Below are 72089 nucleotides of genomic sequence, written 5' to 3'. Positions count from 1 at the left end.
CCTTGTTTACTGAAATTAAGGTCTCTTGTGTTGCAGTAATGAATCACACATGAGACGGTCAGAGATTCTCTCCCCAACTAACAATGCTGCAAAAACTTAGGATATGGATACTTTATATTGATCACGATGTTCAGTTGGTACTTTTGACTAGCGAGAGCATTTTTAATGTCATTTATAGAATTTTGATGCCATTTACAGAGGATTCTTATTAGCATATATGATATACTCTTGAAGTGCAAGTGCCATTATGGGATTAGAAGCAAATCGAGTTGGGTGATAGGGATAACAACCGTGTGTTGGCATAGAGGCCTGCAGTCCCATATTAAAAGGTAATTGTTCTAACTTGCCCTTTTTGTGGATGGATGCAGGTGAGTTGGCACACTTCTCAACCAGATTTGCTGATGACGTTTGCTGAAGTTGACACTGGCACACTTTATACTACCGGCAGAATAGATGGATGCATATGTTCTTATGATAATAGTGGATATTTTGGATGCAACTTTTGGCTAAGACTGAGAATTTTGGGAGTAGATAGTCCTTTGTATGAGTCAATTATAAACATGGAATTTTGAGTCAACTCAGTCATGTAGAGCTATTGCTGTGATTTTACAAGTTCTTGGGGAAGACAGTAGTTTTGACCTTAACACCTTCCATTAGATTTGATGGTGTAGGATTTTTACAATGAAGAAGGATTGATAATGGGGGAATTGGACCATCTTGAACCCCCCTTCCAAAATTATATTCAGTTGCTAATATTACGGAACCTTTACTTTCAGCAATGCCAATCTAATGATATATAATATTCTCTGATCTAGTTAAATGGGGAACAATAGGACGGGATTTGAGGATGTGTTTCCTATAATGAGAAATAGTAAAATTGAAGGTTTTTAATGAAATACTGAGATGAATAATTCAAAGACATTAAAGTTATACGATTCTGAATGGATCAAGGATGTTGGAAAGAGATGAGAAATAGGGTAGTAGAAATATAGATCGAAACACACACTAGCCTAACCATTGTGAGGTAAGAAAAATCTCATGACTAATGGTTGGACTTGGTTTGGTTAGGAGGCCTCTTTATGGCACAAGGATTGGATGGCTCTTGGATATGTGGATCCACTACCTACCCCATCACTTGGATGCCAGGCCATTATGACTATACTGAATAAAAGAATCCATGACAGAATCATTACCATAGATATGCAGGAAATCAAGGAGCATCCTGAAACTAATAAACTGCTGGTCATGCAACTATCCATTAACAATTGGTGCATAATTTTAGTGATTGGAAAGGGAAATACGGAGAAAATTTTGGAGGTAATCAATCAGTTAACTCTGTCTTTGGACCAATTGGTGGAGGAAGACAATATTGCTTTGGTGGAATTTGTAGAGAAGTCTCCGGAAACAATGAGAAACCTCTTCATGTATTCCAATCTCCCTCCCCCAGCTGGACCTTTGTCCCCGGATAGTTTGGGCGTGAAGTGCTTTTCTTTACTAGAAGGGTCCTCAACACAGCATAGCTTTTGTGATCTTGAGGGTCTACAGAAGATGTGCAAGAGACAATATTCTCATATCAACTCATTGCTATGGCAGTCACCCCAAAAAAGAGCTCTATACATACATATACTAATCCTTATTTCCCTCCATGAGTATTGGAAGCTAAATTGATAATAAAGTTTGGGAGCTACACGATATGAATTTATTGGCAACGTTTGCACCAGATATGTGGATTTTTTTGGCTAATCTTGTTGAATCATCTAAAGCATTGAAGATAGAAGCAAAAAGGCAAGCACAAAGCTTCAATATTAACATCACACATAACCACCCTCTTTCAAACTTTTGCCCTATGTCAGCATTTGCTACAGGCAGATGCCCTTCTCTAGTGGGTGTTTTTAGGAGATGTAAGAGGAGGATTTCAAAAACAGAAAGGAGGACTCCTAAGTACCTAAATGATATCTTCAACATTGGGAGACCTTATATTAAATGCATATGTCTAGAAGAAAAGATGGAATGCAGATTACAGCCATTGTGGTATGACCATGGGATTTGGTATATGCTGCACAATCTACCAGCATTCTTCCAAACAGGCTGCTCAAAGCTGCCTTCAACTCCTTCCTTTTATTCATGAAGGCTAGTGATATGGTTGTATTCTGCAAAGCTTCTCTCACATTTCACTACATGAGGGAACTTGTCTTATTAGCTGTGAAAAATTTGGAGAAGAACCCTCTTGCACCTTTGTTACCCCAACCATCACCAAGAGTGATGTCATATGGGGAACTCATCGGTCCTCGAAGACACTACCCTCTAGAGCATATGGATCTCGAGCTAGAGGGAGAGCAGCAGGACGCATCGGATATACAAGGGGATGGGGACGAGGATCATACGACTCACCTAGAGACCACTATTCCAGTAAGATGATTGAATGGCCCCCAGTGGAGAGTTCAATACATTTGGATAGCATGAAATGCCAGGTATGACCATCGAAGATCTTGAGAGGGGGTAAGACCATGTAATACACTTATGCAAAGAACAAGAATCTGCCTGTTCTCAACATCTACTTTATGATGACAAGGATTGATTGATGGCAGGTATGTGATGTTCAATTGAGGAGTATTGTGCTATTGCCACATAATAGGAAAATTCTAATGAATAAAGAAAAGAAATCTAGCATCTTCATACATGCATTATTTGATAACCCTTTACTTGAAATGTTTTCAATTAAAAAACTTCTCATAGAGTTTCTCTATCACCACAAGATCGACAATGTGTTTGACTCCCTAAAAGATATCAGCATTGCTTGGGAGTTCTCCAGTAATTTAGCTTCTTTACTTTGTAAACACGGGACAATATTCAGAGATGGGTCAGAGATTATGTGTCAGTGTGAAAATGATACTTTTAGAAAATTCATTAAAATAGAATGGGGACATGTATGTACCATTGATAATGATATAGTGATCTAGAACACATTGAAGGATTATTTGAAGAAGGGATTAGGACATATCCCTAGGAAAGAGCTAAATATTAATGGGACACTAAATGTATTATATATGATCTGGAACCAAATAATCACACTAAGTCCTGAGCTGTTGGAAATATTAAACCCAAAGGAGAGGGAATTCGGAATATTTTGCAGTAACTATCTGGAGAGACTAGCGGGCAAGAAAAAATTAAACATAGTGGGGAGTTAGGATCCTTTAAAGACACCATCTATAATGAAGGAAGTAAGGAGACTAACAACATCCCTACTTATTACCTCTACAGATAAGTCAGCTTTCGACTCTAGCATATATTTGCAAGAAGTTCATTTACAACCAAGCAGTGTTAAGGGTATCCAGCAGGGACTTTGCAAGAGTGGATAGTCTAGACATCTTAGACCGATTGGTCAAAGATATTCAAAACTTTTACTTAAATATTTCTTTGAATTCGCATACTTTGCCATTTCTAATGGCTACTTTCAAAGCTCACAAAAAACACTTTCAGATGGATTACTAATGCGCACCTTTGTATATTCTCGGAGTTGGCATCATTAATTACTTTTGCTTTACAAGCATGGTTGGATCCCATCATGAAAGCATCCAAGGACCTCCAAGAGCAAATCAAATTGGATGCCAACATTCATGTGAGTGCATTTTGGATAGTCAATTCCATATATGAGGTAAAATTGAATTTACCACAAAAGATCTATTCAGTCTTCACTATGGACATAGGGAAGTGTTATGAGAACATCCCTTTGGATGGGAATTATGGGTTGAAGAAAGTTATATCAAAAGTCATCGACATGGATTATGGAGGGAGGAGAAAGAGATATCTCAACATAAACTGGAACAGGAGGAAAGCTTCATGGAGTGATAGACGAAGCAAAACTATATTATCTTGGTCTAAAGAGGAGTGTGTTATGATCAATATGTGGCTCTTATAGAACATGCATTTGAGGTTGGTAGAACAAATATATATACAGGTCTCAAGCATACCCATGGGATTTTCCTACTCACCACTATTGTGTAATTTGTATTTACATTGGTTTGAGCTTAACTTCATTAAGAAACTATGGACAAAAAAGGATTGGGGGAGACTATCCTATTTTGAGCACCCATTTAGATATATGGACGATATCTTGTTAATCAATGTGGATTCCCTAAGGGAGTTTTTCAAAGCCCGAGAGAATGATGAGATGGATGCATTTTGGGTTTACCCCCTCCAATTCCTAGAAATAAAAGATACTATAGTGGATAAACAAATTGGAGAGGATGGTATTGCTAGAGGACTGAGAGCCAATTTTTTAAGCATGTCCATTATTGTTACCAATAAAAGCGATGGAATAGCAATGACAAACAAATATGATAAAACTGAGTCCCTAGATTATCCGCGGATATGTAAGTTCATCTGGGCTAATAGTAATCGACCCCTATCATTCTCTGAGAAAGTAATCCTTTCCCAAGTAATGCCCATATGGAGAAAGAGGATTTCAATGCATTTGGATAGATTAAGAAGTTAATCGGGAAATTTGAGGGGAATGAGAGGGACAAATGTAGAAGACTTGTAAAAAGATTCTTATAGCAAGAGTTCCCTGGGTGCAACTTGGACCTACAAAAATTGAGGAAGTGGTTAGGTAAAGTATGCTTCCACAATCCTTAACTCATAGATATGTTTAAACTCTATGCAGACTTCATGGGCATTAGTCTGACCCAATCCATAGTGATGGGCGGTCTACTGCCCTCACTTGAATTGTGTGTTGGACTTGCAGGAATGCGGAAGGTGGGTCACACACACACACACACTTCCTACCCTTTCTTCGCTTTGTTTAATCCCTGACTCACTTGTCTTCCCACCGTACAACTTCCTCCCTCCCCCCCAAAAAAATTATTACCCTCCCTCATTCCTTACTTTGCTCTCCTATTTTAAATCTTTTTTTCACTTCCTAGTCTTTTGTAAGTCGATTTATATTTCTACATCCTAGTCAATTTTTTCTTGCTATCCTTTAAACCCCCTTATTTTCCTTTTTAATAAATTTCTATTGTCCCTTCATTTTTTCCTTCCTTCTACTGTTCCAAATTTTAAATTTTTACCTTTTGATTAAAAAACCTTGTTTCCAAAAAAAACCCCTTTTTACACCCCCTTTTTTTCATTTCTAAAATTCTCCCCCCTTTTCCAGATGTCTTCTTACATTGTATCTCTTCTAAGGTTTTGTTTCGTTTAAACCTATTATATTTTTCTTTTAATTGTGTTATTTCCTATATTAAATTTCCATATCTACTCTCTCTCCCCTTTGTTTTTTTAATATAAAGTCTATCCTACATTTCCTAAACCTCTCCTTATTTATTGTACTTAATACATAATGCTATTTTTTCATAATCCACTATTGTAATCATAACCCCCCCTCCCGACTCCTCATTTTTTGCTCCTAGTAGTTGGCTGCTGCCCTTCTTCCCGGTCTTCGAGTTCCCTTCCTACCTGACTCCCCCAACCTCTCTCACCTCTCCCTATTTAAAGCCCCCTCTACCAAGTACCCCCCTCACTGATGACTCAAAGCCTCTCCACACTGTCTCCACTGCCCCCCACCTATTCAACCTCTACTTCCCTACCCATGCAGTCCTCCACACTTGTGCGCTCCTTCTCCTACCCTCATACTATCATACAGTCCACCTTGCAACAACGTAGATGATAGCCCCCTTGATCCTTAAGCCGTCCTTTGCGAAATGACACCCCAAACTCCATGCTGCAGGTCTGCGGCTTTTAACTGGCATACCTCGGTTTTAGAATACCACTTGGCACAGCCACCATGGACTCCCAGGTTCTAATCCACGGCCTTCCTTTTGCTTTTTTGTAGTCTATGGCCTCCCCCCTCCTCTCTAATTATTTAAAGTCTTCTTTCCCCCCCCCTCTCTAAAGTAAATATATTATCAAAAACCCCCCTCCTCCCTCACTTTTTTTATATCTCACGTATTTTCTCTCATGTGCATTGGCCCCTATTTTATTCTTTGGCCCTATAAATGTTCGTGCTGCTTTTTGGGCTAAGCATGACATTTTTGTGGTTGTTGCATAGTTTTTTAATGTTGTTAGCCTAATTACATTTTTGTTTATTTATCTAGTTATAATAAAATTATAGTTAGTTTATAGGTTAATTTATGTTTAGGTTATTCTCCCCTCTATCTTTCCAAAACTTCCCATTAAATTTATCCTCTCATAACCCACCTTTTAGTTCTTCCTTTATAAACACCCCCTTATATGAACCCCTTTTTTCCATTTTTTTCATTTTTTTATATTATTCTCTGAATCTCTTTCTTTATATATATTTTTTCAATATCCCTTTAAATATTCCCTCCAAAAAACCTCCCTCTATAAATCCCCCTATAATCACTAATTTTCTCACATTACCACTTTAATCACTATCACTCTTATAACCCTTTATATTATCTCTCCCCCCGTTCCTTCTTTTTCCATTAAAATATTAAAAACCTTTTATATATTCCCCCTCCTCTAACTCCTCCCTTTTTCTTCCTTTTTTTCATCAAATTTCAAAAAAATCCCTTAAAATTTTACTTTTACCCCCTCACCCCCCCCCCCCCCCCCCCCCGGCGCCCCACACCCCTTGGTCTTTTTCTAAGATCCCTTTATAATCTACCTTTAGCTCTAACCCTAACCTTTATCAACTAATCGCCTCCTCGAAAATTTTCCTTTAAATTTCCCATGTACTATGCATAATCTTTTCAAAAAAGATGCTCTACTTTTATTCTTTGAGTGGAATATATGGTTACATTAATATCCATTTTCCTTTATTAGTCTAAAGCTAAGTGTTAATTTTTTATTGTGACCCCGATAACAAGGGAGGAGTATTTATGACATCTGTCTTCCCAACTAAAGCGAAAACTAGTTCTTACTGTTTTTCTAGTTAGATGGTAGCAAGTATGTAGATTCTCCTCTTTAATCAATTAGATGCTGAGCTTGGACTACATGATGGATTCAACACCTTTTGTACGAACTTTTGTTGTATGAAACACCCATATAATAAATAATTTTATATCCACCCTTATTTGAGCTTTGTGTGCCATGTTGTTAAAAGGTTTTATATTTTAAACACACACACACACACACACACACACATGCACGCACATCCTCCTATTGTCGGATGTGGTGATTTATATCCATGGTGGGTTTTCCAAGAAAGAGATGTTATTATAAATATACTAGGATGGAATTACATTGGAACATTTACTGGAATACTTAAGATGGAATATTTGGAAGATAGTCTGAAGGTATTGACCTAGGGTTAGCAAGATTATCATAAGTTATATGATGATACCAAGAGCATTTCCTATAGTGATTTAGATATCTATAATCACAATTCCGGATCATGGGAGCCATGAGCTTTTGGTTATAAAAAGGAGAGATATATCGAGTAAATATTATTGAATTGATATAGATTTTCCAAGGAATGGGGCATAGGTGATCATCACTAGGGAACGTCATAAAATGGTAGTAAATAAAGGATGGTGTGGACCATGATATATGTGGGACTATTGGAAATGAGATAATTTACTATGTTACCTATGGGCATACAAGAACACTGACAGTATTCACAAGATACCATCATAGGACTTGAAGATAGCAAGGCAACCAATGGGCATCCATAGGTCACGACTTTGTGTAGAAAGAAAGCAGCCATGGGACTTGAGGGTATAGAGATGGTCGGAATTATTGAGCTGCATAGTTGGGAGATCCTTGTACTAATATACAATTATCTGTAGTGCCAAGGGATAACTGGCTACACTTGATTAGGCACTTTATTAGCACCGAATGGTAGGAGGGTGGCCAAAAACTCAAGATTCACAATAGATTTGACATAAAGAGACTGCAACCAAGGAGTAATGAGGAAGGGTACTAGGGGACCACCTTGGAGGGAGTGTTCCCCCCCTTCCCAAGGAATTGCGGCATCCAAAGGAGAAGAGGACAAAGCAATTCATGATTCACTCTAGAGTAAATACTGAGCACTGCAGTGAGACCTGAACTTGGGTATGTGAGCCAAGGGATTTCAAGGACCTTCACGCACCACAAGGGACTGCAGATGGGGACCTCCCTCAGGTATTCACACTGCTTGATGGTAGTCATGGTGTTTGGAAGTTCGAGGAGTGAGTGCAACGACTTTGCTTGATAGTCAACTCGTGACTTGCTAGGAGTACATCAGCCTAGTGCTTATTTGAGTTGTAAGGAAGGGTGAGCGAGAGTTTATGGACTCCGTGCTATAACAGAGTGGTAATGCATTGTGAGTGAGGTCTCGCATGCACCCTCCTTAGCATCCCTACATAACTATGTTAATGGATCAAGGAGGCTCTATACTTTGTGAGGGTTGAGGTAATATGCATGCCCAAGGATAGCCATAACTTCCACTGAAAAAAGCTGCACCCCTACTAGCAAGATAGGATGACAAAGGTATGGAGAGGAAATACGAGTAGAGGGTCTCCATGATATGCTTCTCATAACAAGAGCCTTACATATGTTGAAATGAAGAAATACGAGTAGACAAGAGGTGCAATGGTCGGATGGTAGAAGATTGAGATAAATAGGTAGCCACCAAAACAGAGACTGGGATTAACAACAACTACAACACTTAAGAATGGATATAGTATATGTAAGTACTTACGGATTCCATTTGTGAGACCAATAGGTGATACGATCAGATGGTGTTGGAGTTGCACAGTCATCCACCTACTGGTATGGACACATTGGTTCACGATGAACATAGAGAGTTAACAGACCAAGTTGTAAAGGGGAGCAAGAGCATCCCACGAGAGCTCTTTTTATTAGTATATTATATCCATTGAGGAACATTAATGTATTGAGGAAATCTTCACTTCTTTTGTCTTGATTAGTATACATGATGAGCTTTGAGCTTGGTATGATAAGGACCCTCTAACTTGGGACTGACTTTAATTTTCCTTCGAATATACTAGGATTTTTACTGTTCCAAACGTTTTATACACTGGTCAAACTAATTGTAATGAAGGAGATATGGTTTCTTTGGGTTAAGTTGCTATGGAGAAGGGTGAAGGAGTTTCTATGACTTGAGATAACCCAAAACGATGACCGTATATGTTGGATTGGGTTAGTGAATAAACAATATATCTTGCTACCATTGTAGGGATAGATTTATGGGGATAGAATTTCCAATGTAGCTTGTAATTCATTTCTGGTTGAGTGACATAGATTACAATTGTGTGCCAACATGGATGCTTGTAGTCCCACATTGTAAGGTCCACGTTCTAACTTGACCTTGGTGTGGATGGATGTAGGTGAGTTGACACACTTCTCTTCCAGATTTGTAGAGGGTGATTTTTGAAGCTTTACATTGGATTCACTGTCCATTGTGAGTGAGAAAGAAGAACTCTTTTATTTATCCTATAGCACGAATTGTCACTTGATGTGCAGTTTTTGATATTAAGTGACCATAGGAAAGGTCCAGTTTTGTATGGATATACCACACCCATGGATGTTCATTGGACTAATTTTAGTAATCCATATTTATGACCATTTTGGTACAGTTTTGTAGAAGAACAATTGTCTCTCAGATTTATATTCCCCCTTTGTTTTTGGGAATACACATAGCTCATTTCCATCTAATTGTAATTGGTATCTACCACTAGAATTTCATGTACTACAATCTGGGCTTTTATCAATACATTTGAACCTTTTATAGTGATTTTGGAGATGTTTGGATAGCAATATATTTTGGAATATGTAGCTTGAGATGGGTGATTATTTGAAAGAAAAAAGCAAAAAGAGGTATTTGCATAGAATTGGTTTTTTTTTGGGTTAATGATATCTGAGGAATCCTTGAGTTATTGAAGAAAAAGGACTCTCGATTTTCGAAGAATAATGAATAGTAATGTTGTAGTAGATGTAGAGCAATAGCATGAACACACACTAGTGTAACCATTATGACGTAATAAAAATCTCACGATTGATGGTTATGCTTGGCCTTGGCCTCTTTATGGCATAAGGATTTGAGTGCTCTCGGGTACATGGACTCATTGCCAGCACGATCACTTGGTTGCCTTGCCATAATGACAATGTTAATTAAAAGAGTCCATGAAAGGGTCATAAATCTGGATATGCAAGAAATCAAGGAACACCCTGAGTCAAACAAGCTACAGTAATGCAACTTTCCATCAATGATTGGTACAGAGTTCTAGTGATTGGCAAAGGGAATACATATAAGATATAGGAGGTTATTAATTAGCTATCTCTTTCTTTAGACCAATTGATGGAAGAGGATAATGTTGCTTTATTGGAATTTGCTAAAAAATCTACATTGGTTTGAGTTTAATTTCATCATGAAGTTGTGGAAGAGAAATGATTGGGGTAGGCTGTCCAAATTTGAGTATCGCTTTAGATATATGGACAATATATTATTGATCATTGTGGAGTCACCTAAGGAGTTCTTCAAATTATAGGAGAATGGTGAGTTAGACCCCTTATGGATTTACCCCCTCCAATTCCTAGAGATCAAAGAGACCACAATAGATTCGGAAGTTGGAGAGGATCGGAATATCAGAGGTGTGAAATACCACTTCTTGAACATGTCCATTACTATCACTAGTGCTGAGAATGGAATAGCAGTGATGGGCATATATGATAAAACAGAGACCCTTGATTACAAAGTCTGTAAGTACATCTAGGCATGTAGTAATAGGCCTATATCCTTTTCAAAAAAAAGTTATTCTTTTCCAAGCAATGCCTATTCTATTCCCCGAAAAGGAGGATTTCAATGCCTTTACACAAATTAAGAGATTAATCAAGAACATTAGAAATAATGGATTCAAAAAAGGGAAGAGTAGAAAGATAATAAAAAAGTTCCTTTAAATAATGGATTCAAAAAAGGGAAGAGTAGAAAGATAATATAAAAGCTCCTTCAATAGGAGTTCCCTGGATGCGACCTAGACCTTCAAAAACTGAGGAAATGGTTGGGTATGTATGCCACTTGAAATCTTTATTCCACTTAATTAAGGAATTTTTTATGGAGCGGTAGTCCGACCCAATCCAATGTGATGGGCAGTCTATTGCCCTCACTTGGATTGTGTGTTGGACCTACGGGATTGCGGTAGATGGGCCACACACACACACACACACACACACACACACACACACACATCCTCCTATTATCGGCCTCCTATTATCGGATGTGGTGATTTATATCCATGGTGGGTTTTCCGGCCAAGAGATGTTATTATATATATACTAGGATGGAATTACATTGGAACATTTATCGAACACTTAAGATGGAATATTTGAAAGATAGTCGAAAGGTATTGACCTAGGGTTAGCAAGATTATCATAAGTTATATGATGATACCAAGAGAATTCCCTATAGTGATTTAGATATCTATAATCACAATTCTAGATCATGGGAGCTATAAGCTTTTGGTTATAAAAAGGAGAGATATATTGAGTAAATATTATTGAATTGATATAGATTTGCCAAGAAATGGGGCATAAGTGATCATGACTAGGGAACATAATAAAATGGTAGTAAATAAAGGATGGTGTGGACCATGATATATGTAGGACTATTGGAAATGAGATAATTTACTATGTTACCTATGGGCATACAAGAACACCGACAATGTTCACAAGATGCCATCATAGGACTAGAGGATAGCGAGGCAACCGATGGGCATCCATAGGTCACGACTTTGTGCAGAAAGGAAGCACCCATGGGACCTGAGGGTTTAGAGATGGTTGAAATTATTGAGCTGCATAGTTGGGAGAACCTTGTACTAATACACAATTATCTGTAGTGCCAACAGATAACTGGCTACACTTAATTAGGCACTTTATTAGCACCGAATGGCAGGAGGGTGGCCAGAAACTTGCGATTTGCAATAGATTTGACATAGAGAGACTGCAGCCAAGGAGTAATGAGGAAGGGTACTAGGGGATCACCTTGGAGGGAGTGTCTCCCCCCTTCCCAAGGAGCTATGGTATCCAAAGGAGAAGAGGACGAAGCAGTTCATGATTCACTCCAGAGTGAATACTGAGCACTAGACAGCAGTGAGACCTAAGCTTGGGTATGTGAGCCAAGGGATTTTAGGGACCTTCACGCACCACAAAGAACTCCCAATGGACCTCCCTCAGGTATTCACACTACTCGATGCTAGTCATGGTGTTTGGAAGTTCAAGGAGTGATAAATGGCTACAACAACTCTGTCTAATAGTCAGTTCGTAATTTGCTACGAGTAGATTAGCCCAGTGCTTATTTGAGTTACAAGGAAGGGTGAGCGGGAGTTTATGGAATCCCTCCTATAACAGACTGGTAGCGTGTTGTGAGTGAGGTCTTGCCTGCACCCTCCTTAGCATCCCTATGTAACTATGTTAATGGATCAAGGAGGAAATGTCGATGATCCTCTAGCTAGCCAGTCCACCAGAGAAGGAGACATTTGTTGCTCTATATTGAAGATACACTACGAAACAACAATACCGATTTGTAGTGTGTGCTCTTTGTAGGCAAAATGAGATTCTTGGGAGTTTTATGAAGGAGATATTTGGTTCCTATGTTGGATCGGTCAACCGATAGAGTGCATACCAACCTTTTTATAAAGGATCAAGTAGAATGGAACGCTGTGTAGGAATGAGGATAAGCGTTAACAGTTCTATGCTCCACTGTCGTCATTACGTCGCAATACGTGAGTTAATCTTGGGATAACAAGAAGGAGATTAGAAGTTATCGCTTGAGGTTTAGGGACGTGAGGATTCTTGATGTATCGTGTCTGTCTTTCTTGATTGTTCAAATCATTTGAGTACTACTAAACTATTGATAGCGCTAATATTGCTATATTCTTTTCGAGTGACAGGTCGCTACCAAGATACCATACTATTGGTCTGGCCCTCCAACATGTCAACTAATCTAATGCACAACCACAAAAGAACGTCAAAATCAAAAGGGAGTGTTAGCTTAGTGGGTGGATCATGTCGGTCAACAGTCCAGTTTGACGAGTGGGTATTCATACCCTGTTTGTACTTCGATGAACAACTATATGATCTGCCTTTACCTTCCGATCATTTGTATACGTGACATCCTGTGTTAAAGAAGTTGATGTTTTTGGATTTGAAACTTAGAAGGTTATAGGTGTTTGAATGCTAATGCAGCAAGTCAGATCTCCATGCATGCATGTCACAGACTACACCTAATATGGTTGGAACATCGAACGAGTAGCTGTAGAGGCTCTATACTTTGTGAGGGTTGAGGGAATATGCACACCCAAGGATAGCTGTAACTCCCACCAAAAAAAGCCACAGCCATAGCAAGCAAGATGGGATGACAAAGGTATGGAGAGGAAATACGAGTAGAGGGTCTCCATGATACGCTTCTCATAACATGAGCCTTACGTACATTGAAATGAAGAAATACGAGTAGACAAGAGGCGCGATGCACGAATGGTAGAAGATTGAGATAAATAGGTAGCCACCGAGGTGGAGACTAGGATTAACAACTACAGCACTTAAGAATGGATATGGTATATGTAAGTACTTACGGATTCAATTTGCGAGATCAATAGGTTATATGAGCAGATGGTGTTGGAGTTGCACAGTCATCCACCCATGTTGGTTCTCGATGAACATAGAGGTAATAGACTGAGTCATAAAGGGGATCAGGAGAATCTCATGGGAGCTTTTTTTACTGTGTATTATATCCATTGAGGAACATTAATGTATTGAGTAAATCTTCCCTTCTTTTGTCTTGATTGGTATACATAACGAGCTTTGAGCCTGGTGTGATAAGGAGCCCCTAACTTGGGACTGGACTTTGCATGTGTTAGATTCCTACAAAGGTTTTCTTCTTATGACCATCGGTTCTGAACATGGTTATGACAAACCAATGTTGGTGACCCTTACCTGTTATAGTGTGCACGGTGAGAATTTGTAAAATAAAAAGGCATGTATAGACCTATATATGGGACAAGATTTGGTCTGGTTCTTGGATACAATGTTATTGAGAGTCATACCAATTCTCGATCCATTACGAGATATTGAGCAATGAATTTCAACTTTCTCTATAAATTTTTTTTCAATCCGTAGTGTGGTGAAAAAGGGTTGCCTACAATAAACCAATATGCTATGCTACTCAAATTTAAAAAAACCTAGACGAAATATTTATGAAATCATGTATTATAGTCCTACCAACTTTCATCTTATTTTGACCATCGGTGTCCAACATGGTTATGAAAAACCAACATTGGTGACACCGACATGTTCTAGTGTGCATGACACAGTTCTTTAAAACAAAAAATCCATGTATAGAAATATTTATGGGACAAGATTTAATAAGATTATTTGGTATAATATTAATGATAAGCATACCGATTCTCACTCCATTATGAGATATAGAGGCATGGATTTGAGTTTACACTAACAAAAATATTTATTGCTATAGTGCAACAAAGAAATGGTTATCTACCCTAAAACAATATGCCACGTTACTACAAATGCAATAAAGCATAGCCATAATATTTATGCCATCATTTATTATATTCCTACAAGTTTTTGTCTTCTGACTATCGATGCTAGACATGGTTATGAAAAACCAATATTGGTGACCCTCACGTGTTGTAATGTGTGCGACGGGGATTTGTAACATAAAAAGGAATGTATAGACCTATTTATGGGACAAGATTTGGTATGGTTCTTGGGTACAATTTGATTTAGAGTCATGCCAATTCGATAGATAGAGCAATGGATAAATTCAACTTACCCTAGCAAAAATGTTTCAGCTCACGATGTGGCAAAAAAAGGGTTGTCTACCGTAAACCAATATGCTACGCTACTCAAAATGAAATAAAAATGGAACAACATATTTATTACATCAAGTTTTAGAATACTACAAAATTTAATCTTGTTTCTACTATTGGTGTCCCCAACATCGTTATGAAAAACCAATGTTGGTTACCCTCATGTGTTCTAGTGTGTGGGATGAGGTTCTTCAAAAGCAAAATCCATATATAGACCAATTTATGGGACAGGATTTGATATGCTAATTTGGTATAATATTAATGAGAAGAGTACCAAGTCTAGGTCCATTACAAGATATAGAGCCATGGATTTGACCTCCCTAACAAAAATATTTCTTATTGCAGTGCGGCAAAGAAAGGGTTATCTAACCTAAAACAATATGCTACACTACTCCAAATGCAATAAAACATAGTCATAATCTTTATGCCATTAGTATTAAATTTCTACAAAGATTTGTCTTCTTTTGACCATCGATGCCGTGCATGGTTATGAAAAACCAATGTTGGTGACCCTCACGTGTTGTAGCATGCGCGACGGGAATTTGTAAAATAAAAAGACATGTATAGACCTATTTATGGGACAATATTTTGTACAGTGCTTGGGTACAATGTTATTGAGAATCATACCAATTATCAGTCCATAATGAGATATAGAGAAATGGATTTGAACTTACCCTATCATAAAAGTTTCAACTCGCAGTGTGGCAAAAAAATGGTTGGCTACTGTAAATCGATATGTTATGCTACTCAAAATGAAATAAAACCTATCAAAATGTTTATTCCATCATGTATTATATTCCTACCAAGTTTCATCTTGTTTTGACTATCGGTGTCCAATGTGGTTATGAAAAACCAATGTTGGTGTCCACACATGTTCGTGTGTGCCGTTGAGGTTCTTTAAAACAAGAAGCCATGTATAGATCTATTATGGGACAAGTTTTGATATAGTGCTTGAATATAAGATAAATGAGAAGCATACCAAGTCTTGGTCCATTAGGAGGTATAGAGCCATGGATTTGACCTTACCCAAACAAAAATATTTCTCATCATAGTGCGGCAAAGAAAGGGTTATCTACCCTAAAACAATATGCTATGCTACTCCAAATGAAATAAATCCTAGCCAAAATCTTCATGCAATCATGTGTTATATTCCTACAAATTTGTGTCTTCTTATGACCATCGATGCCGAACATGGTTATGAAAAACCAATGTTGGTGACCCTCACATGTTGTAGTGTGTGTGATGGGATTTTTTAAACCAAAAGGCATGTATAGACCTATTTATGGAACACTATTTGGATATAGTGTGATTGAGAGTTAGAACAAGTCTCTATTCATTCCCAGATATAGAGCCATGGATTTGACCTTACCCTATCAAACATATTTCATCTCACAGTGTGGCAAAAAAGGAGTTATCTACCCTAAAACAATATGCTACTCTACTACAAATGCAATAAAACCTAGTCAAAATATTTATGCCATCATGTATCAGAGTCCTACCAAGTTTCACCTTCTCTCGACCATCGATGCTCAATATGGTTATGAAAAATCAACACTGGTGATTTGCATGCATTCCAGCTTGTGTGACTAGGCTTTGTAAAACAAAAAGGCATGTATAGACCTATTTATGGGACAAAATTTGGTACAATTATTGGATATAATGTCACTAAGAGGCATACCAAGTCTTGGTCTATTATGAGTTATAGAGCCATGAATTTGACCTTACCCTATCAAGACATTTTAGCATGTGGTGCAGTAAACACATATCATCTACCCTCAAACAATATGCTATGCTACTTTGAAACAATTAAAGCCTAGCCAAAATATTTATTCCATCATGTATTAAACTCTTATCAAGTTTTGTGCTATTTTGACCATCGATGCCGAACATGGCTGTGATAAACCAACATTTTCCACCACGTCCCATATATGAATATAAAAAAATGCATATATCCATGCTCCTATCGAATGCATATTTCTCTGATGGATATGATACTTTATACACACCTTAAAACTATTAATTTTAAGGCTTGTGCAAAGTATCATGTTCATCAGACATTGTTTCCATGATTGGGCATGCATATTTTATTGTTTTTCACCACATCTCATACATGAGTATAAAAAAAAATGCATCAATGTGCTCCTATCACATGTGCATATGTTCAATGGGTATGATAGTTTTCTCAAGCCTTAAACCTATTCACTTTAAAGCACGTGCAAAGTATCATGTCCATCAGACATTGTTTGCATGGTTGGTCACACATATGTTCTCGTTTTTCACCACATCTCATACATGAATATGAAAAAATATGCATCGACGTGGTCCTACCATATGTAAATATGTCTGATGGGTATGATACTTTTCACATGCCTTCAACCTATCCACTTCAAATCTCCTAAAAGGTATCAAGTCCATCAGACATTGTTTGCATGGTTGGGCATGCATATGTTCTCGATTTTCACAATGTCTCATATGAATATGAAAAAATATGCATCGCCATGCTCCTACCGCATGTGCATATGTCCGGCAGATACAATTGTTTTCACACCCCTTAAACCTATGCACTTTAAGGTCCATGCAAAGTATCATGTTCATTAGGCACCATTTGCATGGTTGGGCACACATATCTTCTCGTTTTCCACCACATCTCATAGATGAGTGTCAAAAAATAAGCCACTACATGCTCCTATCACGTGTACATTTATTCTATGGGTATGTTACTCTATATACACCTTAAAACTATTCAAATTAAGGCCCATGCAAAGTATCATGTCCATTAGACACTGTTTGCATGGTTGGGCATGCATATGTTCTCGATTTTCACCATGTCTCATACATGAGAATGAAAAAATATGCATCACCGTGTTTCTACCGCATGTGCATATGTCTGATGGTGGATGCAATACTTTGCAAATGACTTAAAACTATTCACTTCAAGGCCCATGTAAAGTATCATGTCCATTAGACACCGTTTGCATAGTTGGGCACACAGATCTTGCATTTTCACCACGTCCCATACATGAGTATAACAAAATACGCATGGACATGCTCCTATCGCATGTATATTTGTTTGATTGGTACAATAATTTGCACACCACTTAAACATATTTAATTTAAGGTCTATGCAAAGTATCATTTTCATCAAACACCGTTTGCATGATTGGGCATGCATATGTTCTCAATTTTCACGTCTTACATGAGTATACAAAATACGTATTGGCATGCTTCTATTGCAATTGCATTTTTTTGACGGATATGATAATTTAAACATGCCTTACACCTATTAAATTTAAGTCCCATACAAAGCATCATGTCCATTAGACACTATTTACATGGTTGGTGGGCATGCATATGTTTTCAATTTTCACCACGTCTCATACATGAGTATGAAAAAAATCGCATCGGTGTGCTCCTATTGCATGCGCATATGTACGATGGTTACAATTCTTTGCACATGATTTAAGACTATGCAATTTAAGGCCCATGCAAAGTATCATGACCATTAATCACTATTTGCATGGTTGGACATTCATATGCTCTTATTTTTTAACGATGTCTCATATATGAGTATGAAAACATACACATCGGCATGCTACTACCACATGTGCATATGTCCAATGGGTACAATAATTTGCACACACCTTGAAACTTTTCAATTTAAGACAATTCAAGGCCCATGCATCCATTAGACACCATTTGCATAGTTGGGCACACATGTTTTTGCGTTTTTCACCACATCCCATACATGAGTATAAAGAAATATGCATCCATTAGGGGAGATTTGGGGTCTTGAAAGGGCCTCGTAAGGAATGGATTAGCAAAAGATTAGTCTCCCTAATAAAATACTACAAAAACCAATTGTTTCTAATTTGGTGCTCTGTCCAAGGGCATTTTGTAAAAAGTGCCCAATAGAGTAATGGGTCTCCATTGAGACCTGTACATGGTTTTGCCTTCCATTTATGCTTAAGGAACCACCAAAATGAAGAAGCAGGGCTATTTTATATCTCACGTGGTAGGGAGAAGTGTCACCATTGGCTTGGTGGCCTAGTGGTCAAGGCTCTTGAATGATGTATAGGAGGTTATGGGTTCCATTCGCTATAGGCATGCCAGTCGCGTATTAAATTTTTGATAGGTGGGTTGGGCAAGTGGCAGCAGGTTGTGCCATGTGGCAATTGCACGATTCTGCTCACTATTTTGGTCCTTACTTTGGGAAGTGAAGTGCCACATGTCACTCTCATGGGATTTCCTCCTTCCTCCTACTTGCAAGGACAATTACCATGCATTAAATATCTTTTTTGGACATTTATAGGGGCAGATTTCAAATTTTTGGCGCTCAAGGACACGTGGAAGCACATGCTTCTTCCTCCCCCAACTTGGTGGTTTTCTCCTCAAAATCCATGGTTTTCTTTCAGCACAAACCATGGTTTTTCCAATTGAAACCACCTATTTCCTTGGGCATTTAGTATGCACATGCCACCTCAACATGGCATTGCCCCACAAAAAGGAGCATTCCCATTGGTACACCTCAAATCCCTCACTAACCTCTTGAAATTAGGAAACACTAATTGGGGGCCCTTTGGAGACCCCAATTCTCCCCTAATGGATGTGCGCCAATCGTATGTGTATTTGTCTGATGGGTAAAATACTTTGCACACACCTTCAACCTATTCACTTTAAGTCCTATTCAAAGTATCATGTCCATCAGACACCGTTTGCATGGTTGGGCATGCATATGTTCTCATTTTTCATCATATATGAGTATGAAAAATACGCATCGGCATGCTCCTATCGGATGTGCATTTTTTTGATGGATATGATATTTTTCACATGCCTTAAACCTAATTAATTTAAGGACCATGGAAAGTATCATGTCCATGAGGTAGTGTTTGCATGGTTGGGCATGCATATTTTCACCGCAAGGTCCTCCCTCCATGCTCTACCATTGTCCTCACCAAATTTTGTACACCACTTTCACCATTTTAGAAAGTTGTCTCAATGATGTCCTGATCGACATTCATTAAGAAGTGTACATTCTCGTTTTTCAGTACCTTCCTCTGAGACTTTTTGAGATTAGGTTGTTGACACTTCCTCTTCTCACCTGCGTGAGCCATCTCATATGCAGTAAGCTACAACATAGAATTCAAAAAAGAATTTAGTGCCAATCCATAATGTTCTCATTTAGGTGTGTCCTTGGGTTGAGGAGAAGCTCACGTAGTGTACTTTTGAATGATTACTTGGTTGCATGTATGTACAAAACAAAATTTTGATGTTTTGATTAAATTACTATATCCTATAGTCTTCAGGATATTTGCTTCAAATGCAACATAGCACTTGTAATGCTTTAATGGTCTCCTTCCTAATCCTTATTCCATAATTTGTTGGTCTCATGTTCAAGTTTGGAATGTGAATTACAACTTGAAGATAAAGTTTGCCAAATTCCATTGAGCAATGCATAAGTTATGGGTCATGCAAGATACCTATATACAGAAAATTTCCTGAACCTCACCAAAAATGGCTACACCCAAGAAAACAATGACCCCATCTTGGTATCAAAACTCTATACATCTTGGAGCCTCCGCCATGTCCTACCAAAAGAAACCTTCATCATGAGCTTGAGAAGTACCTTAATGAAATAGGAAAAATGATAGCTAGGGAAATGAATATTCACCATATAGAGGATAAAGATATGCAAGAACTAAAGAAAGGGGCAGCCAACAAAGGACTTAGGAGACTATACTAGCAGACTTTAGGACCACACTAGACAACTTCTTGCTTTTCCAAAGCGACACGAATAGACTAAAAACACGAAATCTATCTCCTTTGCGACTCAAGCTTAGAAGCATCCTGTTCATTGAGCCCCCCCCCACATACCATACAGTAGAGCGAGAAAGGATGAGCCATGCTTGAGGTGTCAAAAGGAACCTATGTGGGAGCTATCCGCTGAAGCCTATTTAAAGACCCCACGACCCCAAAGCAACCGACGTGGGAGGAGCTCTCACCAAGAGCAAGGAGGATCTTTTGCGACCCCTCCACCACCACTCCACAGAAGGAGAACTCAAAAAACTTGATCAGATACTGGCTCTATCAAAGGTAAGCTTCCTATTGTGAAAGTCCACAATGGAATGCTAAATGAAACTACAAAATGGCTCTGCTCATGCATTGTAGTAGGATATATCCATGGTCGTCGACCACCTGCTCTATTCCTCGGAGGATGAGAGTAATTTCTGGTCTCAAAAAGGTTTGAACATCACTAGTGTTCTCTTTCTAAGGAACAGATACATTGTTCTCCTTTTTGAAAAACTCGAAATGGCATCTGAAGTAGTGCAAAAGGGCTCGTGGACCATTATGAGTCATCTGCTATCTATCCACATATGGGAACCTATCTTCAACCCTGACTCACCTCCGCCCTCCAAAGCACCAATTTGGGTATAATTCCCTGACCTCCTAATCTCCCTCTTCTCTCAAGTTGAGGCAATGTGCACTCCCCTAGGTTAGTTTCTAGCCCTGAAAACCAAAAGGTTCATCAGTCCGAGAAGAAAACCCCAAGCTTGCATCTTGATGGACCTAGCTATAGGCCCGCCAAATGCCATCTGAGTTTTAGATGGGGACGGAGCAAAACTGATCTAGAAAGTCTTCTACACAGACATCCCCAATTCTTGTTTCCTCTATGGCATGGGAGGAAACTGCCTTGCTAGAAATAACCATATGAAAGAAATCCCAGAGACACCCATGGCTCGCCTGTAGGATGAGCAAGGAGAAGAATAAGCCCCCATAGTCAGCCCCAAAACTAAGAACAAAAGCCAACCCTTTTTTCTTTTAGCCACCCTATGTGTAGACCAAGATTGCAAAACTTTGGCAAATGGTATTCGGAGGAACAATTAGTACCACAAACAAATGGGTGAGAGCCACTGAACGCACATGATGCTTCTTGAAAGCGATCAAACAAAGATCTAATAAAGCCAAGCAAGTGAGGAGACAAGTCCTAGAAGAGAGGATCAAGAGACTGGAGGATGACTGCTCACCTCAAGGACAAGATCAACTAAGAAGGACAAGGAACAAACTAAGGACTGAGGTAGAAATCAAAGTGAGACAAGTAAGGATGCACACAAAAGACTTGTGGTGGATGTGCATAGTTTCCGAGCAAAAGCCTACGAGCAGAAAAGTCTGAGCGATAATTTTTGACACCAACCATGCTTGTATATTTCTCATTGAAGGAGTATACAATTCTTTCTTAATTTCTCATTTATGGAACCATATACTTACTTATTTTTCATTATAACCCTCATTTTAGAGAACATCATCTATATATGAACAAATAGTGAACACTTTAGAAACTCCTATAAATACCTCCCTACCATACTCTCTTTTGAGGATTTTGGTAATTCAATCAATTTAAAAGAGTTTCCCTAATCTTTAGCAATCCCATATTTGAAGCTCTCATGTAATAATGTATACCATATTCCTTGGATGAGTAGGAAAAAGATATTGGAAACCTCATACTTGAAGCCAATCATAAATTAATCTCTAATGCATTATCAAATATGGGAAGGCAAGGTAGGGATTTTAAAAATATTCCCAATTCTCTAAACCTAAGTACTTTTAAGGAAATGTGGTCTCTATTGAACTCCTTCCTACCATAATATGAATTAGGGAGAAGTTGTAACTCTCATATACATCTTGAAATTTTTTATTTTTCTCTTTTATAACTATAAAAAGTATAGTTTCAAGCCTACCAATGCATAGATCACGAAATTTTGAACATTTTTCCTTTTTATAGCTCCTCAATCTGAGCTAAGGAGCAAAAGTTATGACCCCTTCTGCGTAGGCTCTCCAAGGGTATTTCGCCAGCGGAATAGGGTTGGGACAAGCTCTTCAAACCATATTCCTCTGGCAAAATACACTTAGAGGGTCTATTAAAAAGGTACTATTTATTTTTCCTAGGTCATCTTCAGGAACTGTAAAGAGGATATTTGCTCAAAATTTTATGATCCAAGCAATGGTGAAAGCAAAAGAAAGGATTTTTAAAAGTCATAAGATAAGTCACCACTTGGACATTATATATGTATATTGTATAAAGGTATATTTATATCTATATCTATTTATCAATGTTTCATATTTACTTACATATTCCTTGAAATAATTTGGAATTTTTTGCTCCCCAAAAATGACTTGAGCCTATATATTTTGACCCCTCCCACCTTTTGTCTGCTCGTCGCTTGGGGGTTTTTGCTCGAAAAATGGAAACCCCCACTTGTGGGCTAGAAAAAGCGATAGGGCCAATGAAGCAATGTACAAGAGTCTCCTAAAGAAACATGCCAAGGGATCCTTGGATGCTTTATAGAAAGATGGGAGACTAGTGCATGATCCAAAGGAGATTATGGAACTTGTCACCTCTAGCTTCCAAGCTATTTTAGGGGAGACTGAGATCCTTTCAACCAAAAAAATCAGAGCGAGAGATCATTATAGATAAACAAGAATCAAGAAGGTCACCCCTTTTTACCATCAATACCTAGATAGATACCTTACCCTTGAGGAGATGAAAGAAGCAACTGATGTCATGGCTAAAGGAAAGACTCCTAGAGAGGATGGACTCCCAGTTGAGTTCTACCAAGTCCTTTGGGACATTGTGAGTCTATGCCTTCTAGAGTTTTGGCAAGATTCAAAAGAAAAAGGCTCACTAGATTCGAGAATCAACACAGGTATGATTAAACTAATACCAAAGCAAGGCTCCAAAGAAGAGATAAAAAACTAGTAGCCACTGACCATGTTGAACACAAGCTTACAAGATTTTTGCCAAAGCTCTAGCTAATAGGTTTAAAAATCAAGATGAAGTATGGATAAGGGAAGAACACAAGGGATTCATCCAAGGACGACACATTCGAGAAGCTATCCTAATGCTTTGGGAAGGACTAGAATTGGGCAAGGAAACCCAACAAGATATCTACTTTCTCAAGGTAGATTTTGACAAAGCCTATGACAGGATGGAATGGGGCTTTATCCTCTCCTCACTCCAGGATATGGGAGTAGGGCCTGGTTACATTTTCTACGTCGAGCTCCTTCTCTCCCAAGCCAGAGGTAATATCAAGATTAATGGCAATAGATCTCCTACCTTCGTGCTCAAGAGGTCTATCAGAAAAGGCTGCCCACTAGCTCCCCTACTCTTTGCTATTGCAACGGACTCACTCGGATGGCTCATCCAGGACAAGGTTGATAGCAGATCCCTAAAAGGAATTCAAGTCGAAGAAGGTAGCCATATCATATGTCAACAATTAGCGGATGATACCAACCTTACTCTACATAATGACAACCTTTCAGTTAATGAAGCCTTGCCAATGGAATGCCTTAACATTTTCTACCTAGCCTCAAGTTCCAGAATTAACCACGAAAATACAGGTACACATGGCACCAGTAGGAACCCTCCTCAACTTCTCCTAGAAAAAGGTTGCAAAGTCATAAAGGATGGAGAGATCTTCAGATTGTTTGGTATCTCGATGGGCTTCAAATGCTCGATAAATGATCGGTGGGACTGGGTAATAGATAAACTGAAGGATAAACTCTAGAAGTGGCAAGGACTTCAGCAAACTCTTGCAAGAAGGAAGTTAATGGTTAACCATTACATCTATCCCTATATCCTATACTTCATCACCTGTTGGAGCCCAACCAAGAAGAATCTGGGAAAAAATAACAAACTCTTCTGCTCCTTCCTTTGGGGGGGGGATGCTAACCACCACAAGATGGCCAAGGTCAAATGGCAAAACTTTCTTGTTTCTGCAATGTGTAGATTGGCAATGATAATTCAATGCAATCCAAAAAGCTTCAAGATCAAGAGATGCAAACACTGGAAGCAGATTCCCCATGAGGTGGCACCACTGGGCAATGAAACATGTATAGCCAAGGGATCAAAACTGTGGAGGGGAATGTGGCAAGCCTAGGATTCAACATGTCATTATATTAATTGGAAGGGCTTTTGAAGGAAAACGGCCACCTTTTGCAGTGAAGATTTAGTTTGGTTCATGATAATCTGGCCGAAGGTGCAAATAAGCGGCAAGGACTTGAAAGGAGCCCTCAGGCTCAATAAGAAGAGATACAAACCTAGGGGGACTTATGGAACCAAGCAAATCATGTCCTCCTTGTAGATATTTTCCTCCCTCATCTTTGGGTCTATTTCTGCCATAGATTTGTAGTAGGTGGATCAATCTCCAGAGGTTCTAGGCTAGATTTTAGAATGGGTCACTTAGTTGTGTCTCCACTGCACTTAAATAGGGAGAGAGCTCATTGAGCCTAGCCTTCTCATTCTACTTTCATATGACCTAACATGTCCATCTACTTTCATACAACCTGACATATCCACCTCTCAATGGTGGTGATGCTTCATCTTTTGGCTGAGGTGGATAGTCTTATCTGTCAGCTTATTAGAACTCTAACAAATATATGCAAAGATAATGTGTGAGCAATGAAGTCCATACATGGAAGTTATAGAAATAATCACAAATACATGGGGTGATGTCATAAGAATCTATGTGAAACAAAATACTACTCAGGCACATCACATCAAGAATGTTTTAAGAAAGCTATACTTATATATTAAGGTAAAATCCTAGCAAAAGTTTATGGAGATTTTGTTTTTAGATTCATAATTTTGATAGAACATATCACAATTTTATTTAAACATGCAATATAGATGCCAATACATATTTTTGGCACCAATACAAAAGCCACACATCACATACATAGTCTGCAACTTCTAAAGGCTCTCCAACATTTGGTGTTGGAGAAGTTGTCGGGGCTATTTAAATGTCAGAGCTCCCTTTTACCATAATCACTTAGCATTTTGGGATCCTTGATCCTACACATCAAGCCGTATGCTGTGTATGCTAAGTAATAAATTTGCTTCTAAAAGTGTATAGGCCAAGACCTTGGCCAAAACATCTAACAGCAAGCTGCTTCTCTAAAAGAATTATCTTATTTGCATTCCACCATACGGGATAGCCACCAAGATACCTAGATAGTGTTCTTATTGCAAACAAGAGGAATTTTGCATTGCCCTTTGAGGACTTCCTGTGAAATATTACAACCTATGGAAATTTAAAGTGTATAATGTACACTCCTAGGGATGCATCTTTTCCTAGCCCCCCTTGGTGTTTTCATGAAGCACACCCCAAAACATCATCCTCATACATGACGAACTGCAAGATAACCTTAAGAAAATACAGAATGCTAAATATACATCATTATTTGCTCCCATCAAATATGGTTTGCATGCTTAGCAATGCATCACACCATGTTTTTCACCAAGTTGCATGCACAACGGTCCAAAAACATGCTCCAAGATGTCTTATTCAAATGCGCTAGATTCTAATGGATACAATAATTTGCATGCATGTTAATAACATCTATCTTGAGGCACATGCAAAGTATTGTCCCATGAGATATGGTTTGCATGGTCAAAATCACATTAGTCCATGCATTTCAAGAAGTATGATGCACAATGGTTGAATACATGATTCGAGGTGTGTTATTCAAATTCGCGCATATCTTATGGGCATGACACTTTTCACATGCATAAAACCCATATACCTTGAGGCATATGCAAAGTATCGTGGCCATTGGATATGGTTTGCAAAGTCAAAATCTCACTAGACCATTTTTTTAACTAACTATCATGCACAATGGTAAAAAAACACGGTCGGAGAGTCATATTCAAATCCACATGCATTGGTTTGTCACAACACCTTGTACATACATTAATACAACTTATTTAGAGGTTTTTCAAAGTATTGTGGCCATTGGATATGGTTTGCATGGGCAAAGTCACATTAGACCATGTTTTTCACCAAGTATCATGCATAACAATCAAAAAACATGCTCTGGGCTGCCTTATTCTAAGGCGCACATGTCTGATAAGCATGTTTATTTTCATTAATTTGAATCACACCTATGTTGAGGGGCATGCAAAGTATTTTGCCCATTGGATATTGTCTGCATGGTCCAAATCATATTAGACCGTGTATTTCAACACTCAAGAAAGATACGCTGGGATCTCTTTTTCAAACGTGCTAGAGTTCAATGGACACAATAATTTGCAAGCATATCAATCCCATATATATTGAGGAACTTAAAAACTATCATGCCAATTGAATATGGTTTGCATTGGTAGAATTGCATTAGACCACGTATTTGACTAAGTATGATGTACAACCGTAAAAAACACAACAATGTGGGGTATGTTATTCAAATGTACACATATCTGATGGGCATGAACTTTTCATGTGCATCAATACCATTTATCTTAATATTTCTACAAAGTATTGTTTCAAGGATATGGTTTGCATGGTCGAAGTTGCATTAGACCATGGTTTTCACCAAGTGTTAAGAAACATGCTCTAGGGTGTTTTATTCGAACATGCACATGTTGGATGCGAATGACACTTTGCACATGTATCAATACCACCTATTTTGATAAGAATACAAAGTATTGTGCCTATTGGATATAGTTTTCATGGTTGAAATTGTATTAGGCCATATTTTTCACCAAATGTCATGTACAAGAGTCAAAAAACATACTTTGGGGTGTCTTATTCAAACATGCACATATCTGGTGGAAACAATACGTTCCATACATGTACAAAGTATTGTGCCCATTGGATATACTTTGCATGGTTGAACTAACATTAGACCATGTTTTTCACCAAGTGTCATGCACAACCATTAGAAAACACCCTTTGGGGTGTGTTATTTGAATGCGCCAATGTCTAATAGGCACCATACTTACCACTTATCTTGAGGCACATTCAAATTATCATGCCCATTGGATATGGTTTGCATGGTCAAAGTCGCATTAGACCATGTTTCTCACCAAGTGTCATGCACAACAGCTAAAGAACATGCCCAGGTTGACTTATTTGAACACAAACATATCCGGTGCCCATCATGGCTTCTCCTTATATGGGGGCCTTATAACATTGGGCACTTGGTATATTGGTAGCTTACATGAATGGACATTTGAGCTAAGTCTAACAACCCCCTCAATGTTCACCCTGAAGATGAACTACCTATTTGACCCAAAACCGAGTTGATGATCACTCCCAAGAGCATTGGTGAAGATATCTGCACAATTGCCTTGCGTGGGAAAATACTCAATCTCCACAACTCCATCCTCAATGACATCTCACACAACTGATAGTAGATACTAGATCTCAATGTGTTTTTGGCAAGCATGGAACATAGAGTTCTTAGCAATGGCCATACAACTCTAATTTACACTTCAACTTTTTTTTCTTTCCTAACTAAAACTCCCATTCTCCCAAGATCCTCCTTGTCCAAATTGCTTCATAAGTAGCAAAGCATGCTACCTCGTACTCATATCTTGTCAACAATAATGCCACTACTAGTTATGTCGCACTAATCCAAGAACACTCCTTATCCAAATGACAAAGAATATCCAAAAACTTGTTTTTTGGGATCACAATCTCTTGCCCAATTTGAGTCATTATTTCCCACTAAGGTCTTGCCAGATGTGTAGGTAATGCTAAACTCAAGCGTACACTTCAAGTACTTACGGTAGTTATTAATCATATGTTTGAAAGCACCCGCATTCCTACTCTCCATGGTTCTCTCAGCGGACACCTTATTCTGCCAGTATCGTGACAAGGCTAGCTTGAGAACGCATTGTGCTAGTCAAGAAAACCGAAACAGAGTACAGAAGCTAAGGGCTCTTGCCTTCGATGTAGGAGAGGAGCTACACGCGAGCTTGTTCGCAAGTCAAGGTGAAGCGTGAGTGGAAGTTGTCCATGCAAAAGGCTTCAAAGGAGTCCTAAAGCATGGGAATGAATTCATCGTGCATGTGGATCAGGGTTTTTGGATCGTATATTGGAATCTCCATAGCTTTGTCACAATAGAAATGCAACACAACATTCCGCAAAGGGAAGGGGGCGATGATGATCGTAATGAAGGAGAGACGTTGCACATCATATTCTTGGAGTGAAGAAGCATCTTCAAGAGGAGGCTGATGTGAGGGAGTGAGATGGCAGGGGGGGGAGGCGGCAGATGGGAGGGGGTAGCTATGGGGAGGGAGGGGGTAGGCGATGAGGTGGAGCAAGGTGGGCTGAGCGGAGGGTGGCGAGGTGGAGGGGGGGGAGGGTTAATTAAGATTAGCTTAATTAGATTAGATTAGGGGGTTTTAACTTAGGCTAATGAGTTACTTAGATCACCAATCAATTTTTCCAATGAATCTCATAAATTCTAGAGGACCATGTAATTTTTTCAAACCTATGAATGAGGAGACAATTATAGGGAAAAATTACTAACCTCATCTTGGTGATTTCATGGGAACCTGACAATGGAATGAGAAGATTGGATTTTTAGTGTTTCCACTAATTAATACATAATTGAGACCTATTGTGATCTCAAAGGGTTTAATTCAATGACTTATCTCACTGGCAACTGTTGGCAACAAACTTGCAGACTAATTACAAGTTATGCCAATGAGCAATTGTCATGAAAAGAAGCTTCCAAAGTCATTTCAATCTATTGGAGTTGAGACATAGAGAGCTTCGCGATTGAACCAGGAAGTGCAGCATGGGATTAATATAAGAAAAGATGAAGAAGAAATCATAGGAAGCAAAGAGAGATGGGTTGAGTAGGAGGCAAGGAGAGAGGGGTTGAGTATAGAGAGAGAGAGAAGATTACCAAAAAGCGAGCGAAAAGAACCGAGCAAAGTAATTAAACCAAGCAACAGAAAACGAGCAAACCATCCATTATAGAGACATTATCAATTCATAAATTTGATTGAATCTCAATTAATCTAAACAAAAAGTCTAACTTTCCTCCTCCTTTCCTCAAACATGTAAAATCTTTATTGAAAGTTGTTGGCACCTCTCTTGCCTCCTGGCCTCCTATTGCCCATTGTAGCTACCTTTCTTTATCACCTCTTGCCTCTAGGATTGGAATCTCTATTTCTTTACAACTATTCCTCATTTAGAACAAATGGTAGTAGCACTAAAAGCCATCGTTTTTTTATGTTTTTCCTAACCTCTTCTTTTTTTACCCCAACTTCACATGACTCTGAAAAGACATTTTTCTTTTGCCTTTTGCATCATAAATAAAATTAAAAAGTAGAGGGAATTCTGCTGCATTAACTAAAGGATATCCAAAAAAAATTTAAAAAAACTTAGCATCCATAGTCATGAGTCTATCATCTACACCATTTCAAGGTCAACTTTCAGCATGAAGCTTGAGGGGTGGTAGAGATAGCATATTAATATGCTGTGCAGAGATGGTCCTAGAAGGCTCGAAATCTCTGCTTGCAGAGGCCATAACTCTTGCTACAGACCTCCAATTGAGATGATATAAAAACCAAAACTTTAGTACTCAAGCTCATATAGACCATTCCAAGGTCATATTTCAAAATTAAGCTTGAGGGGTGGTATATACCATGTATTAATACGTGGTGCAGAATGTTCCTAGAATGCCCTAAATCTCGCTTGCAGGTGCCACCTCGGATCGAGATGATTTAAAAACCAAAATTGTAGTACTCAAGCTCATCAACACAATTCCAAGGGCTTGAGGGGCAGTGGAGACCTCACATTAATATGCAGTGCAGAATGGTCCCAAAATGCCCAGAATCTCTACTTGCAGAGGCCATAACTTTTGCTACAGACTTCGAGCAAGATGATGTAAAAACCAAAATCGTAGTACTCAAGCTCTTCTACAACTTAAAAGGTCAAATTTTAATAATTAACATATATTTTTGGTTGTTCATAAGGATACAAAAATTGTGTAGATAATTTTCTTATTTGGTTTTATGCTCTTTGATTGAAATTATCATAGTTTTTTGGTTGTGCTTAAGGAGATTAGGTTCTCAACATCCTTAACCCTAGACTTGATGATGCATGGAAAAAGGATTCATTGTTGAATTTGGACCAATTAATACTCTTGATTGTTTGAATGTTGGGATTCATTTTGTCATTTTTTGGTGAAAGTGCACCTCAGGTTAATAAAGAAAATAAGGAGAGGACCAATCAAGATCATTAAGGAATTTCTCCTTTTCCTTGGGATACTTATGATTTTAAAATAATTATGATTCTCTATTTCTAATATTCTGAGATTAAATTACATTTTTGTTACTAATATCATAGGAGTAATATAATCAATAAATCCCATTTTATATGATATTTATTGGAATATGAAGTACAAATTCTACTATTATTTATGTAGGATTCAATTGCTATGCTTTAGGATGAATAGCATTTAGTAGCTTCTTTTGTGAAAATCAATTATGATACACATTGTTTAAGAAGATAGATATAGATCATGGTGTTCTTAATTATATGGTCTAAGATTATTTGAGGACACTATTTGCATTGTGAAATGTGGCTATAGTTTGAAGTGATTTTTGTTTTGCATCTATCTTTGATAGGATATGCATCAAACATTGCACTCAATATATGTAGTCTAGTAAGAGATTGCTTGCATTACAAAATGAAAATTCTATTGCTAATTGTGAACCTTTAGCTATTGTTATGATTATCATTATATGTGGTCTAATGTGTAGACAAATATATGTTTTATCTACTTTGGCATATATTCAATAAAAATATATTCTTATTCAAGATCAATGTCCATACATTGATCGTGCCTATGATTCTCTTTGGTCATTTAGATATATTTTACAATGTAGATTGTGTTTTTAGTTATCTACTAGGCTAAGTAGTAGCAATGGAAAGGGCAGTGGTGAGAAGCATGATCAAATGACCAAACATAAGGAAAATTGTCCTTGCACAATACTTGAAGACTTTGATTTGAAATTGAGTTTTTCATATTGGAATTATCAATCAATGTGATACTTTAACTTGGTCTTTGATTACTTTAAATTGCATGGATATTAAGAAAGACTATGGATAGTACTATGACATCTTACATATGATATTCTAGTACTTGAACCATTATGCCAAATTGTGGCTATTTCTTCTTTCTAATTGTTGGATACATGTGATGGCTTAAGTCAAATGTCACATGTTTATTTCTCTTGCTCAATTTTCATTGATCGCTTTATGAGGCTTGCTTGGTTTTCATCACTTGGACTATTGACTACCCCAGAGAGAAATAGGTTGAGTATATAGAAAAAAAATTTTTGAGAGGGAAGCCTAATCGAGCGAGTTGCTCAAGATGCCTTAATAGTTTCTTTTTACTACACTACTCACATGCCCATGGCCAATGATGAGGGGCACATCTGCATGTGGCCTATGCTGTCAGGTAGTAAGGAGTCATCTACCAGGATTGGAATGAGGGTAGCTACTCAGGTGGGCAAACACCCTATTGCCTGAGCTACTCCTCCTCCTCAACCTAACCTTACAAACACAAATTTCTTTACCTATGTTTTCATCTTACTAAATGATTTTGCAAGTACGCTTTGATTGGTTAATGGAAACAATCGCCCATAAACCATGGCCATAAGAGTAGCAAGTTAGGGCTATTTACACATTGAGAGGCACCCATCGCTGTGGGCAACCATTCGAACCAATAGGTTTAAATGATGGGCAGGCACCTCTTTCCACACACACCGCACATGACTAAACCTTCCAGTTCTACGTGGATTCCACGTCCTGCCCTCTCCAAGCGAATCTGCCTATCAACTATGTTTCTAGGATCTCGCATATTATTGGCAATTTCTTTAATTACAAAACCATTGTTGGACAGCTGTTGGGTGGTGCCCGATTAAATAAAACCCATGATGGGTAGCTCATGTGTCATTAATGGGACGCGCCCATCCTAGATTGTGTCCTTGAGTTTATTTTTTGGGCACCCATATGTTGGGATCTACTTGGGCACCCTTTGACAGAGTCTATAAACAACACACTTACGGTGTTTATAAATTAGAGCTGCCCATGCCTACCTATGGTACATTGATTCACAAGGGACCTTTAAATGTTAGGCCTTTCTGAAAGGTAGCCTCAGTGTCTTGAGAAGTGAAATTATGAATTTTTATTTTAAAAAATTCTTTCTCCTAAACTTAGTCCAAATTTAGACATATTCCAATACAACTAAAGTGTATCTTTGACATACCCCCCCCCTTTCTCTCTCTCTCTCACCCCCCTCCTCTCTCTCTCTCTCTCTCAGCTTTCTGGCCTCTTTTCCATGCTGCATTTCTCAAGCAAGCCTTATGAATGATTTATGAGCATTCACCTTGTTTTTCTGGGGGGTTAAAGTGAAATCGAAATTGAAAGTGCCTACAACACCCCCATATGGGGTGACCAAGATAGAATCGTGAGCTGCTCTTGAGGCATGAACTAAGAACCAGCACATACATGCCTACATGTTTTAGAACCCGCACATACCCACGCACACGTCTATACTATTTCTTAAGGAGACAAATCCCAGAGCAGCCACGTGGTAGGGATTAGGAGGTTCAGGGATTAGGGGGGGAGAGGAGGAGGAGAGGATGTTAAACGATGGTGTAGGCTTGATTGTGAGGGAGACGACGTGGTAGATTGGGCAAAATGCACAAAGTGGTGCCATGTGGTGCACTGCGCAATGGCACGATAAACTACATATTGCGCAGTAGAGTGCAAACTTCAAAGTGCCACATGTGGCAAGCTGCAGTAGACAGGGGCACATGGCACATGCCACATGGCATGTCGCCATTATTTCCTTGGCATGTGGTATAAATGCTGGCTACTATTGGTGCCACATGGTAGGGCACCATTCATGTGGATAGAGAGGGACTTTGAAGCCTCGCCAGAAGTCACGTGGTGCCTGAGAGAAAGAGAGAAGAGAGAAAGCGCGAGGAGGGGGGAGATCGCACGCATGAGGGGGGCAAAAGAGAGAGAGAGAGAGAGAGAGAGAGAGAGAGAGAGAGAGGACGATAGGGCGATGAGGGGGAGAGAGAGGGCGGTAGGGGGGCGAGAAAGAGGGAGGGAAGGAGAGAAATAAATAAATAAATTATATTTTTTTAGAGAGAGAGGGAGAGAGAGAGAGATAAATAGAGAGAGAGAGAGGGGAGGAGAGAGAGAGAGAGAGAGAGAGAGAGAGAGAGAGAGAGAGAGAGAGAGAAGAGAAAGGGGGGGACAGGAGGGAGGGAGAGAGAGAGAGAGAGAGAGAGAGAGAGAGAGGATACTAGGGTGATGAGGGAGAGAAAATAATTTAAAATTATATTTTCTTATTTCCAAATATATACAAATAAATAAATAATAGTAAAAATTAATATTTAAATAAATAAATATAGTATAATATGTATATATAATTATATAATATATAAGAAGGATGAGGGAGAGAGAGAGAGAGGGGGGTATGGGAGGGAGAGAGAATATATATATATATATATATATATATATATATATATATATATAGAGAGAGAGAGAGAGAGAGAGAGAGAGAGAGAGGATGATAGCGCGATGGGGGAGAGAGAGAGGGGGCCGTAGGGGGCGAGAGGGAGGGAGGGACACATAGAAATAAATAAATAAATTATAATCATAAGTATATATATATTATTTATTTATTTCCAAATATATACAAATAAATAAATAAAAGTAAAAAATTAATATTTAAATAAAATAAATTAAGGATGAGAGAGAGAGAGAGAGAGATAGAGAGAGAGAGGAGGGGGGGGAAGAAAAAAATAGTAAAAGTTTAATATTGAATGTTGAAACCCTAAAACTTGCTCTTCTTTTACAAAATCCTCTTGAACTCCCTCAAGCTTCTCAGTCAACATTTCTTATCCTCCTTTTCTTTTGAACACTTCCTTTCCTCCTATGAGTGGATGACAAATCTTCTTACTTTCATTAATGAAGTATAGGAAAAGACATCTCCCAAGGTATTCCCAAAGCGCCTAAAATTTCCTTCTTAATTTCTTCCTTTGTCACAATATGCTCCCTACTTAAACTTGCTACAAAACCTTTTCCTAAAAATAGTTGAACAGATGTTCTACAAACTCGCTTTGTAACAATATGCTTCTTACTTAAACTTGCTACAAACCTACAAAGCCTCTTTCTAACAATAGAATCATAATTTAATAGATTTTGTACAAACTTGCAAGGGAGCCCCCTTGGGGAGAATCTTTGAATGTCACTACATATGGTGCTAACATGAAGGCCATGTAATCCACAATGGATTCAAAAAACATCCCTATATAGTGTGGAGGTTTCCATGGCACAAACCTTCTTGCAAATGTCCCTAAACAACACCACTTCTCTCTCCACAAAGGACTTTTGAGAGAGAGAAAAAATACAATCATCGGCTCAACTACACCCATGTCCTAGCCAAAGAAATGTTGACAAAGTCAAATTATCTTTCCTTTCTCCCAGTCGCCCTGCAATATGATTTCAACTATAGATCATGCATAAATGCGGGGATTGTAATAGCCATTTCACCAATTTTTCGAAGTAGTGTGCGATAGGCATTGCAACTCTATTCATCCCTCAACTCATCTCAGTGATGGAGGTTTAGAGGCATTTCAAGATGTGGTACTAGAGATTTTCTTTTCTGAGGCAGGCTTGGGCAAGGAGTAGGGGAAGGCTCAATTGATGGCAATGGTGGAGGTTGTTCCTGTATGGCAAGGGCTGATCAAAGTCCTGAACACTAGGTTTCAAGAGAGCAAGTAGTGTATTACTGAGCACTTGGTAGTGACGATAAACTAGGTTGATGCAATATTGCAAATTAGCGCAAATTGAAGTTTTTAGGATGGTTATGAAGGTGTAGATTATGATGACCTTAACTCTTTAGCTATATACTGACAAGATAGCCACTTTTTTGGGGAAAAGTTAACATTCAAAATGACGTGAAGTCTCTTATGACCCCCTACTTGGAAAATTTTGTGATATGACAATCCAGAAAGAAGGAATTACATACATCATTCACATGGAGCTTCTTGATATCTGCTAGTCAAATGTTGAGATGCCACACAATGCACCTCCATTGAAGGTCGATATATTTTTACCATTATAAATGGCTTATGATATTGTGACATCGATAACAAGTGGAGCTACGCTGTGAAGCCTGTAGTCCCACAAGTAAGGATCCTTGTTCTAACTTGTCTTTGTTGTGGATGGATGCAAGTGAGTGGAGCTCCTTCAACGTCATTCGGTATTTATAATTGAGCAAAATTACATGGTCTTTTTATAAACTTTATTTGTAAAGATTATTTTATCACAGATTGTCTTGATTGATAAGTCTAAGATGGATAATGTTTGTCTTGAAATTGCATGCACACACACACACACACACGAAGATGGAGCATGCGTGTAAGGTTGAGGAGGAGCCTAGGTGTTATGGTCTCTATGAGATGCTGGGCTGAGGAGTGGTCCAAAGGAGAGGCAACGCCATAGCTTGGTGTAGGGCAAAATCTTTGTCACAAAGGTTAGATTTTTCATTTTGGAGGTGCAAATAGGGGTACATAGTCAATTGAGGTTGTTTGAAATGGCTCAGTTTTTCCATGTGTCACTTGATTGGAGATGTGAAGAACGTATTGAAATACATCAAAACACACACACACAAAAGATATAAGATATTTATTTTATATATATATATATATATATATAACTTTTAATATAAATTTCATATATATATATATATGTATATGTATATGTATATGTATATGTATGTACGTATGTATGTATGTATGTATATATATATATATATACAGAGAGAAAGAGAGAGAGAGAGAGAGAGAGAGAGAGAGAGAGAGAGAGAGAGAGGTGAGTGTGTCTCTACACACACACACACACACACACACACACACAGAGTGTACTGTGTGTGTGTGTTTGTGCCGATTAAAGCTAATGATACAATCAAGATATTGATTAAAATTGGGAAGGTGGTGGAGTTTAAAATGTTCAACATGTGAAGATTGTGGGAGAGAGGGAAGGAGTCTCACTTGAGGCTTTCTCACAATCACAATGGGGGAATACACACAAAGGTGGAGGCTGAAAACAGTTTTCCTCTTCTTAGTTGTGCAAGCCAAAAGAACTCTAGTACAAAGAAATAGAAGAACCCTATATGTGGGTCTCAAACCAAACTCAACTAACTAAGGTGGCATACTAATTGAGCCACAAACTAGAGTAGATAAGGATAGCTGTCATCCAGCTATTATTCGTGGGCGGTGTACCAACCGCATCTCCAGCTAACAGGTCGGTGACATAAATGCACAACAGTCACCCTGGCATATCGTGAGTGGAGCTCGATATCTCAACACTCCCCCTCGAGCTCAATCCCAATTCTTGCACACCAAGCAGGTCTCTGAACTTGCGCAGCTTCTCTGCGCCCAATGCTTTCGTGAAGATGTCAGCTACTTGATCCTTTGTGCTGACATAAACTAGATCAATGAGACCTAGTAAAACCTTCTCCCGCACATAGTGATAATGCACCTCAATGTGCTTTGTTCTGGCATGAAAGACTGGGTTCTTTGCCAAATGTATACTACTCATGTTGTCACAATAAATGACAACTGGCCCATCTGTAGACTGATGCATATCATAGAGTAGCTTATGCAACCAAGCTACCTCACATGCAGCCATTGCTGCATCCCTGTACTCAGCCTCTGTGCTCGACAAGGCAACTGTAGGCTGTTTCTTGCTGCTCCAAGTGACTGCAGCACTCCCAAAAGAGAACACATATCCACTGGTAGATCGTCTATCAGAAATGCTACCAGCCCAATCAGCATCAGTGTATCCATGCAACTGTATTTGAACCCCAGCCTCATAAAATAGTCCATACTGTAATGTGGACTTCACATACCTGAGTATGCGTCTAGCCGCATCCAAATGCGGTTTCCTTGGAGCCTGCATAAACTGACTTACCAACCCAACAGCATAGCTCAAATCTGGCCTGGTAATAGTCATGTAAATCAAACTTCCTACTATGCGTCTGTACATAGCAGGGTCTTCCAAAAGCTCACCTGCATCTGTGCTCAGCTTCACATTCTGCTCCAAAGGAACTGAAATAAGCTTAGCTGCTCATCTCATCAAAAACAACATCTCTGCTCACTGTGAACTTACGTGTAGAAGGGTTATAGCATCTATACCCTTTCTGCTGCAGAGAATAACCAATAAAGACGCACTTCTCAGCTTTTGGATCCAACTTGGACCTCAACTCATCTGGCACATGGACATAAGCAATGCAACCAAAAATCTTCAAATGAGAAATATCTGGTTTCCTACCAGTATACATCTCCTCTGGCGTCATGCCATGTATTGCTGCAGTGGGAGTCCTGTTCATTATATAGACTGTTGTAGCAACTGCTTCAGCCCAATAATAATCTGGTAGATCTTTTTCATTTAGCATAGCCCGAGACACCTCTCCAATATGCCCGTTTTTTCTTTCTGCAATTCCATTTTGCTGTGGGGTATGACTGCATGAATATTGCTGCTTTATACCATGCTCCTGCAAGAACCTTGCAAACTCATTTGAGAGGTACTCTCCCCCTCCATCTGACCTTAGGCATTTTATTTGCAGGCCTGTTTCTTTTTCAACCATAGCTTTGAAAGCTTTGAAGTGCCCAAACACTTCACTTTTCTTTTTCATAAAATACACCCACAGTTTTCTGCTGAAGTCATCAATAAATGTGACAAAATAGTGACAGCCTCCAATAGATGCAGCTTTTGTAGTCCACACATCAGAGTGGATTAATTCCAATGGTTTTTTACTCTCTTGAACATGCCTAGGAAAAGGTTTCCTTGCCTGTTTCCCAAATTGACAGGCTTCACAAATCTTGTGCATTTCTGCAACCTTGAATTTTGGCAATCCTGCAACAATATTTTGGGCTTGCATTGATTTAAGTCGCTGTATATTAACATGACCAATGCGTTTGTGCCAGATATCAATATCTGCAACTACACCGGTCCCATGTGCAAACATTGCTGCACTCAATTCAGGCATGTCTGCATCCAACGTAAACATCCTGCCCTTCTTCTTTCCTTTTGCTATCAAGCGACCATTATTTTTCATATCCTCAACAAAGCATCCATGAGGATTAAATCTAACCTGCAAGCCCTGCTCAACCATCTGACCAACACAAACCAGGTTCTTGGTGATGTTCGGGACATGAAATACATCAGACAAGTATTTCTTTTTCCCATCCTGCATAGACAAAGGAATTTTGCCAATCTGCACAATAGGATGTGCAGTATCATCACCAGTCTCCACAAATCCTAGTTTTTCCATTTTTCTTGCATCCTGCATCCATTCAGCGTGACCTGTCATGTGGTTTGACGCACCCGAGTCAACATACCACACATCATTGCTTTCTTCTGCACTTGTTACAGAATTTGTCATATGCTGCACCATAAACAAATGCTCATTTCTGTCATCACCCTGTCTACTAGAGGATGCATAATTGCCTTGCTGCAATTTTCCATTCATAATGTCATTCTGCTTTTTATAGCAGTCCTTAGCCATATGACCCATTTTGCCACAATAGTAGCATTCAATATTGCTGTTTGCATTTTGGCCTCTCTGCCATCCACCACGGCCTCTTTGGCTCCCCCTGCCTCTAGAGTTCCCACGTCCTCCTGCATAGGACTGGTTTTCTTGCATTTGCTGCATATTCTGATTTCTACCACGGCCTGCAGATCGGCCTCCTCTACCTCTGCCTCTACCTCTGCCAGCATTTGAGTAGAAGACAGTTTCTTTTGAAGTTCCTGCTGAAGAAGATGCACCCCCATTTCTCTGCTCTTCAGAAATTAGAAGAGCAATCAACTCCTCAAAATCAGGAAAGTTTTCACGGACGGCAATGGATGTCCGGAACTGTGCATAATCCTTTCCTAGACCATTCAAGGTCACAGAAACCAAATCGTCATCATCCACTGGCGACCCAATGGAAGCAAGTGCATCTGCAATTTTCTTCACTTTCATGTGGTAGTCATTTATGCTCAAATTTTCTCTCTGCACATTGTGCAACTCCTGTTTGAGTTGCATTTTCCTGGCTTGCGTATTTGTGCTATACATTTTTGCCAAAGTATCCCCTGCCTCCTTTGGCGTATTTGCATCCTGAATATGCACAATCATAGAGTTCGAAATACTGATAGACAGCCAGTACATAACTTTCCTGGCTCTCTCATGCCATCCTTTGAATGCCTGCATTTCCTGTTAACTAGGAACATTAGGAAGAACAGGTTCTTCTTCATTTCCTGTAATGAATTCCCAATAGCCTTTTCCCATCAAGAAATTCGTCATTCTAAACTTCCATGCCTGGAAGTTGTTCTTGTCAAGCTTTTCAATGACAATCTGTGAAAGAGAATCAGATGCCATTACAGAACACTGCAAAATATTCTGTCACTGCAAAAAACACAGCTTTTTGCCTCACACGGGCAGATCTGCAAAACTAACGAAAGTGGTATTTCACCACACAGTCACTTCCTAGTGAGACGATTTTGCATCAACAGGCAACATGCATGAATCTGTAACTCCCAATATCTCTGCACACAGGCATACGATGTAATTTCTGCGACACCTTTCCACCAACTAGCCGCGCAGTGGTCGCACAGCAAAAAACAGGGCCTTTTTCTGAGTGCCTACGAAGAACTTCCGCCTTCAAAACGGGCCCCGAAACGGCGTCAAATCAGAAAAATAAAGTCACTGAGGGCCTTGCCCATTCCCGCAGCATATACTGCGCTCTCGCCACACCGCAAAGGGCGTCTCAATCTGAAACAGTGCACTCCTGTACTTCTGGCTGTGCTACCTGCAGAGATTTGCTCCCAAACTCGAAATAGGAAAGCAACACTGGTCCTCTTACCAGGACACCACGAACTTGGCTTGCTTTCTTGAGCTCCTTACCACGAACAAGGCTCTGATACCATGTGAAGATTGTGGGAGAGAGGGAAGGAGTCTCACTTGAGGCTTTCTCACAATCACAATGGGGGAATACACACAAAGGTGGAGGCTGAAAACAGTTTTCCTCTTCTTAGTTGTGAAAGCCAAAAGAACTCTAGTACAAAGAAATAGAAGAACCCTATATGTGGGTCTCAAACCAAACTCAACTAACTAAGGTGGCATACTAACTGAGCCACAAACTAGAGTAGATAAGGATAGCTGTCATCCAGCTATTATTCGTGGGCGGTGTACCAACCGCATCTCCAGCTAACAGGTCGGTGACATAAATGCACAACAGTCACCCTGGCATATCGCGAGTGGGAGCTCGATATCTCAACACAACATTGGACACATTGTTACTAATCGTGATAACAAAAGAAGAATTAGTGTCATCAAGCATCATTAGAAGCATAAGGCAAGTTTTGAAATAACTTATGTGTCAGACGTAATTGGATACGTGTTCCCCACTTTGATTGGGTAATGTGTTTGTTCCTCTATGAAATTTAAATCACAAGATGCAAAAGATGTCAAAAGAAGCCTGTATTTTTATGTTAGGTGACCTAAGCTACAACATAAGGTTGGAACTTGAATGTAAAGCCCTGTGATACATGCTTTGGATGTCTTGGCAATAGCCTAGCAATCATGTGTAAGTTGGTGGGAGATCATGTGCCTTAACTTTGAGAGGAGGTTAATCTTGAGAGCGAGAGTTTTGTTTGTGTGTGTGTGTGTGTTTAGAGGTGGTTTAATGAAAGACGACTTAAATTCTTGAATATTTGTATGTGTGTGTGCGTGTTGGTATGTATGTATATGTTTTTCGTAAATTTTATTAAAATTTCTCAACGTTTGAGATTTATAAATGAAACCTTAAATTTCATTAAACGCTCAACCTTGAGACCGAGCGAAGCGGGTCTCTAGACCATCGTAGGACGGGTCAGGCTACTAAAGAACTTCAATTGAAGTGAGGTGGAAAGAAGATACTATGCTTTGGGAACACGGAAAGCCCACGAGAGAGAGACAGATAGACAGAGCCTACTACAGAAGAACACCATTTTGAGAGCCATTTTCTTTTGCTTTGCAGTCACAGACCCAAAACCAAAACAAGCTGCAGATATGTTTAGGAATCAGTATGACACAGATGTCACAACGTGGAGCCCCGCGGGACGCCTCCATCAGGTGGAATACGCCATGGAGGCTGTCAAGCAGGGTAGTGCTGCTATCGGGCTCCGTTCCAAGACGCATGTGGTTCTTGCTTCTGTCAACAAGGCCTCTTCCGAGTTGTCTTCCTACCAAAGAAAGCTTTTCAAGGTGGACGACCACATTGGAATTGCGATGGCAGGGCTTACAGCCGATGGGCGAGTTTTGTCTCGTTACATGAGATCGGAATGCATAAATTACAACTTCATTTACGAGGCCCCATTGCCCGTTGGTCGGTTGGTGGTACAAGTTGCGGACAAGGCACAGGTGTTTTTATTGCGTATTTTGCATGATGGAATTAATTTATCTCTCGCTTGTAATGTCTACCAATTGTAGGTCGTAGCGTCTTGTACAGGTTGAGCACGACGCCTCTTCATTTGGGCACTGAAAACATTAAGGACAAGTTGCAAAATCCCCTCTTTTTGACGTCTTCTACACTTTAGAAAAGGGAGAGAGGACGTTTAGTTATGACTGTGAGTTCGATGGAGAGAGCTAGATGCAAATCTGAAGTCCTTGAGTTTATAAGGTTATGATTTTCTCTTGTAATTTATGCTCTTAGCTCATCTGCTGCAGCAATCCTTTAGGGGAGTTCGTGAAAGCATGCCAGATCTGGTTGACTTTTTGCTTCGGGGCTTGGGGTTGTCATGGAGATTGCAGCAAAACGTTCTTGTAACAAAGGACAACTTAGGGCCTTAGCACATGGATGGGGGCTATCATGGGTATCTTTTTGTCATCATTACTCCCATCCTAGACCAAGGTTCCCCTTTTTTAGGGATTCCAAACCATGGAAGGATGACATGTGTCCTTATCCCCACGTGGTCCCCACCTCCTAAACATGTGAAATGATGCCATGTGTCCTCTTTCACCTAAACCCACCCCTAGTTCTTACTTTGTTAGCACATGGTGGGATGTGAATACGAGAGAAATATGCATGGGACCACTTGGGACCACCTTTTCCCATTCCCATCCGATATCTTCCCATGTGCTAAGCCCCTTAGTTAAGGTACTCGATGGGTTAGGGGCTCGTGGAGTGTTGTATGCCCAACGGACCATGTGGACCAACCCCTAATAAATGGCTGTACATCTTGATGTGCTTTGCACTTCTAGTCTACACTCTAGCTTGTCGGCTTCTGTTCTCCACCCATATGTACCCTCTCCTCTCACTTCCTCGTCCTCCATACAATATTAAGAAAAAGTTAAGTGATTGAATGGAGTGTTTAGTGTAGTGAGGATATGGTTCGTAAAGTTTGGTGAAATGGAAAGAAGAATAAACTTCTAGAAGAATGAGCTCTGTTGGAAAAACGAATGAATGAGAGTCTATGAGAAAACTATTGGACAAATTATTTTTAAAACTGTGGACTTTGGGAAGCATATCTTTCAGCAGCTTCGCCAGCATGTGAAGCAAGTTATAACCGATACATTTATAGTACTGCGAGGTAGTTTTATATGGTATATAATTTCCAGCCCTCCATATCTTTTTAGATGGAGCAGCCTATACCACAGCATGGGCATCACTTGGACAATGCATTTTCTCCACCGTTAGGTGGTTTCATGGCATATGTGAGCCTGACCATATAGTTTGCAGCTCTCTATGCCTTTTCAGATGGAGATCGTGGAATAAAGGGGTCACCTCCCTACTTGTGAGCCCCCACACCAGGACGACATGAGGCACGTTGAGAAGTGGCATGCGTTTGGAAGTAGGGGGATGGAATGGAGCTGCCATGTGGGCAGCAAGCTGGCTGCCCCACAGGCAGCAGAGATCTTTCCTTGGATTGGTTTTAGGGCATCCATGTGGGCCGCACATATGGCTGGTTACAGCCTTAAGCCCAGGTTTAGGGCTGGCTGTGGGGCTGGTATTAGCACTACCATGAGCCTTTGCCGTGGGCCAATGGGCTGAGGAAGGACCAGCAGAATAGGCAGAAGTGAGGGGTCTTTTATTAACCCAATGAGCTGCCCGGTCGGCCATTTAGGTTGGTCAGTAGGGATGCATTGAGGCCAGTTTAGAGAGGTTGCCTCGATATCTGTAAGCTTCCAAATGAGGAGAGCATGGCGGTGGTGTACCGGCAGAGGTTAGATGCCAGGTGGGCAGAGAGTCTGCCACATGGGCAAAGGGTGCAAAGCTACCATGCGGCCAGCATATACATCAAGGGGAGGCAACTGCCACGTGGCAGTTAGGCGGGGTCTGCAGAGTCAGATCAGGGCTGTGCACAGGTGTCCAGGGTCAGCAGTCAGCTACAAAAGGTGACTGTTTCAGAGGTTGTTCAGAGGCTGTCAGGTCGGAGCTGCACAAAAGAAGACGCCTGGAGCATAAATGGAACACGATTGCTTGGAGCAGTGACACATCCCAGCACTCCTGAAACCCCTGATCTGCAAACAAACCACACACAACATCAGATCTGAGCAGGCTGCTCACCACCCAACCGTGACATCTACGGGATGTGATCCCGAATCAGAAGATGTCCCCTCCGAGCCACGAGCTGAGCTACTGGCACGAACTCCCAATCAGATCCAAACCAGCCTGGTGTCCCATACCACCAGGTGGCGCTGTGAAGCCCTGGATCTGCCACTGGGCCTTGGGCTACGCTAAGATGCAGGCGCGCGTCCGCGACTCAATCCAAGATCAGACCTTGCACCTGGGAACGAGACTTGCTCCCAACTGCACACTGAGAACTGAACCCCTTGGGCCCCTTTTATAGACTCGGGCCCCGAGCGCCAAAAATAGCGAAGACCTATAAATAGTTCGTACCCTTGCCACTCAACCCGAGAATCAAGCCTGCCTAGCTCTAAGCCTCCCCAGGCTAACCTGAGCTAGTTCTGTGTACCTAGTACACGTCAGATACCAATCCGTGCACATGACATACTCCCCTTTCTCTAAGAACTCACTCCTGAGTTCGCTAAGAAATCTGGAAATGTTCTTTGGAGGAGCAAACTTTGCCTTACAATAGGCTGTCCAATGGAGCAGCAGGAAGGTGTGTTTGCAGGGTACCATTACGGAGCCCACACAAGCTTTAGGAGAGCAATGCAGGCTGTGTGTTGAAGGTGCCACAAGGAGGTTGGAGAACAGGTTCTGGGTTTCGCAAAGGTCCATATCTAGTGAGTACCCTTTGATAGAGGGTGGCACACTGTGCCAATACTTTGTACGTTATTTGGTCCATCCTTGGACAAGAATATGTTACTGTTTCTACTCTCTCTCTCTACAGCATTGCTCATTCACTGTTTGCAACTCTCTCTCTCTCTCTCTCTCTACACTAGTACACATTATGGAAAAGAGGTTGGATTTGAAATTGACACTATGTGATTCCTGGGCACTATCTTGTTTCATCTATCTTCCGCTGTGGGGAGGGTTGACTGTACCGAGCAACCTTCACCACTCTTTTTTGGTGTTAGAGCCCTGAAGGAGATTCACAAGTGTTGGGAACTCGAAGGTGAGAACCTTGGGAAAGGAAGATCTGGTTTCAAGCTCGTAGAAATTGACTTCTCTGTTTGAAGGACAAGTGCCCCTGCAAGGAGGAGGGTGACTCGGATTTGGACAGGTGTACACTCCTCATTTCGTCATCATGGCAGCTACTAGACTACCCATACCCAACTTCACACGTGTAAGCTCGACAGAATTAACTACCCATTGTGGAAGGTCAAGATCTGGAGCCAGAGTTGGGAAATCACTACAAGATGTCGGAATAGAATAGGTCAAACACCATGGGGACAGCAAACACTCATTTCATCAGCATATGGAGCAAGGTGCTAAGTATGACTCACCCTCAATCGGGGGTCTCTTTCAACACCCCTCTCTAGAGCCATAGAGTTTAGTAGGCACTGGATTTGCTCAAGAGATTCCACGGGTTTTTAGAAACCCAGTATAGCTGCTTATGCTTGGGCACTGATAACGACATAAGTGTTGCTTTGCTTGCAAGTAGGTCTTCCTTTTGTTTTTCAAAAAATTTTGTTACCTTTTTTTCTTCTCTTTCGTTTTCTCTTTTATTTTCTGTGTAGATTTTTGGACTTTAGAAATAACAAAATCTAAATTTGTATGATTGGATATATTCTAGTCTTACAAAGCTATATATAGAATGGGTCGCCTCTGCACTTGTGAGCCCCCATATGAGGACTGCATTGGGGGGATGGACCATAGGTTGATAGGATTAGGAATGGGGCTGCCGCATGGGCAGCACATGGGCTGCCATGTGGGCAGCAGGGAGAGAAAGGAGATACCTGGCAGATCAGGTCCACCATGGTGGGCAGAAGTGGTGCGGGAGTGCCACAGGGCTGCCCACAGATGGTGAGGACAAACATGTGCAGGGAAACCTTAGAATGGGCTGAATGGAAGCTTTCCTAGGACCAAGAACAGGGCTGAACAAAAATGCACAGGTCAGCAAGCTTTGGAAGACCCTAAGGGGATGAAAAGCAGGCTCGAATATGGCCAGGCCTGCCTGGTGGGCCAGTGGCAGCCTGACACGTGGCCAGGCAGGGCCCACCAAAGTCTGCAAGAGTGCCCCAATGGGGGTTTTAATAGGCTGCAGCAAGTAGTAGGCCTGTTTGGGTCGGCTACAGGGCCTGAAGCTGGTCGGCTAATTTGGAGGGCCTTGTGCCCTATAAAAGGGAGGTCCTCATCACTTGGAGCAGCCAATTCACGGCAGACAGGATCAGCAGAAGGGGCAGCCTTGGGCCTATACTCAGGAGGTGAAGGTGACCCTAAAGGAGCTGCAGGCTAAGCTAGAGTGGAAGCCCACCTAGGCTGAGTTCCCGTTAGAGGTGTTAGGCATATAGTAGGAGAACCTTTTCGTATTGTATCTTGTCCAGTTTGTGGACGGACGGAAATATATATGACTCATGAGTTGCTTCTATTTTGTCTTTGAGCACATTCTATTTACTAGCTTGCACACACATGAATGGTTGTGAAGTACACACATGTTAATGAAGCTTGATTCCATAGTGAAACACTTCCACACATAATTCCTAGGCTATCTATCAATCTTCCGCTGTGGGATACTCTCTGGTGCGATTTCAATTTTTAACATGGTATCAGAGCCCTGACGGAAGCTGTCGGGAAGTGGAGCTTGAAGGCAAGGACCTTGCTGAAGAACGACCTTGATTCATTGCTCGGAGGAATTAGCTTTGGTGTTTGAAGGATTGTATCCAGGTAGGAGGCTTAGGTTCAGGCAAGTTTCGGAAGGGTTCTACCTATGTGGGAGGCTCAGGTTCAGATAGGTGGACGACACTCTTTACCTCTTTCAGCTCAATATCATGGCCTATAGGTACTAGATCCCAAATTCTGGTGAGACAGGCAAGCGCGATGGGACCAACTACCCGTTGTGGTTCAGAGCCACTTCGTGTTGAGGGAGTCGTGATTGCGATAGGGACGGAGATGATACGTCGGGCCACTGTAACTACTTCAGCCACATCATCCTCGGCGGCGGTGGCAACGCTAGCGTACCGTGTATAAGTGATATCTAGGATGCGGAAGCCTCGGCTATCATTTTGGGTATGATGATGGATATAGTGCTGCCGTATATTCAGACAAGGAACACTCCTTTCGCGGCCTAGATGACATTCAGGGATTTGTATGAGCTTGACAATGAGGCGGGAATCTTGGACCTCGAGGCAGAGCTGCACGGCATGAGGATGGATGAAGGGGAATCAATACAGGAACATATTACCGAGATGAAGGTGGTGCGGGATCAGTTGGCGGCAGTTGGTCACAGGACAAGCTCGACTAGGATGGCAAGGCTGTTGCTAGGAATATAGTAGTTTTGTGACTACAATGACTGTAGGGCATAGGGCAACACCAGTGACTTTCGAGACGGTGGTGTCATGGGCATCCTTAGCCCGTGGCATGTTGGACTGCCACGTGGGCTGCCCAATCAGCACGCAGTGGCCATGTGGATTGACACGCAAGTAACCACGTTAGCCGGCCGCCACATGGACTGCCATGCAAGCAGCAGCCATCTCAGCAATGCGAGGGTCCTCAACCTCGAGTTAGAGATGTATATCATGCACATGAGGGGGACTCAATTTAGGAGCACATGACCGAGATGAAGGTGGAGCTACAAAGGGTTTGTTACAACCATGATTGCAGGTCTATGTTTGGCAATCATGAATTTCGAGGAGGTAGTACCTTTGCTTTTGTAGCGGTTGGTGGCAACTTTATATGCAATGCAATAAGTGCACCATAATTTTATGTTCCAATCATTTTTGGTGGCCTCCACCATGGAGGTCATTGTGTTACACAGTTTTATTTTTGCTTTTGGATTCGCCATTTTCTCTAGGATAATAAGGTATAGATTTGTTGTGGATAATCAAGAACTTTCTCATCGAGATCATAATTGTTTCATTGATGTCTAAGGATGATGGGTACACTTCTAATGGTGACAACAAGAGAAAGAGAAAGAACCAAAAGGTGTGCTTCTATTGCGACCTGCCAGGAAACTTTGCGAAGGACTGTAGGAAGAAGAAGGTTGATAAAGAAGTAGTCCAATCAAGAATTAGAAGAGTCGAAAACGACAGCAAATGTGGTAATCATTGAGGAGCTTTTCTTGGTAACAACTCCGAGTGTTGCTGAGGTAAAGTTTGCAGATGTTTGCTACTCTGGTTTGTATGTCTGATATTCAAAGATGGTATGGAGAGGAATCAACAACCTTTGTGAGGGTGAAGAACAGCAGCATGTGCTTATATTGCTCTGAGTGCGTAGCTGGTATGACTTGCATAAGGGAAGTCTCTTTAAAATGACCTTAGGAGTCGAGGCTAGATGGAAGCTGGGATACTGAAGAAGCATTGAAAGATTACACAGGGAGGTTGTGAGTGCCTCCATGAGGTACATGACTTGCTTTCAGAGCAAGCGAGCATGCTGGTTGATCTACGGGTATTATGTTCCTTATCTATACATTCAGACCTTAATAGCATGGTTCTTTGCTTCATGTTTCTCAGGTTGTGAGAGATTGGTGGGTGAGAGCCTTCCTAGAAGGCAGAGAGGGAAGACTTGTTACTTCTTTGAAGCTCGGATGTAGGTTTCTGCAAGGTGGATATCATGAACGTGTTGAAACCATCATGATAGAGACAGGGATCTGCAGGGGGCCAATCTCCACACATCAATGTAGATACTCCAGTAGCTCTCATGGAGAAGCCCTTTGGAACAAGTCCGACTTGTTCTTTTTCATTGGTCTTTCAACCAGCAGCTCCTGCAGGCTCCTCCAGATCTGATCCTGCACAGGCGAACCACCTTGGTACATAGGTACAATCCCAACAGTACCACATGTCCATGGCACCACCATCTTTAGTCACGAGCCTGCCAGTGATCTTGAGCACCCTTGATGCAACCGTCATCCAGCTGTCCCCCTCATAATCAATGAACAGCCTGGAAGTCTTCCAAGCACCAAGCTCCCAAGATCCATTTTCAACCTGTCTCCACTCTGGCAAAATCCGTAGCCAAGTAACCAACCTGAGCAATGAGATCCGGTTGGCTGATCCACACAGATCTCCCAGCCCAAGTGTATCTCTAGAGAACCTGGACCATGAACTCCCAATGAGCTCTCACCTTTTGGTTTCAGCATACTCCTTCCACGATCTTGTTAGAGGCAGCTTCTCCTGTATCATAGAGTCAGGGCCTTGGTTGTGGGTTTTCCCGCCCATGTGAGGTAGAGTAAGGGCCTTGTTTGTGGGTTTGCCCACCTAGGAGAGGTAGAGGGGGTCAGTCTTGGTGTTACCTTGCAGGCTGCGCAGTCCTAGGCGTGTACGGAGGGGTGTGGGGCTATTTTCACCTGCCCCATACTCGTGCCAGGCTGCCATGGTGCCGTGTCTACTATGGATTCATCTAGAGGGGTGCGGGGTTGCTTTTGCCTGTGAGCCCATTGTAGGGCTGCCACTAGGCCCACTAGGCCGCTTTGATGGTGCCTTGGTTGGGGGGTCAATCAGGCCCCCAAACTTGTTCACAACACCCAACCAGCAGGTTGGGTATAGTCAGACCTGGTCGCCAGGATTACCCCCTCCAGTTGGCTCTTTTGGGTAGGTGGGGGGACCCTATATATATGGGCTCCCCCCCTCTTTGTTTCTCATCTCTTCAGCAGGGTTTTCTGCTAGTAATGGAGGCATTTTCCCTGAGATCTTGTGCAGACTTTTCTCTTTCTCTCTCTTCTGTTCGCAATTTGTGTGCTCTCTGTTTTCTGTTCATATCTGCTGCACTTCTCACATGGTATCAGAGTCAAATGTTGGCCAGAGACCTGTGTTGTGGAGAGGGCCTAGAACCAGAAAGCGGTGAAGGATTTTGGGTGGCTGTTTTGAGCTGTTTGAAGAGGAGGACAAGGAGTATGGACTGTTTGGGAGTACAGCAAAGATTGATTACTTTGAAAGGCGTTTTCAGATCTGAGAGGTGGTGTTTGTGAGGGCCAGATTGCAACAAGTTTGAAGGTAGTGTTTGCTGCTGTTCGAAGAGGAGGACAAGGAGTATGGACTGTTTGGGAGTACAGCAAAGGTTGATTACTTTGAAGGGCGTTTTCAGATCTGAGAGGTGGTGTTTGTGAGGGCCAGACTGCAACAAGCTTGAAGGTAGTGTTTGCTGCTGCAGCTTTCTTTCTTGTCTCTTGCCAAAATCCCTCTCCTCTCTTCCTCCATCCGGACTTTCTCCTTTCGTTCTACTTCCTGTTCTGTTCAAAATGGCTACCTTGTCAGAGATGGCAGAAAATAAGGTGAAGATTCTGGTATTACCCACCTTCTTTGTAGATCGTCAACTGGATGGGAATAAGCACGGTGTTTTGCTTGTTATGATGGAGTCTGTTTTGTAGTCATATGACTTAGCAGACTTCATTTTGGTGGGTGTCAAAAGGGCAGAGCCCCTTGCAGAAAACTTAGGGATCCTCAATTTGAAGGAGGGGAGAGTCAATGCAAAGGTACATTCTTTCATTTTCCTGAACTGTACTCCTCCAATTATAAATCATGTAAAGCATATGATGGTAGCCAAAAGCGTTTGGGAGCACTTGGCATCCTTGTATATACAGGATCTCTCCCATGAAGAGGGTTTCTCTTGAAGTTCAGATGAGGTTGTTGGATCCCGCAAAGTCTTCATCGATGCATGAGCATATCAACAAGCTCCAAGAGCTTCAAAAGGAGATTCTTCAAGTGGGAAAGGAGATTTCTTCTGAGGATATTTGGCCATTACACGGCTCTCTCACTTGTCTTCTCAATACTCTTCCTTTATTCGTCATTGATTACTAGTGGCAGGATGAACACATTGACGTGGTGCTCGATCACCAGGAGAGATTTTATAGTTCCTCCCATGGCGGTGGCTCAGAAACCTTGGTAGCTCTGCAGAAGGGAGAGAATTAAGGATGACGGACCTCTGACACGAGTGCAGATGCAAAAAAGGTAGTGCCGAAGGTAGAGCGTTCATGCAATCATTGTCCCTCTATGGACAGCCAGTAAGGGTACCGGTTCTTCCTCTGTAGCCATTACTCCTACCTTTGTCCATATTGAGATTCTCAGGAGAGGGATTTGCACTTCAAGCTAAAGATCCCTGCGGACTCAAGGATTTTGTGATTTCAAGGGGAGATATTTGTATGGGCGACAATTCTATCATCAAATTTAGTGGAGAAGGCAACCTTGATATTATTCCCGACGACAGAGGAGGGATGCATTGCTTTAAGGTATTGTTTGTTCCCTCTCTTGGTTTCAATCTACTGTCAGTTTATGAGATCTGTAGGCTTGGTACAATTGTTCTGTTTGATGAACACTTTGTGGACGTCAGGGAAAGAGCAACTGGCTAGGTAGTTCAAAGTGGTACGGTGAATTATGGGATTTATACTGTCTGCTCTTTCCTCAATCACGTCATCCCCTCAAGGTGACCTGTGGCATTTCCGTTTTGGTCACTTGAATGTCGAAGCATTATGTAGAGCTACGTGTAAGCTGATGGTCCTTGGTCTACCCGATGTGGGCACTGGGCAGTAAGCATGGTCAGTGCCATTCATGTATTCGGGGGAAGCAACACTCCGGCATGTTTCTGAAGCAGCCCTCATGGTAGGGTCTACACCTCTGGAGTTGGTTCACGTATTATCTTTGTGGACCTATCACAGTTCCCATCGAGGCAGGAGATTGTCCTTAGCAAGGATGTCATCTTTGGTGCATAGTTTCCATCTCCCATGATTGATGCAGAGCGACCCCTTATTATAGAGCCACGTTGATAATAGTCGTGATGATCCTGTCCTTGAGCTTCCTCAAGTATTAGCAATTGTTCCAGATCTCAACTAGAGAGTGATCGGGATCGTGACCCAGATGATTCCCCACCTTCTCAGGCCACAGGAGAAAGTTCAGGGCCAGTTTCTCAGAAAGTACCTGATCGTTGATTGATACTCTTTGTGATCCAGGCGTAACAAATATTCCTTCTTCATGGCTCCGAGAAGAGGGCAGTCCACATGGGTCTCACCTTAATAGGGAGAAGGTTCTTGAAGCAAGCCCGCTACAGGTCAACTACTTGCGTCCCGTATTGTCAAAGACAAAGAACCCTCGACTGTACACGTACTCTCTCTGGAGTATTGGAAGAAGGTCATGGAGCTGGAGTTGGAATCCATTGAAAGGAATGGGACCCGCGAGTTGGTTCCAGGACCCAAGCGCGGTTCGGTAATTGGTGTCAATCTACATTAATTGGTGGCAATTTAATTTAATGTTCCTTAGATTGCCATTCATGGTTTTGTAATGAGTACCCCCATTCTAGGGTATCTTGGTTGCTTGTATCTTCTCATTGCTTCCCCCCCTCCCGATTTCCATATTGGAAAGAATTGTTGTTTTTGTTTTTAGGAAATTTTATACGGGGCCCTGGAATATGCGGTGTCTCTGGAATCTGAAAAGAAAATGACGATCTTTACTGCAAATTTTGGGAGACTCATAGGTGACCTAGCATATTTGCTACTTGAAGGATGCCCTTTTTATCCCTTAGCACCTGTTTGTTCAGGTTTACTTATGCTATGGGTGAACTGTTGCTTCGTGCTTTAGGCAGAGAAATTAGCCAAGGATGAGGGAAGCTTATGCTATATGTATTACTTGATTTGCATTACTATTTTGTTAAGTAACTAGCATAAATTTCATGCGAATTAAAAAATGTTTTGCTGGAAAATATAGGAACTAGAACAATTGCCATTTCTTTTTTATAACTTCACTTATATTATTTTTGATATGACAAATGTGCAATTTCCTTTTGATATGACATGCCATATTGTTTCTTTTCCCGTGTGCCAGGTTTGCACCCAAAGGTCGTGGAAACGGCCATATGGAGTAGGACTTCTTGTGGGCGGCCTTGATGAGACCGGTCCCCATTTGTATCAGAACTGCCCTTCTGGAAACTATTTTGAATATCAAGCATTTGCCATTGGTTCTCGCTCACAAGCTGCCAAGACTTACCTTGAGAGGAAATATGAGACCTTCGTGGAATGCTCTAGGGATGAACTTATACGCCATGCTCTATTTGCAGTGAAAGAGTCCCTGCAGGATGAGGAGTTGAGCACCTCAAACTGTAGTGTGGCTGTCTTAGGAGTCAGTGAGTCCTTCCAGATTCTGGACCTCAAGGCATTGCGAAGCTATATTGAAGGTCTAGAAGAAAAGGACCACAAGACTGAGGATGAACAGGCTGCCAGTCCAAAACAAGAATCTGAGCTAGGAGACAATCAAAGTGATGCTGTTGCACCCATGGAGACTTGAAGCTTGGTTTCCAGAGCAGAATAATAGCATTTACTTAAAAGTTTTATTCAAAACAGTTTTTACATTACAATGGGTAGGTGCTGGGTTAATGCATCAATCATAGACACTTTTGGCCTTGAAACCTGCAGCCATGCTTCGAGGGCAGCTAAGGAATGATGAAAAGAGCAAATGGATTGAACAAGGATTCATATTAATGTAAATGTAGATCCAGGTGGGTGAATAAGTTCAGATTTTCTCGATATCTTTAATTGCTGGTGAAATAGTAAGAAGGTGAATGGAGTTAGGCCTAAGTTCCTTTTCCATTGATTGGCACTGTGATACGTTCCCCCCCTTCCTTTTTTGGGGCTTGTAGAGGGATATGTCCCCCCTCCTTTTTTTGGGGCTTCTAGAGTTGCATTGCGATTGGGTCTTTTTATGTTAGATGCTTATTTGGGCTTTTAGAAGGGTGCAAAAAGAAGTTGCATTTTGGAATTACCAGATTCTTTGATGAGAAGCATTGAGTTAGAGTTTGCACTTCCAGCCTTCCATATACTTCTTAATGGGTCTGACCTCAACATTTCCTTTCACAAAGTCAAATAGCATTAGAGTCTGATTTTTGTACCTTACATATTTGCAAGGCAAATACTAGAATTTGGCTTAACAAGAAGAAACATATCTTTGAATGCATATCAATGTCTTTGTATTGGGAATTATCATTTAATCATTTTAAAATTAGATGTTCTACTCGAGATATGCATAAAAAGTCTTAGATAAGTTCATCACCTAAACAGTTATTTGGGATGCTAGCTTTTCTAATGAATGTGACAATCAAGGAAACTTCTGCAAAGGATTCTATCCTAGTTGCAGCTTGCTAAATTATAAAGTTATGTGAATCTCCCCTTTTCGTTGCACAACCCTCCTATCCCTTTCTCCATGGTTTTGGAGTTTTGCTTTGCACTTTGCATGTAAGGCCTTATTATCACCCTATTTGTATTCTTACTTGCCTTTGAGTTTGAGTATCGTGGAAATGAATTGGAAAGCAGTGTAGCTTCTCAGAGAAAAGTCTTTTGTTGGCATTATAGCCATAGACTATGTGATTAATCTTGCAAATGTGATATAATGGTAAATCTTTAGTATGGATGTTGTTTGTTATGAACGCATTTGTTTCATGTTTTGGAATGCGATTTTGGGTTTGTCTATTCGATGATTGCATTATTGTGATCTTCCTCACATTATGTAGTCTTGTTGTGCAACATTGTTCTTATGGTGTTGTAAAATTTTAAAAGGTAAAAGGTTCAATGTGTAGTTGTCGCATGTGGAATCAAGATAGATTATATATATTCTTGGTTTTCCCTAGTAGTGCAAAAGCCTTTATGAAGATTTTGATGAGTTGTGTGGGACCTTGCAAAAGCCTTTATGAAGATTTAATGAAAAGTGTGGATGTTTTAAAATTGATTGCAAGAACATGACAATCATGAAATTGAAACTTCATTGTGTGGTGTTTTTAGAGCATGACATGCAAATTCACCTTGTGAAGTTTTCGTCCATGTTGCGACTAGTTGATATAGTGATAAGTTCTTTCTATCTTAAGTGGTGCATTGGCCTATCAGCTAGATGGTCTAAGCATTATTTTTGCTTGGATGCTCGTTTTGGAGAGGAAAAAATGAAATCATATGGTCTTCACAAGCAGTTGTAGCTTGAATGAAGAGAATGTGGACTACTTTGATTAGCCTTCTTCTTTAGTGCTAACCTTTGTCATAGCTGAGTGTGCCCTTCACCTTTGGAGTGTCGATAGAAACTCAATATGAAGACCTTTGTAATGGATGCTCAAGTGTATGTGGGTGTGTGGATTTGTATGTGTGCATATGTTTATACAGTGGTCTACACCCACTGTAGGGTGTTGATGCTGTTAGTGGGGATGTCATAGTAGCCTATGCGTGATGGAGGTTATGGTTTCAATCTTGTGAGTGACTATCATGAGATTGAAACTGCACATTGTGTTGTGTTTTTAGAGGATGAATTTGGGCTTGGATTCATCTAGATATATGTATTGTTAGCAACACTTTTCTAGTGAATTGAGTTGGTAAGCAATGACAACCTGTTTGTTAAACTATTTGCCTTCGGACATTCGAGTATAGTTGCGTTTTGCTAGAAGGGTTATAGGAAAATGGATGATTGCTTCTTTTTTATGATATGTATGCTTACATTTTATGTTTCTACAAAGGTAGTTGCCTCTTGGTTTGAAGGTACTTAAAAAATGGTGCGTACTTGATTCAAAATATGAACAATTGTACTCACATTGGTAATTGGCATAGGTTTTCAAGTACTCATCAAATTAATGTGCATTTACCTTAGTGAACCGATTAATGTATTGAAATCTCATCATGAGGGGATTTACTGTGCAAAGGATGTTTGTATTGTAACTATTTGAACATGTCAAGTTTGCCAATGACTTGGGATCATAGCAAAGAAATACAAGCAGCCAAATTGGTGGCAAATAAGTCTTGTGTGTGAATGCCTTGGTCATCTAAGGTCATAATATCCTTTATCTTATTTAAAGAGGGAATCCAATTTGGGTTTGTGCTTGATATCTTAGGGCAATGAATCTTCAATTGTTTGGCGTGGCATTTCTACTTAACAGAGTAAAGCCCAAACATTAGTCAATTTTTGTAAAGATTGTTTTCACAGACTTTGCTTTTCAAAATTTGATGAGAAAACACAAGACTTTACATGTTTGGATCATTTGAAAGTGCCCAAATTTTTTTTTTCAAAGCATCATACATAACATTTTTGGATGATATTGGCGAACTTTTCAATTTAAATCATCAACTAGATTAAAGAAAGTCATCCAAAAGTCTTTCTTCCAATGCATGAATGCAATCATAATTGTCCACATACGTTGTACTTAATCTCTAGCTTGGAATTTCTTTCTGAGAAGCTTGTCACCATTTAATATATTTTTTATCGATGAGATGGAAGAACCCGCTTTATTATGTGAATTTAAAGCACCTCAATGACAATTCAAACCTCTTTACATCTCTCGACATATTTTGTGCATCTAGCTAAGGAAAGTATTGGCAATTTCTAACAATAATTTTGTATTTTCTTTGATAAATGACCATCATACCTCAACTCAAACCTAGGACACCAAAATGTTAACATTAGCTAGACCCAAAGTACCCACCCTAGGTGTTGTTATTTTGATCCTACATTGTAACTTTCTTATCAATATCATTAGGGTTATTAATGATTTATGAATGCATTTGAGGACATTACAAAGTATGAATGCTCTAGAATTTTCAATAACTTTTTAAGAATATGTTAGTTGAATGGTCTCATGTTGTGCATAGATTTGTGTGTGGTTTGAGTTAGCATACAAGCATATGGGACCTAGCCTATAGGCTCTTTAGATCCATGGATCAACCACACTTCTTATAGTGACAATGACCATGCAAATTGTAGCAGTGCACAATTACTTTTTCAACAAACTCGTAGGTTGCAAAAACACAAAGCTTGATATACATGCTAATTTTTTGCCTGAAAAGTTTCCCACATTATGTGATTGTCCTCACTTTTTGGTCAACTATTGGGATGGTTTGGTCAATGATCGAGCCACTTGGATTATTTGCTTTGTTTGTTTGGTCAATAGGAAACTATCTCGTTGGCTACCTCATTGGGCTGAATCACTTGGCTAATTTGATTAACCACCTTGCTGGTTTGGTCAATAAGTAAACTACCTCACTTGGTCTGATAACTTTCACACCACAGCTTCAATTGAGCTCAAACTCTGCCAGTACGTACTCCCATATAGCATCTACTTGGCTACCAAAGCATATGACAAAATAAGCAAACATGCTTGTTTCTGGACTGTTTTTTGTAATAAACATTAAACAAAAAATGTGAGCATAACTCATCCGATACACTTCCATGGCACCAAAAATCTAACATCTTGCTTTGCCCCCCATATGTGAGCCAACTCATTTGCTTATTCAATGGACCATCATCTAGGGTTCAAACTTGAGCTATAGCCTTGCCATGTGAATACCTAGCTAAAAGGGTTTACAGAGATCAATTAGTGATATGCTCCACACTTGTCTCTACTTGACCGTAACCATGTGCTAGCATGGCTTCTAACTTCTACTCACACACACACACACACACACACACGCTTCCTATTCACTTTTTACCTTACAGTCACTTTACCTTCTACCCTCCCCCCCCCCCACCCCCCGGTTACATTTACACTCCTTGTCTTTCTCTCTCATTTACACTCCCCAATCCCTTAATTTTCCCTAAATTCCTAAACCCCTATTAACTTTTTCCTATCTTCGAATTTTTTCCTATTTGCTTGTCTTTGTCCTTTCTACTTCTCTAAGCCCCCCTTTTTCTCCTAGTTTCTTATTTGCCCCTAATTTCCCATTTCCCTAATCTCCAAAAACTTTTTTTTAAAATTCCCTATTTTCCATAGTTTCCTCCTTTTTCCTTCTCTATTCTTGCCAAAATTTCCTTCTTAATCCTTTAACTTATGATTTTCATTTTTTACTTTTAATTTTACCATACGCCAATTAAACCCCCCCTTTTATTTATGATTTTCCTTTTTTACTTTTAAATTTACCGTACTCAAATTACCCCCCCCCCCCTTTTCTTTCATTTTTTCCTAATTTAATTGCTTCAAAAATTTCCCTACTTTACCTTATTTACACTCCCTACCCTAATACATAACATTTCCTGAACAAGAGGGCTCTCATTCCTCCTAGCCGCAATTCCCAGACAGCTCCCAACTGCTTTCTACGTGAACCTTCCTTCGGTTCCCTTCATATTCTTCCTTTATGGAGCCTATCTCTAGAAATCTCCCCTAAACCCAGTGCATGATATGTGGACCCCTTTTTTGCCAAGTGTCCTTTCAAAGGACCTTAATCTTTTGACCCCTCTTGGCATCTTTTTATAATGCTAGGCATTAATCTCTTGTGTCCACCGTTGCACTGTCAAGCCCTCTGGCTTCCCACTTCACCACACTCCTGGGATTATGGCTGATGTAACATTCCCTTCCCCTTAAGAATGGTTTACGTCCTCGATAACAAAATTGGAAAACCTCCTCTGGAGACTGCTTACCTTTTCCCATGTTGAACTCTCTTCAGATCTATCTTTCCACTTAACCAGACATTCTTGCCATATAGTATGTCGCATTCTTTTTTCTTGTTTATCTAAAATTCTTTCTAGTTCATGTGGTAAAGATGCGGGTTCAATGAGTTCAACTAGGACTTCATTTCAAATGAGATTATCATCATCTCCTAATTTTCTTTTTAGCTCCAATCCTCTTAAGTATTGTGAATGGTCCACAATACCTAGGAGGTAACTTCGAACAAGAGATTTTGAAGATTCAGGTACCTTAAGGTAGACTTTCTCATTTACTTCAAACTCCAACTTTCTATGGTGGGGGTCTACATAACTTCGTGCTCTATCTTGAGCTCTTCTTATGCTATCTTTAGCTAACTTAAGCATTTGATTCATATCCTCAAGAAAGTATTTGGTCACTTGAACCTTCTCTTTTTCGAGTCCCACTGTCATTGGGGCTCTTGGTTGAAATCCATACATCTTCATGGATGGACTGAAACTTGTAGCTGAATGTTTGGCATTGTTATATGCAAATTCTAATACGGGCAGATACTGTACCCAATTAGTTTGCCGTTTACTTACATATGTGGAAGCATATCCTTAATGATCTAATTGACCCTTTTAGTTTGACCATCACTCTATGGATGATCCGTGGTGCTCATATTCAATGAAGTTTCCAACCTCTTAAACATAGCCCTCCAAAAATGGATGTTAAATTTGCTATCCTGATCACTAACAATACCAATTGGTAGCCCATACAGTCTATAGATATGCTCCACAATTAGCCTAGCTAATTTTGGAGTTTTAACATCTTCATTGATAGGAATAAAATGAGCCATCTTGGTCAACCGATCCATAATTACCCACACTGAGTTGTGCCCCCTTTGTGTCCTAGGTAGTCCCACAATAAAATCCATGGAGATGCTTTCCCATTTGCCAGATGGAATCTCCAATGGGTGTACAAGACCTCCTACTTAAAGGTGCTCAGCCTTATTAACTTGGCGTTTTTGGCACTCTTATACATAATCTTGGACGTCCTTACCTATTCCAGGCCAAAAGAATTGTCTTTTCAGAAGCACATATGTCTTTTGAATTCCCGGGTGTCTAGCACTCGGACTATCATGACATTCAAAAAGGATTTGTCACCTAATGTCATTATCATCTGGGATATATACTCTACCCTTGTAGAGTAGGTAGCCATCTTCTATAGTATATTTTTTCCACTTGAGTCCTTTATCACCAACCTGTGGTGTGTCGCCATTTCCATGCAACTCCTCAGTGAAAGCCTCTCAATTTGTTGAATCCCTATTTTTAATTGCTTTCCATATTTTAGAGAAGTGAGAATCAAACTCACATTTCCCCTTTAAGGACTCTAGGAAATCATTTTGAAATTGAGTAAAACTCAATTAATTAACAATTGGCATTCGGCTAAGAGAGTCTGCTACCACATTGAACTTCCCTTTCCTATATGTTAATTGTATATCAAACTCTTGCATTAACTCAGCCCATCTAGCTTTTCTACCTTTAAGCTCTAGCTAATTACAAATCCACTTAATGCTCTCCTGATCAAAGATGATCTCAAATTTTGCACCATATAAATAGTGCCTCCACTTTTTTAAAGCATAGACTATAGCATATAGTTTCTTCTCATATGCCGAGTAATTTTGTTGGGTATGATCTAACTTTTTCCTTTCAAAAGCCACTGGTTGACCTATTTGTATAAGTATCGCCCCAACAGCAAAATCACTGGCATCTGTCTCAACCACGAATGGTTCATTGGGATCCACTACTTTTAAGACAGGAGCTGCCGCTATAGCCACCTTTAATTTTTTAAAACTTCTCTTTTGAGGTTCATCCCATATGAAGGTGCTTCCCTTCCCCTTAAGCTGGTCCATCATCGGAACAGCAATCTTAGCATAATATTGGATGAATCTCTTATAGAATCCTGACAAACCTAAAAATATATGTAATTCTTCTAGATTTGTAGGATGTGGCCATTCCAATATGGCCCTTACTTTGTCAGGATCCATACGAACCCCTTCTTGGGATATTATATGTCCCAAGTATTTCACTTCTCTTGTAAAGAATTCACATTTGGATTCTTTAGCAAAGAGCGAATTATCCCTAAGCAGTTGGAACACTTTTCACAAATGTTCCAAATGCTTTTTCCTAATTTTACTATAAATAAGGATATCATCTAAAAATAGTACAACAAAATTTCCTAAATATGGCCTTAAAACACTATTCATAAGTGTCATGAAAGTTGTTGGAGCATTTGTTAATCCAAATGGCATTACTTTAAATTGATAATGCCCATACCTACTACGAAATGATGTCTTAGGGACATCCTCTTCCCTAATTCGTACTTGTGATATCTTGATCTTAAATCAATTTTAGTAAAGTATTTTGCCCCTTGCAATTGATCAAAGAGCTCATCAATGCGAGGCATAGGATACTTATTTTTTATGGTGATTTTATTTAGTGCTCAGTAATCTATGCATAAACACATAGTACCATCCTTTTCTTTACCAGTAATACTGGTGCAAACTAAGGTGAGCTACTTGGTTGGATTTGTCCCTTCCTAAGATATTTCGTTAACTGTCTTTCTACCTCACGTTCCTCCGTTTAACTAAGCCTATATGGGGGTTTACAAACAGGGGTAGATTTAGGGATTAAATCTATTTTATGATCTACTTCTCTCTCAGGAGGTAAACCATCAGGTAATTCAGACGGAAAAACATCTTTAAATTCAAAACATTAAATCATTGAAAGAAGATTTATACTTTTTAACATTATCAAAAACAACATTACTTCTTTCCGATGCAGAAGACATAAACTCACCAATAAAAGTAAGTTCACAAAGATATACCTCGCATTCTTCTTGGTATAGTAGTCGTTCCAATTAGGCACATCATGTTCTCCATAGCTCGACTAACCACAATTCGCAGTGTTTTGGCTTTAGCTGCCTAGGGAAGTTGGACCGTGTTTCAGATGGATGTGAAATCCGCCTTTTTGAATGGAGATCTCAAGGAGGAGGTATACATGGAACAACCACCAAGTTTTGAGATCCCCGGTTCAGAAGGTAAAGTCTACAAATTGAAGAAGGCACTTTACGGGCTGAAACAGGCCCCATGAGTGTGGTACTAGTGAATTGATGCCTACTTTCTGCAAAACGGGTTTAGGAGGAGCCCATCTGATGCAAATTTGTATATCTTCAGAGAACGAGGCAGGTGTATAATCGTGGCCCTTTATGTAGACGACCTTGTCGTAACAGGGAACCATGAAGAGAAGATCTTGCAGACGAAGCATTTGCTAGGAAGAGAGTTTGAAATGACTGATGCATTTTTGTTTGGGGATTGAAGTTTGGCAGGAGCTGAAACAGATCTTCATTTCACAGCTGAAGTATGCTGGAGAGATACTGAAGGCATTTGGCATGGCTGAGTGCAAAACAGTTGGTACCCCTATGGAGGTTGACGCGAAGCTCTCAAACGAGGATTCATCACCACTAGTGGAGGAAGCACAGTACAGAAGACTAGTGGGCAACTTGATCTACTTGTGCACAGACGGTCGGATATTAGCTTTGCGACTGGTGTACTTAGTAGGTTTTCCAATAAGCCTCGGGAGAACCATTGGAGGGCAGGGATGTGGGTGCTGAAATACATCAAAGGCACACTGATTATGGCATCACCTATACCAAGGGCAACATCTTGACTGGATTCTGTGACTTGGAGTGGGCACGAGACGTGGACAGTAGGAGATCAGTGACAAGGTACTATTTCTCACTTGGATCTGGAGTTGTGTCATGGGTCAGCAAGAAGCAACCCATAGTTGCTCTTTCTTCTACCAAGGCCGAGTACAAATCTGCATGCTTTGCTTCTTGCAAGGCAGTGTGGTTGAGGAGGATTTTGGGGGACATGGGTGCAGTGTAGAACAAGCCTATGTAGTTATCATGTGACAATCAGAGTTGCATGGCGATTGCAAAGAACCCAATGTTCCACCCTCGCACAAAACACATTGAGATTCAATATCACTTTGTACGCGAGCTAATCATGGATGGAGAGGTCGACTTGGTGTACTGTCGGACTGATAGTGCTCTCAACGGAAGCAAGAACGGAAGAAGGAGAGAGAGAGACAGAGAGCCACACAAGTTTTGGTGGGTGCAGAACCACCCTAATCTTCTTTTTCATTCATTTATATATGTGTTTGAGTATTGTACATAACCGGGGTAAAGGCATAGTGACCTTTAACCCCCACAACCTCCCACTTAAAGGACAATGTGCCTTTAAGGGAGAACAACCAGTGAGCATACTACCCAATGCCCATCAATACACGACAATACTCAAACCGCTGACTAGGTAGACTCTTCGTCATCATATCTGCAGGGTTATCATCTGTATGAACCTTGACAAGCTCTATGTGCTTGTCCTCAAGTACCTCCCTGATGAAATGGTACCTGACCTCAATGTGTTTGGTCTTTGCATGAAAGACCGGATTCTGTGCTAGCTGAATAGCACTCATGGAATCACTATGCAATGTCGGTACACCTGTATGAATCCCCAAATCTCCCACTAGCCGATCAAGCCATATAGCCTCCTTGCAACCCTCTGTGGCTGCAACATACTCAGCCTCTGTGGTAGACAAAGCAACGCACTTCTGTGCGCGAGACATCCACTACAGTGCACCACCTGCAAAGGTGAACACATAACCAGAAGTGGATCTCCTACTATCCACATGCCCTGCATAGTCTGAATCTGTGTACCCAAGTACACGCATGTCTCCTTTACCAAAGCAAATGCACATCTCCTTGGTACCCTTCATGTACCTCATGATGCACTTAAACTGCCTCCCAATGCCTCTTTCTTGGATTAGCCATATACTGGCGAGGATTACCAAAAAGTGAGCGGAGAAAAGCGAGCAGCCCCAAATAAGCGAGCAAGATTAAATAGGTTTCAAGCGAGCAAGAACCTCATCCAGCATCTTATTCCCCTCAATATCATTGGAACAATTGATGTGATCATAAGCAAATTAAACATATTCCAACAATGAAGACATGCCTGAAACTCACAATTAACTTCTCTTTCATCCCCATACTATCAATTTGAGTCGTTGTGGAGAGGTAGAGACATAAGAATACATAAAATTTGCGATAAAAAAAGCAAACACTACTCAGATTGAACATCCACACAGCAAGATAATGATAGATCACAAGGTAGAATATATGACTGAAAATATGTAAACATGATCATGTGCTACATATACATATCATGTCTTTTATGCTTGCAGAAGATCATCCATACATTCGATCCAAAAACATGGAAACAGAACTAACTATGTCAAAAGAAAAAAAACACATTTTCATCATAAGCATTAATTTTGCTTAGTGAAAATACCTATGTAATCTGGACAATACCATGCTTTAAAAAACTTAGGGAGCCAAAAAAGGATTTTAGCCCTCCATACTTCTATTATGACCAATGTCTGAATGATAGTTCTATCGGAACTAGAAATGAATGCATCCAACCACTATGTTGAGTGCTCATCCAGTATCCTGTAGACTATTATGTTAAACTCAATATGTGACCATAAACGCAAGCATAAGAGGAGCATGATTCAAGTGAAATAATTGGCCGACACTCTGTAACTAGTATCCTACTGCATCTAACGAAAAATATGCACCAGGCGTTAACAAGCTTCTATTTCCACCCCTATAAGCAAACTCGTATCCTGTAGTATGAAAAACTTTAAGGAAAACATTGCACTTAATGCATCAATTAAGCCAGTGACTACTCATGATGCACAATCGAACAATCATCAAGGAAAGTCTAGTCAAGCAAGTTGAAGCAAAAAACCAAATATCTATTTGGATCTATGCCGTGGTGTATCCGCCGACCATGAGTAGCAAAAAAATCTATGAAAAAAGCAAAATAGGGATTATGCCACTCTACCATGATCACTTCCATGCTACAAATAAGGGAATACATAGTCGTTTTAGGGTACTTTTAGGGTTCATTCCCAACCACTAAAAAGAGAGCCAATGCTATCTATTTGTATTCATAAAATCTTTATGAACATTATCATGTTCAATATAAGGATAAGAGCCAGCTCAATGGGTAGTCTTAAACAAATATAAATACTATTCGAATTTTAACCTTATGCAAAAGCTTTTTTTTAAACACAAAGTAAAACTTGATTATACATATAGATGGGAATCAGGTCACCATTGTAAGTATGTATTTAGTAATTAATTGAAAATATTCCCTTAGAAAAATAGCTCAATCAACATAGTACCCATATTATATATCCAAAATTTATAAGATCTCATTCATACCATTAGATTGTTTTCATCACTTGTCATGAGTACTAACCTCAATTGGCATTATGTATTTGGGTCAAAATAGTTATTAGTATATGATATAATGGAGCGATACATTTATGTAATATCTAGTGATCATAGTTTTTAATATAGGATAAAATGGAGCATAGAGTAATCTTGTCATTCAAAAATGATAATATACCTTCCTTGACCATATACAAGTATCATGCATTCATAAAAAAAGTTAGTCATAAACTACAATATAATGTGCCCATAATGCATGTACATTAAATCTTCACATGTTAGAATGTGAGAAAGGGAATAATTTAACTATGAAATCAGGGATCAATGTAGGAAATGGTCTTCTATGCACACATATATGCTAAGGGTCCATCTAATACAATATTGGAAATTGATGTGAGTATAGGTGTATGCATCCATCGGTGATGTATATGAGTGTATGCATCCATTTGTGATGTATATTGTTGTACTAATCCATGGTGCTTTACCGCTTGAGTTGTTTGTAGCCCAATTAATCACAACAACGTTGTATTTTTTAAAAGAAAAATGCCATAAAAATTTCATGCTGCAAAACACAAAAAAAAAAAAAGGCATTTGTAGCATTAATCCAAGCATTTCCTACAAGCAATCTCCATCCCTCCCTTTCCTGCATACTCTTTTGGCCACCTCCACCCTCTTGTTGCCCTTCAAGATTGCCTCTTGCCTCCTTGCCTCCTTGCTTCCTCACCTCCTCACCTCCTTGCTTCTTTGCCTTCTCACCTCCTTGCATCATGCTTGTTGCTGGCAATTCCAAGGCTGTCCCTCCCCTCATTAGCCAGCTCCTCTACTCCTCATGTCATCCTTCTCCTCATTTTGGTGTCTCTAATGAATAGCTTGGGGATCTTGTTTTTGGAGGGGGGAAGCATAAGAATGGCAACACCTTAATGCGCTGTCATTTTTCGTGCTTTTGCCACCCAAAAACAAGACCTGCAAATCCCTTGCTTAAGCTTGAATGAGCCTCTTGATTTTGGGCGTGTTAAGCCATTTTTGACCATCATACCCCCAAAATCAAGAGGCTCATTCAAGCTTAAGCAAGGGCTTTGCAAGCATTGCAAGTCCTGTAAATGAAATCAATTAGATTAGGAATTGGCAAACTCAATTTGGGAATGGTCAGAAATACTTTGTCTTTGAATAATGCCTTGGATCATGGGATGGGGTCCCATGAACTTGCTGCTTGTGATGATGAATGGTTCTGCCCTCGACTAAAGGTGATGTGTGTAGTAGTAAAAGGATAGCCCTCATGGAATCTCTAAGGGGTCTTGATTTTGGCCATGATTTGCACATTCTAGCACTTGAGCCATACATCAATATCCAACACTTGAGGCATATAGTGGCTTTGCCCACGCAACGTTTCCAACTGCAATCCAAGCATCAAGCAATCTCATATTCTATATCCAGAGACATCATGAGGGGTAGAGCCTCTTTTTGGTAGTCTCACTAGCAATATGTATTGAAAAAAAAATGTATTCAATTATTATATTCTTCCTTGCTATATGAATGCTCTTAATGCATCCAAATTGTAGAACTACTTCAATACTACTTCTTAGTTATATTGTATAGTAACCTCCATATGTATGCTCATGAGACAACAAAAAGAGACCTGGCAACCCAAAAATGATAGCGCATTGATGCGCTGCCATTTTTGGGCTACCAGGCCTCTCTTTTAATGTCTCCTGAACATAAGAACAAGCACTTGTGTTCCTTACCTTTCTTTCCAATGGGGGTCTTGATTTTGGGGGTGTATGCCAAAAATTGATAAACAACATTATTTGATGCATATAGCTTTATTAAATCGATAAAATAGGCATGAAAACATCTAAATTGGCTCTTGCCATTTGATTTGATGTATGACATAAGCCCATTTGGATTTGTAATTCCAAAGATACGGGGTCTTACTTTTAGGGCTTGAATGCCTGAAATAGGCAGCGTGTCAATGCGCTACCTATTTCATAGATTTAGGCCTCAAAAGTAGGACCCCATGTAGGACCAAATGAGGTCCTACTTTTGAGGCCTAAATACATGAAATGGGTAGCACATTGACAAGCTACCTATTTTAGGAATTCAGGCCCTAAAAGTAGGGCCCCGTATCTTTGGACTTACAAATCCCAATGGGATCATGTCCTATATCAAATCGAATGGCAAGAGCCAATTTAGATGGTTTTCATGCCTATTTTCTCCATCAATCAAAACTGTATGAATAAATATATACATCAAGATATGCATCAATATATGCATCAATATATACATATGTATGTATGTATGTATGTATATATATACATACATACATACATACATACATACATGTGTGTGTGTATACACACAAACACACACACACACACACACATATATACACATATAGATATATATGTATGTATATACATACATATATACATACAACAAAATGGGGGTCTTGATTTTGGGGGGGGGTATGCCAAAAATTGATAAACAACATTATTTGATGAATATAGTTTTAGTTGATGGAGAAAATGGACATGAAAACCATCTAAATTGGATCTTGCCATTCGATTTGATATATGACATGACCCCACTCGGATATACAAGTCCAAAGATATAGGGTGCTACTTTTAGGGTCTGAATGCCTAAAATAGGCGGCGCGTTAACGCGCTGCCTATTTCATGCATTTACGCCTCAAAAGTAGGACCCCATTGGCAACTTTCAGGCATTCAGTCCCTAAAAGTAGGACCCCGTATCTTTGGACTTACAAATCTAAATGGGGTCATGTCATATATCAAATCAAACGACAAGAGCCAATTTAGATGATTTTCATGTCCATTTTCTCCATATATCAAAATTTTATGCATCAATATATACATCAATATATACATATATGCATCAACATATACATACATACATACACACACACACACACACACACACACACACACACACACACACACACACACACACACACACACACACACACACACACATATATATATATATGTATGTATGTATGTATGTATGTATGTATGTACGTACGTATGTATGTATATATGTATGTATGTACATGCATATATATACATACATACATACATACAAACATCAAAAGTAAGACCCCATTGGTTTCCCATGTCATGCATTTTGTTGTCTCATGAGCATAAGAACAAGCACTTGTGTTCTTTACCTTTCTTTGCAATGGGGGTCTTGATTTTGGGGGGGTATGCCAAAAATTGATCAATAACATTACTTGATGAATATAGTTTTAGTTGATGGAGAAAATGGACATGAAAACCATCTAAAGTGGATCTTGCCGTTCGATTTGATATATGACATGACCCCATTTGGATATGCAAGTCCAAAGATACGGGGTACTACTTTTAGGGCCTAAATGCATGAAATAGGGAGCGCATTAAAAATGCATGACATGGGAAACCAATAGGGTCTTACTTTTGATGTTTGTATGTATGTATGTATGTATATATATGCATGTACATACATACATACATACATACATACATACGTACATACATACATACATACATACATACATATATATATATATATATGTGTGTGTGTGTGTGTGTGTGTGTGTGTGTGTGTGTGTGTGTGTGTGTGTATGTATGTATGTATATGTTGATGCATATATGTAGGACCCCATTGTGCTGCCAATGAGGTCCTACTTTTGAGGCCTAAATGCATGAAATAGACAGCGCGTTAACGCGCTGCCTATTTCAGGCATTTAGGCCTCAAAAGTAGGACCTCAGTTAACGCGCTGCCTATTTCAGGCATTCAAGCCCTAAAAGTAGGACCCCGTATCTTTGGACTTACAAATCCAAATGGGGTCATGTTATATATCAAATCAAATGGCAAGAGCCAGTTTAGATGATTTTCATGTCCATTTTCTCCATATATCAAAATTGTGTGCATCAATATATACATATATGCATCAACATATACATACATACATATATATATATATATATATAGATGTATGTATGTACGTACATGCATATACATACATACATACATACATACATACATACAAACATCAAAAGTAAGACCCCATTGGTTTCCCATGTCATGCATTTTGTTGTCTCATGAGCATAAGAACAAGCACTTGTGTTCTTTACCTTTCTTTGCAATGGGGGTCTTGATTTTGGGAGGGTATGCGAAAAATTGGTCAATAACATTATTTGATGAATATAGTTTTAGTTGATGGAGAAAATGGCCATGAAAACCATCTAAAATGGATCTTGCCGTTCGATTTTGATATATGACATGACCCCATTTGGATATGCAAGTCCAAAGATACGGGGTACTACTTTTAGGGCCTGAATGCCTAAAATAGGCAGCGTGTTAACGCGCTCCCTATTTCATGCATTTAGGCCTCAAAAGTAGGACCCCATTGTGTTGCTAATGGGGTCCTACTTTTGAGGCCTAAATGCATGAAATAGGCAGCGCGTTAATGCGCTGCCTATTTCAGGCATTCAGGTCCTAAAAGTAAGACCCCATATCTTTGGACTTACAAATCCAAACGGGGTCATGTTATATATCAAATCAAATGGCAAGAGCCAGTTTAGATGATTTTCATGTCCATTTTCTCCATATATCAAAATTGTATGCATCAATATATACATATATGCATCAACATATACATACATACATATATATATATATATATAGATGTATGTATGTACGTACATGCATATATATACATACATACATACAAACATCAAAAGTAAGACCCCATTGGTTTCCCATGTCATGCATTTTGTTGTCTCATGAGCATAAGAACAAGCACTTGTGTTCTTTACCTTTCTTTGCAATGGGGGTCTTGATTTTGGGGGGGTATGCCAAAAATTGATCAATAACATTATTTGATGAATATCGTTTTAGTTGATGGAAAAAATGGACATGCAAACCATCTAAATTGGATCTTGCCGTTCGATTTGATATATGACATGACCCCATTTGGATATGCAAGTCCAAAGATATGGGGTACTACTTTTAGGGCCTGAATGCCTAAAATAGGCAGCGCGTTAACGCGCTCCCTATTTCATGCATTTAGGCCTCAAAAGTAGGACCCCATTGTGTTGCCAATGGGGTCCTACTTTTGAGGCCTAAATGCATGAAATAGGCAGCGCGTTAACGTGCTGCCTATTTCAGGCATTCAGGCCCTAAAAGTAGGACCCCATTGTGTTGCCAATGGGGTCCTACTTTTGAGGCCTAAATGCATGAAATAGGTAGCGCGTTAACACGCTGCCTATTTCAGGCATTCAGGCCCTAAAAGTAGGACCCCGTATCGTTGGACTTACTAATCCAAATGGGGTCATGTTATATATCAAATCAAATGGCAAGAGCCAGTTTAGATGATTTTCATGTCCATTTTCTCCATATATCAAAATTGTATGCATCAATATATACATATATGCATCAACATATACATACATACATATATATATATATATATATATATATATATATATATAGATGTATGTATGTATGTACATGCATATATATACATACATACATACATACATAAAAATTAGGACCCCATTGGTTTCCCATGTCATGCATTTTGTTGTCTCATGAGCATAAGGACAAGCACTTGTGTTCCTTACCTTTCGTTGCAATGGGGGTCTTGATTTTGGGGGAGGTATGCCAAAAATTGATAAACACCATTATTTGATGAATATAGTTTTAGTCGATGGAGAAAATGGACATGAAAACCATCTAAATTGGACCTTGCCATTCGATTTGATATATGACATGACCCCATTCAGATATGCAAGTCCAAATATGCAGGGTGCTACTTTTAGGGCCTAAATGCCTAAAATAGGCAGCGCGTTAATGCACTCCCTATTTCATGCATTTAGGCCTCAAAAGTAGGACCCCATTGTGTTGCCAATGGGGTCCTACTTTTGAGGCCTAAATGCATGAAATAGGCAGCACGTTAACGCGCTGGCCTATTTCAAGCATTTAGGCCCTAAAAGTAGGACCCCGTATCTTTGGACTTACAAATTCAAATGGGGTCATGTCATATATCAAATCAAACGGCAAGAGCCAATTTAGATGATTTGCATGTCAATTTTCTCCATATATCAAAATTGTATGCATCAATATATACATATATGCATCAACATATACATACATACACACACACACACACACACACACACACACACATATATATATATATAGATGTATGTATGTATGTACATGCATATATATACATACATACATACATACAAACATCAAAAGTAAGACCCCATTGGTTTCCCATGTCATGCATTTTATTGTCTCATGAGCATAAGAACAAGCACTTGTGTTCTTTACCTTTCTTTGCAATGGGGGTCTTGATTTTCGGGGGGTATGCATACATACATGTGTGTGTGTGTGTACATACATACATGGATGCATGCACTCCGATTTTTGTGGAGAGACATAACTAGACAAATAGAGCAAGTCCAAGGGGTTGCTAGGGACACCCCCCCAGCAAATGGAGATGTCTGGTATGCAATTTTAGCACCAATTTTGGGATGTAAGCTGCATAGTCATGTCGAAAAAAAGTTGTCAATTCTTGCATTAAATGTAGGGTGGTGAATATATCCTATTCTGTCATGGGGTCGGAGAAGATGGAGGCAAAAAATTGAACCTCCAAAAAGACTTCTTTTACCGGTCTATGGGGACCGGCTCTTACTAGTGTTGAGAGTGGACAAGACAGCTACCGTTGGTGTGATATGGGAATCTCCCAGTCTGCAATTTTAGCACCAAGTTTGAGATGTAAACTACATAGTCAAGTCCAAAAAAGTTGTGTCAATTCTTGCATTAAATGTAGGGTGATGAATATATCCTATTTTATCATGGGGCCTGCAGAAGACGGAGGGAAAAAATTGAACCTCCAAAAAGACTTCTTTTACGGGTCTATGGGGCCTAGCTCTTACTGGCATTGAGAGTGGACAAGATAGCTACCGCTGGTGTGATATGGGAATCTCCAAGTCTCAAGTTTTGGGGTACATGAAATTAGATCATGCTAACGGTAACTCTAAGAGGTTCCAAAGGTAGGCAACATTCTTCATCATACCTAACTCAAATGCAAGGCAGTGAAAATGCTAGGAGAGTTGCTAGGTAGCATTGATTTTGGGAAGGGATATGATAATACTTTGTTGTGTTATGTAGGATATTAATTTCCATTAAATTTGGGACATGTTAGA

At 40.0% G+C, this 72089-nt stretch overlaps 1 protein-coding gene across 1 annotated transcript; it reads left to right on the top strand.

The window, feature by feature from the left end:
• The first annotated feature begins 41480 nt into the window (after positions 1-41480).
• LOC147896178 (proteasome subunit alpha type-1-B-like) lies at positions 41481-53898 on the top strand. Its single transcript, XM_087382490.1, has 2 exons — positions 41481-42041; positions 52989-53898. Exons 1-2 carry the CDS (start codon positions 41691-41693, stop codon positions 53445-53447), a joined length of 810 nt encoding a protein of 269 aa, XP_087238616.1. The 5' UTR covers positions 41481-41690; the 3' UTR covers positions 53448-53898.
• The last annotated feature ends 18191 nt before the right edge of the window (positions 53899-72089 follow it).

The sequence above is a fragment of the Dipteris shenzhenensis genome, chromosome 12, assembly GCF_047967505.1.
Source record: "Dipteris shenzhenensis isolate YYH24624 ecotype China chromosome 12, Dip_SZ_1.0, whole genome shotgun sequence".
NCBI classification, from domain to species: Eukaryota; Viridiplantae; Streptophyta; class Polypodiopsida; order Gleicheniales; family Dipteridaceae; genus Dipteris; species Dipteris shenzhenensis.
Note: the sequence above shows the minus strand (reverse complement) of the source record. Positions and strands in the feature narration are given on the sequence as shown.

Excerpts from the sequence above, each read along its gene's own strand:
- LOC147896178 (XM_087382490.1), top strand. The coding sequence starts at position 41,691 with ATGTTTAGGAATCAGTATGACACAGATGTCACAACGTGGAGCCCCGCG. Across the intron at positions 42,042-52,988 it reads AAGTTGCGGACAAGGCACAG|GTTTGCACCCAAAGGTCGTG; the intron begins GTGTTTTTATTG and ends CCCGTGTGCCAG.